Genomic DNA, 72,089 nt, shown 5'->3' on the forward strand with positions numbered 1-72,089 from the left:
TTTAAGGAACAATTAGAATTATGAAGGAAACCACTTACAGTATTTTATTATCACTTATAATATATTAATTTAAGTAAACAAGCCTAACCGATATTTTTACAGAACATAGTAATTCATTTTTCGACTATTTTCTCAGTCAAGTGGACATGACGTACATAGCAATTTATTTGCTGACATGATAATTAATTATGCGTGCCCCCTGTCGCTTGGGCCTTCGAGTTGACCAATATTACAGATTCTCGGTTCCGGAAGAGTCAGTTGACGATGGAGTATGATTATCTTGGTACACCTGTGTCCTTTCACATATTCATAATTCTAATATATAACTTGTCGAAGACAGATAAAAACTGTTTCTGACCATTATCCCTTCAAAAATGTCTATTGCTTTCAGATCATTAGCTCAAAAGCCAAAACGTGCATTTTTTTTTGAAATTAGTAAGACAACATTAGCTAAGTAATAATTGGACTTGATGTATTTATCTGGCGATATCGGTGACAAGGTTTTTTTTTGTCATATGACTCGGATATGAATGATAAGAAACATGCATCCATTCTACATTGTAACAACAATTCAATTTATAAAAACCGACTGGCCCATAGCCCTAAACAATGTACCTACTTGTGACGCATTTCTTTCTTAAACAACTATTGAATGAGGATATACCTGAATGTTTGCGGTTATCATTTATGAAAGTTAATGTAACTTAATAATTATAGTATATGTAATTTATCACAATGTCATTTATATAAATATGTTCAATGTTTACTGATCAATATTCCTTTAACAGTTAAGTCCTTGTCTCATAGATAATTTAGTTAGATGAATTCACTTAAGCCATCCTGAACCTTAGTTTATTGATTAAGACTTTCTCTGGCAACGGTTCTTCACTTGATTATCATCCCCTGGTTTGAAATCTAGAATCAGATGTGTGAGTATAGAGACAAAACAATCAAACCAAAATTTAGTGACGTTTTTCAATATTCTTAGAGACTGGTGGCAAATCTAAGTAGATGCATGTAATTACTGTTTTGATTCAAACAATGATTTGACAACATGATTTCTGAAGAATTGATCAAGTTTGCTGAGCATTCTATGAAAAATGCCTTGTCAAAACTGGCATGAGCCACACAAATTCCCTTTTTAGTATACAAGATAAGGTCAGAACATTGCAAGTTATAAATTCCCATTTGGCCTTGGATCTGATGATAATATTCAGAGTCTTCTGTAACTATAAGTTCATCATTCTCATTGTAAGTACAACCATTCTGTAAACATACATCCTTTGGATTATCATCCCTTCTGGTGAAAGGGCACTTCACTTCGATGATTTTACTGCCATGACATTTGCACTGAATGAACCCATCAACAGAACAACCAATATATGGCATGGTTGAATGTAACCGTAAGCCCTTCCTGGATAAACGAGCATGTATGTGAGTTTTACGACAAACTCTCATATATAGCTGGATAGCTGTGTTCTCCTTCTTCTTACCCCATAGCAGAGGGGGAGCTGAGCATTCCTCGTAGTCTCCTAAGAGTGTCTTCATCAAGGAAGGGGGGCACTTGCTATTATCCACAGCCTTGCACACTTTGGAAAAGTTGGATGCAGTTATTCTGACCTTTCTGAGTTCTTTCCAGTTGTTGTTCTCTGATTGTGTTAATGTGCATGTTTCAACATGAGATATGTTTTCCTCAGTTAATGAGAGCAGTTCCACAAACTCCTCCTCGGTATTGACATTCCTTAGTATATCTGATACAAACAAAGATGGACATTCGTGGCATTGTTCCTCCATATGAACATCAGTGTTAGGTGTATTGACATCTAGAAGTTCCAAAACCTGCATGTCTGGGGAAATCTGAAAATGAAAATAAACTAGATATAGGTATCTATAAATAATTAAGACTACTATTGGTTTCGGGATAAATTCGATTTAAACTCCCCCCCCCCCAACAATATCCACAATAGACCTTTTGTTTGCATTAACCGCATTTTCTTATCTAACAAATTACATATGAAATATTGCACTGGCCAAACTGTCAGCCGATTTTCTACACTCCAGATAGTTTATTTGAATCTAATTTACTTGCCAGTCAGAGCTACATTACTCTCTAGGATTTTAAATCCTCTATAATACTAGGATAACTAGAATCATCATATAAACTTATGTTAAACTTAGATTGAAATGTATTAGTAAAGATAGAACAATTAAATATGGACAGAACTGACACGTAAAGATTATACAAATATTTATACAGTCTTGAATATAAGTTTTGTTTTATTTTTGACTCTCTAAGGTTTTGTGCTATGTCACTGATTTCTGTCTTGGGTAACTCTGTCTACTGGGGTCCAAAACAACGAGGGACAAAGTGTTGAGCAAGCACTGGACTGCTGATAGTCATCGGCTGTAATAGTATACTGTCAATAAAAATATGGTACTTATCAAGTGCGTCTATTTAATATTAACATTATCTTTTCAACAAAACTGATATTAATCAGAATGGCTTAAAAACTTTTGGTACTTAGTGAATAAGGGTAATTATATAAAATGGAAACTCAAGTTCATAAATCACTGTATAAAACTATTAGCTTTAAACAGCTCTTTTACATTTCACATTTATTGTATTTCCGTTTGTCATGTTATACGGTTCTTATCATTGCCAAACAGAACAAAATTTTATCGACTTTGTCCACTCTCCAAAAACAAAAAACAAAAACAATTTACATACATCATCACATGTAGTACATAATTTCGGTTTTATTAGTTATAATTTTTGCACGTAGATCTAAAACAATGTATAGAGATTGTCTATTAGATTAATTGAGAATTTGTTTAATTTGAATATCGGATTACTCGGGGGGAAGTTGTATCTCGGTCCCTTCTGTTGTTATTAACGGAGTTTCCACTATTACACAAAAATTCTGACATCTAACTATTACACAGTCACAGTTTAACATGTGATACTTACAGCGATGATCAATGTTACTTGTTTTCTAACCTTTCAGTTGCTTTAATGGAACTGGACAGTCATGTTTGTCGTGGGACGTTTCACCAAATGTTGGTCACCATTGTTACCGACTTTACTTCTCAATAATGCCCTCAATTTAATATAGTGTAGCCCCAAATATGTATGCATGCACCATCAGCTCTGTAATCAGAAGAAATTATTTTCATTGTATTGTTTGTAACATGCTGGTACTAAGCACACTCAAAATTGACAAACAAATGGTCTTCCAATGCCTATTTAGGAATGAAATAGCTTTATGCTAAGGAATTGTCTGTATGATTATTAAGTTGAAGTATAGATAAAACATCCAACTATTAAACGGTTATATTTCGAATGAATCACACTTTTTCAAATTCGGGATACTGTCTTGATTTACATTTCATATATTACAAAAAATTATATCATTATAAAAATTTCTTTACCCTCTGCTAAAGTACACGTAAGCCATCTTGATGTCAACACATAGACCTTCCCACAAATAATTCACGCGTCGTATCGATGACCGTCTTTGAGTCTGCTTTTCGCGCCTGCGCATAAACGCTTCGCCGGAAGGTCGGATTCCAATGTTGTTTACATGGCCTTTACAGTCTAAAACGGGGATGGTGATCTTGTATCACTGTGTAGAACTGTTTAACACGTCATATAAGCTTTTTTTTTCCGTTTTCCGAAGGACTCGAAAGAAAGGCATGGGTAACTGCAGTAAATAGAGCAAATTGGTTGCCAAATGAGGAAAGTCGGATATGTTCTGAACATTTTCACGAACGGGTGGCACAGTGACGAGCCATCAGACGAAAACTACCGGCCGACGATATTCTCGTATAAAGAAAAGACCCCGTCCGTGGCAGATCAGACGAGAACAGATAGACAGGCAAAGAGAAGCCTGCTGCAGGTAATATTTGTTATTTAGACATGAGTTCTGTTTAACATAAAACAGATTTAACAAATTGTGCACGTATGCGTATGCATGGTCAACTTAACCGCAGGAGCTTGACGTTCTGTGAATCATATATGGTATAAATATATAAAAAATATCCATATATCTAGAATATAGGGTATTTTTTATATATGTATACCATATATTATTCACAAAACGTCAAGCTTCTGTGACTTAACTGAAGGAGTCAAAGTGTGTTAAATGCTTTATTAAGGATTTCTGAAGTTCCATAGACTACAGTACTGTATATTATGTTAACATATCATATTCAAATTATGTACATGATATGTACATCTGTTATGTGCAAATATCTTATCTGTAAAAGGAGCGGGTCGGTGTGGTTTGTACAGTTTTAATATGGTTTCTCAGCTGGTAACATGCTTCATTGGCTCAGTCGGTAGAGCCTTGGTTCTTCACACCAAAGACCCGGGTTCGATTCATGGTCGGAGCATTCAACAGCTGGAATCGTGTATATTTTTTCCTGTTCTACATATCTGAATTATGTTTTTTTTTAAATCTAAACATGAAAGCTGGGATTAATTTGTATGTTTTTATTATGAGCAATTTGTTCTATTTTAAAAGAAAGTATTTTTATTGTAGGAAATTAATGAGACAGAGTTTAAGAAAAGACGTGAGGAGGAAAGCAATTATAACTTCAGCATGTTTTCCCACCACTACTGTAAGACACATCAAACGGTACAGCCAACTGAACCAAAGACTTTTGTTGATAAAGGTTTGTACTTATCTCACTTTTAAATTTGTTTGTTAACTTATAATCTAACCCACTAGGCATATATTAAACATAGCTATACATTTATTTTGTTTAAAAAAATGCAGACAAACATTGTAGTGTCTCTATTGTAAACAAGAAATGTATGAACTCTGATTTTAGCACTATATCAATAAAAGTTCAATTGTCTATTTTTAAGTGAACGCTATTGCAATCTTCATTCCTTCATTTTTAGGAGTTCAGTGTGATCCTGATCCACTGTTTGAGGAAAACAGGAAACTGAAGAAAGAGCTGCAAAAGACCAAAGAACAAGTCCAGGAGTCCAAATGGGGGGTTCACAAGATCCAAGATAATGATGAGAAGACACGCTTTTATACTGGGCTACCTACATTTACTGTCTTCTTGTGGCTGTCCAAGTATGTTGTCTTTACATGTAATGTATATTATATGCATATAAACCACATATACTGTATGTGCATATAAACTACACCCCAGAATGCTAGGGTGGATATATTATAAACTAATACTGAACCTTACTTTTGAGATGTACATTTCTTAGGTCAGTATCTATCAATGCATTTGTAGTTTCAGTAAAATTATTATGAAAAATAACCAAGGTTCATTCTTGTGTACTAATATGTTCCTCATGTTATCTTTGATTCAGTGAACTTGGTCAGCATGGTTATTTGAATAACATTAATAATGATTCTCTTGTAGTTTCCTTAAACCAAAGGCAGAGAAGATGAGGTACTGGGTAGGGCAGAAGTCCTCAAGTTTGGCAGACCGACAAAGACCATCTACTGGATCCTTGGAGCTTGTAGACCAACTGTTTGCTGTACTGATGAGGTTGCGGTTAGGTCTTTTAGTTGCTGATTTGTCGGATAGATTTCTCATATCAGAAGGAACTTTTTCAAAGTACTTTTCTACTTGGATTGTCTTTCTGCGGAAAGAACTAGATTTTTTGAATCCTTTTCCTTCACGAGATATCATTGATAGGATTATGCCAACTTCTTTTAGATTGAAATATCCCTCTGTCCGAGTAATAATCGATTGTACTGAAATTTTTATACAGCGTTCATCAAGTCTTCTTAATCAAAGTATGACATTTTCAAATTACAAGCATCATACCACTATCAAGTTTTTAGTAGGTATTACACCATCTGGTATTATTTCATTTATTTCTGATGGTTGGCCAGGAAAAACATCTGATCGTCAAATAACTATTGAATCAGGATTAATTGATTTACTTAATGAAAATGACAGCATCATGGCAGACAAAGGTTTTACAATAAGAGATGTATTAGAAAAAAAAGAAATGTAAATTGAATATACCGCCTTTTAAAGGTGCTAGTGGACAGTTCTCCACAGATGAAGTTTTTGAGACACAAGAAATAGCATCATTGAGGATTCATGTTGAAAGGAGCATTGGGAGAGTAAAAAATTTCCATATTCTTGATGGAGTCATGCCACTTACTTTGCAACCATTATCAACACACATTTTTAAAGTCATCTGTTGGTTGACAAATTTTGACGTCCCTTTAGTAAATTAAGTACAGTATCTATGCCAATCATGACTTCAATGTGATCACTTATAGTAAAGCTTTGCTGGACCAATCATAATTAGCAATTGTTGGATTTTTTGTCCTAATAACTATGATACAAGAAATAAATGAACCTTTATTAAGTAGTTTTGTTGCAAAAGAAAAATACTTAAATATCATCAATTGTGTAATTTTAAATAACTTTTTGCAAAAAGCTTGTGTATAAATTCTTTTATTGAAAAAAAAAATCATTACACACTTTCATCCATCATAAAATTTTCACCTGTGGTGATCCCTGTTACTGCTACATTGATACAGACTTTTCAAGTTTTGTAAACAGGTTAAAGAATACTTTTGGTTTTGTATATGTAACTATTGTTTTATATTCAATTTATATTATTGGTCATTTAAAACCAACTGTCAGCACCTTCCAACTGGTCCACATGGGTTACAAAATCAAGATAAAGGCATTGACACCTTAACCACTAGTTGCTACTATGACCCAAGAGTTTTAGAAAATGGTCATACAAACAATGGACATAATGAGAAAAAGTACAAACTTTAAAACTAATTTATTTCTGTAATATTCATTTCTTTTTCATTCAAAAAAGATTTCATTTTCAATACATATTACAGAACATATTGAGCTCATTTATTGTCCCTTTACATAAATTAAATCCCTTTTGACTTCATACATACATGTACATGTAATAGTTCACTTTAAAGAAAAAGGGAATACAAAACAAACATATTGTAACTATTGAATACAATTAAAGACAGGTTTATTAAGTTTTTAAAAATTTGATATTCAATTACTTTAATTTGAAAGCATCAATTATATATGTGTACATATGTATGTACTTTCTGATCAAATTACAGTTAGGAATAATCATTTCTATGCAGCTGTTAATTAATGTTATGAGAATTCCACTACCGTCTGAGGTGTTCTTCCTAACTTGAATTGTAAAAATGAAACTGGTGAAGATCAAAATGATTTTTTTTAATCTTGGATCAACTCAAAACCTTACAATATTCTCTAAGGATCATTGCAGTATCATTTGAGAAAAGTTAAAGCTCCTCTCACCGGTGGTACAAAAGAAGGTTGAAATATACCATGTATTATCAAGGAAACTGTGACAACTTTTGTAAATAAGAATTAGTTCCAAATTTTTATAAAAAAGCTCAGTCTTCTTTGTGTGAAAAACATTAGGACCACTTTCTCACTAGGAAGGAGTGCCTTCACTCAGGCAACATTTTGAATGCCATAAAAAAATATGTCATCAATAGCCATCTTTATTATAATTATTCTCTACTTAGGATTGAACACATTGCTTTCTGAATATTACAAATAATTACTGGTAAAACACTGGGGAAATATGCTTAATATAAAATTCCACAAGTTTGGGCATCATTGCATTGACATAATCAATATCAAAATTAATTCTTTCAACAAAGATGTTGTTCTTTTGTGCACCTGTCCACACAACAAAGTCACAAAATGGCAAAGACATGATTGCCATTTCCCCCTGTACCTGGGAATAATACTTGTGTTTTCGCCTTAACTGTACCTCTTCCTCTACACACTCAAGGCAGAAGTCATTACTGTTCAAGGCAACAATATCCTGTACCTCCATTTGGTTAACCTTAATCCCCTTGACCGAGTATGGACATTTCACTTCCAACACCCCACTTCTGTCACCTTCAATTACTCTGCCATCACTGGATGCACCCAGAAATGAATGAGTTTCACACAATGTCAAGCCAGTATTTTCCACCTCGAAAGTGATGTTGGGGTTGACCATTTTCTGCAGGTGTGTGTACTGTTCTCTAGCCTTACTTTCGCAGTCAATGCCCCACTGTACAGCAGGTGGTAGTGCATCATAGCTGAAGAATAAAGTGTAATTGATTCAGGTTTATACACCTATCCAATTTCATGAAGTTAAATTATCTCCCTTTGCCCCCATTTAGTTATTTTATTTGTTTTTGTTTCATGCCCTATTAAATATTAATACTCAGTTTCATTTAAGGACATGCCAGTTTTTGATGTGGTGGGAGACCAGTGTTTCAAGAGAATAATAACACTGAGCAATGCAAAGTGAGGGAGGAGTTAAATCAGTGCTACTTGTTTGTTGAAGTCAGACCATACTATAAATGGCTACTGAGGCTCCTGTGCATTAACCATAGATTTTAGTACACAAACACTTGAAAATGAATGATCTATAAATTTACCAGAATTTAAGGAATGAAGGTAATTCTTATTGTAAACTTGCACGCACAATACATAATCCCTTGTGATAATATCTACCTGTCAAGATTTGATCCATTTAAGATCCTTTTTACTAAAGACTTTGGGTTGTCACCTGCACTCAAGACATCTCCAAATATGGAACTGGTCAGGCGGCCAATATGCAAGTCTTTCCACATCTGTGATACCCTCTGGTCTCTTGTATGATGCTCTATGAAACTGACCAGTTCTGCACTTATGCTCAACGAGGGTACTGTAATTCAGTAAAAATTTCATGTCAATTATGTCAATTGTACATGTACCGTACATATACCTGTCAACAACAAACTGTTATTATAGTATTGTTACTTGATCAGTGCACTAATTGATATGAATTGGTGTATATTGTAAAGTTATATTTGTAAATCAAAATATTATGAGCTTCAAGTTGTTATTTATTTAATTGAGTGGTTCTGATAAGGTTTTGTGATGTAAAGTTTTTGACTTACAATTTTCTTTACAGGCATTTGTAAACAGCATTTTTTCCATCTCCAGAAACATGGGGTCTATTGTGGAACTGACCTCCATTTCAATAGAAGCATCTGGGGCAGTGTCTGGTATATTCCACAAATGTGCTAACCCTAAAACAAAATTTTTATTTTTATTTGAGTCACTCTTGTTGTTAGCTTTGGTAAACAAAATTCCCTGGCTGTTTCACAGATGAAATATAGGAATGCTAAGCCATTCATTTTAAAGGTTATGATATAACTTCGAAGACTAGTAATTTTGTGTATAGATATTTCTTGGCAATATGCACATAAGATATTACCCAAAATATTGCTAATTTATTGTATAAATTAAGGTTTTCTACCTGTATTATTTTTTTTAATTTTGATTTTGTCTAGTCATGCAATTGTAAAATATTGAGGCCATTTAAGATTAATCTTTCGCTTTCCATGCAAAAACATTTCCCAGTGTGTATTGTCAGCACAAAAATACTAATTAAGATTCTTAATCAGTACTTTCTTACTTATCTAGAAACTAACAATATAACACTGAATTATCAGATTTTGACATCTCGAGAAATGAAGAAGTGCAATTATTAGTTTTAATTGGCCTTAATTGATGTAATACAATAAGATACTTCAATGCATAATATTTATTATCATAAGTTACTGTTATTGTTACTGTTGTTTTGTTGATATATACCAGTATTTGGAAATACAGCTTTTAAATCTGTCAAGTGCTTTAGTGTTCTTTCAACATCATTGCCACGGGTTGATGTATGTCTCGGGTCAAATGCTGACATGCAAGGCAGCGCACTGCTGTCATCTGTTTGCACAGGATCCATGCTTGCAGGCATCAATGTTGGTTTTCCTGTGAAGTTAAAAAAGGTCATTAAAGGCTATGTTTTAAGAATCCATACAATATCTTCTGGTATATCCTGTGTTAAACTGTGTACAATTACCACTGTACCAGTATACATGTATAGGGTGGATTTCTTATAGGATTCTATGATCCATTAAAGGCCCACTACCTTTCCGAAACGACTTTTAATTTTTAAAATGGGAAAGTAAAACGAGATCGATAATTTTACACATGCAATTATTATAAGCATGTGAAATAAAAGACTATCGTAGTACAATATTTAATATTTCAAAATGATCGAACATGTGAAATAAAAGACTATCGTAGTACAATATTTAATATTTCAAAATGATCAAACTTGAGTTTTTAATAGATTGGTTTTTTTTTAATTAGTCATACCTGTTTTCAGTTCACTCATTGGCTTTGGTTTAACAGAATGGCGAGGGATATTCCATTCGCACAGCCTGGAAGTTGAACTGCATGTATCAGTTGTTGCACTTGTTGCATTGCTTAAGGCAAACAGCATACTCCCCATATGACTGCATGTCTGTGCTAAACTGGAATCATATCAAACACTTTTTAATAACTTAACTAAATTAAAATAAAACAAATAGCATATTCCTAGTAGAAACTAAATCAACATTTCTGCAGTTTACATGTCCTCTTTGATAAACTTTATAGCAAATATTTCAAGTTCCTTTTGCTTTTCAACAGAATGCATTATTTAATTTGAATTTCATCATAAAGCAAACCAATATTTACAAATATTAACATAACCTCATGTCAGCTTTTAAAACCAATAATTTTGGAATTCCCATTTTTGTCCTTAGATCAATGCTTACCCAACAGGACACTGACAGTATCCATAATCTATGGAAGCAGAGCTAGCTCCTGTGCTGGACAGACACACATATACATCATAGACATGCTTCTTCATAGATGCTTGACAGGTTCCTTTGATGTATATGACTTTATCGGTCACCTATAAGAAAGAATAAAGACTATTTAGTATACACGGACCAAACAAGGGCATTAGTGGATTTGCATATAGAATACCATACTGTATAGAGTTTAAAACTTTTAACATACTAGAGAGCAAGCCATGCATATACAAATGTATATTCATGAAACTATAGTCAGAGTTAACTTTTAACACATAACCAGGAAGCTCATACCATAAAAAAGAACAATATATCGCCTTTGGCAGACTATGAAATGGGAATACGAAAAATAATTATGCCTAACAGTTACAGTACTGTACCTTTGCTGTGCCTATAACATTCACATCTCCTGCGCTGAAGTGCTTCACAGCTCTATCCAGACCCTTAAAATTGCTCACACATTCGCCACTGTCCCTCCTACGGGCCACCATAAAGTCATATATGTCACTAAAAGTAACCACAGGGTATTGCGCATCTTTGACATATGTGACCTGGTTGAATGGGGGTAAACTTTCCTCACGGTACACAGGTGTCTGTATCGATATCTCATCAGTTGATCTGTTGACTACTGGCGTTAATACAGAAACAGGAGCTTTACATGATATCAGGTCGTTGATCAGATCAGCTTTTTTCTTCTTTAGTACGTCAACTCCATATTCTGCAGCTAACGACCTCAATACGGCGACGCTCAGTTTGTTCAAATGTTCGCGGCTCGCCATATTGTTTATAAGTTGTCAAGAAATGCGGAAGTATAAGTTGCCTTCCGGAAGCGTTTGTGCGCATGTGCGGAAATAACCGTGAAAAGGTCTATTACAGCCATGTAGTCTTACGTTTATCTTATGTTAAGACAGTAATAATATATTTTTATAATATCAAGATATTAATTTTACAACATGTACCGTATATCACTGTAGTTATTTTAGACTAACTTAACAGCTGAATTAGTGAATAGCCGGTCTGCTCAGAGACCAGCTTGCAAAATATCACTGTTTAAAGCCATTACATGAACCTTAACGTTAAAATTACTTTCTATGTATACGTTAAATTTTACTGGTATCATTAATCGATTATATGTGAAGTAACGTACATAATAATATATGAATATCACATAAGATATTAATCATTCTATCTATTGCATACTTACTTGTGTTGTTTTTACTGGAAACCCACTAGCAGTAGTCATGCCTTCACTGGGGGTGTCCATCTTGGAAATGACAGAGTTGTCGCCCTTGCATTAGTTCCTGTTTGGAGAGTTGACACGCCGCAGCACTTCTTCCCACAAGAGCCACCAAACCACTGATAAAGATGCCCGTTGATTATGTCAGCGTTGCGTATGCAGTTACAGTAGCTGCTGGAGGTATCCTAGGCTATACTAGAGCTGGTAATATACTTAAATTTACTTAAAAACCTGTTTAACAAGTTTTCATCTGACAGAGAACAGAAACCCATCATCAATCTGATCATGACCAATCAAGCGTGCATTTTGTATTGAATGGTTGCTGGACAAAATAAATATTGCAGAATTAATATCTCCAGAGTTAAAAAGACGGTATCATGTCGCGGTGGCTACTTTCGTTTTAAGAAAGAGCACGCTAACGTTTTCAAGGGAGGTAACCCATACATGTGCACGTTTTCATGGTACAGTGTACAGTAGGCCTATGTCAACTGAAAATATATGATAATGAAATTAATGTATCATACAGTATGATACAAATTATACCACCACCTTTGGTTTGTACGGTACTGTAAGTGAATGTGACTTAGAAAAGTATACATGTACAATGTATGCTGCAAAGATAATGGCTAAAAGTACCAGTATTTGCAGAGTTAACACCCTTTAAACTATTTTTTTAATTGATTTCTTGAATTATTGAAACAAACTTTACTATTTTAAAAAGTTAATTATTTAACTGTAATTTGTAATCTTCCAAAAGACCTTATCCTCGATACAGGAGGGCTTACTATCATTGCCATGATATCCACCCCTGTAATGATCAAATATGTAATTATAGCAAAACTAAAGGCATTTAAGGAGGAAAATTACACTGACCAATCACAGACCTGCAGGGATTGTTTTCCTTGATGCTTTACAAAGTGACGCTCAACTGGAAAAAAGCCATTCAATGTATTAGAATGTACTGTTAAACAATTATTTTAATGTACATCAAAAGGCCAAACTATACCTGCTCATCCTTTGTCACACACAGAGTCTTCAGTTTTGCTACAACATATTCTAGAGGTGGATATAACAACAGTGATAGTAACCCTCGAAATACACTATTGAGGATGCCAAAAGACAAGCTGTAAATCGTGAATAACACTTTAATATGCGCAGTAATGCTTCAGTTCCAATGAAAACAATATTTTAAATTTTAGGGCACCTGCATTGACTGCATTTTATATATATATATGTTTTTTGGTCTACAGGCAGTGTGCCATCCTTGGCTGCGGGAGTAATATGTGGAGGACTGATGGGGTATGGTGCCTACCAAACAACACAGGATCCTAAAAATGTCATGCTGTCTCTTGGTAAGTTTGTAGCATGAATGTCATGCTTCTCTTTGAAATACATTGTATTTCAATATTTGGGAAATACTGAATGTTTTGAAAATATGATGAAAATCATACTGATCATGATGAACATGAATTATAATGAAAGACAAAATAAGCCTTCCGAATAATAGTGCATGCCATCATTCAACCATAGGCAGAGTGTGCAGGATTGCATGTACCTTAAAAGCCTCACTTTAGAGCCTGGTGGGGATTCTATAGTTAAGACTAATATTTCATTTGAAAATTGAATTGATTCATTGTAATATGCTGACCTGTAAGATCAGTGTTATTGTTTATCCATTTTCTAATGTTTTTCATGGTATCCAAAGAGTGATAGTTTTGAAACCAAACTAACAAAGCATTCAGTTTTCTTTGATTAAATTCAACATCAATATGGAGATTTATAATTGTGTACATTTAGAATGGTGAGCATGATCAATATCTGTATCTGCTGGTGGTGAGAATTCTGTCAAAAAGAGGATTACAAGCAGACTTGACCACCTGGGTGTTTGATTTCAGTGACCTGTTGTATTCTGGCTCTAGTCATGGGATCCAGGTTTTATGGCTCAGGGAAGTTCATGCCTGCTGGTCTTGTATTGATTTTGAGGTGAGTGACACCGATGATTTTATATGTTGTAGTTGTTAGTGGCCTCCTGTTGACGGTCATGGGGTCAAGGTTCTACAAAACACAGAAGATCATGCCCGCAGGAGTGGTAGCTGGTCTGAGGTAAACAGTTGTTTGTTCTGTGTTAGATGTTAATTTTAAGAGTGAAAAGCAGTAGTGTTTTTTTTGTTGCATCTACTAAAGATGAATACTTAAAATATTATCAGATTACTAGAATGTGATTTTTGATGATAGAGGTCAAGGTTTCAATGTTAAAGGTCAACATTCAAACCTACAAAAAACTATTCTTTCTTTAGATATAATCTTGATAACCTTGAAAACAATTGACTCATACTTGCAGTTACTAGGTATTAGTAAACACTTATTTATGTAGATTGCATGAAAGAAACAAAAGTAACATAGTCCTTTGGAATCAGGATATCTGTGTGTCTCATCAGTGAAACTTCATACAATTGGCAGAGACAATGATTTATATAAATAGTAATGCTAAAAGTTTGGTTGCCATAGTAACTACAGGTATGTGTAGAACATATACCTGACAGCTCCGAAACCCATAATACTGCAAGGTGTACATTTCCCCCCGCAATAAAGCATTTGTTGTCATTATAACTAATTTTTGGCTAAACTTTATTAAATATTGTAAACTAATGTTATGGAAATTAGCAGAAATGTTATACCGGTAATATGTAGATATGCATTCACTTGATGCAAGAATTGGTATATCTAACATGCAAAAATGCTATCAACATGAAATTTTTTCTGTAGCATACTTCCAAAACTTCTACATTGTATGGTACCGATAATTGATGAAGTAGACAAGGCTTCATTTCCAAAAGACATTACTTGGTATATGCATTTATTACCAGTACTGTATGTATGTTGTAGAATTAATCTTTTACTATAATAAATAACAGTCTGTTAAGTTAGTAGTACATGTTTTGATATTCATCTTCACTTTGTTCATTTGCAGTGTACTCATGGTAGCCAGATTTGGATACAGATTGACCCAGAAGTGATAAGACTTATCCATGGACTTACATAGTGTCATAATAATTTCCAATCAATGTAATGAGAATCTGAAGTCTTTTTCCCTATCATTTGTCAATCAATGTTCCAGGGACATTCTTGTTGTTATGTTGAAATCACAAATAAAAAATTAATTTCAGCCTTTGATTAAGTTTATCATGTTGAATTGTTATGAATGAAGATTTATTTGGAGATTGTAGATCAAGCTACCATGTGTTATGTTAAAACTAGAATTTAGTTGTGGAAATTAGTGCTAGATTTGTATAAATTGAGGAGCTATTTTTAATTAGTTTTAAGATGCTCCACCGCCAACAAAGCATTAATGATATTAATCATTTAACAATGATATTTGTTTAATGGTATATATATGTAAATATCTAATTAACACAAAAATAATATAAAAAATAATTTATTTTGCCTTCGGTACATGCGCTATTATTACATCATTCCATATATGATGTAGTGCCATGGAATCTTTGGGGGATGCAATTAATTTTTTCAAAATATTTTTTACTTTAAAATTAGAAGCTCAAACTTTTCAATTGTGCTAATGGTGTCAAGTAAGTAACTTTTGTAACTGAAGAAAAATACTAAATCATCTGCTCCTGTTTTTGATAGTGAAAAAAATACCATTTGTCAGCGGTGGAGCATCTTTAATATTAGATATTTGCAATATTCATTCAGATTAGTTATTCAAACATATTTATCCACTTGATTTGAGCATTACTGCTCATGTATATAATTTGGTGCTGGTCTTTGTGCAAGTTTTCACAAGAATTTACAGATATATCCTTTTGCGTTTAAAAGTTATTTTCAACAATGCCATTCAAAATATTATCTCGTACACCTATCATGTTGTAACACAAAACTTGTAGCGTATAAATAGAGAGAGATTGTTTTGAGTGTTGTTACTTGTTAGGGTTGTTCTAGTTGTAAATTATCTATCCCAGGACTCCTGGCTTAGTTACAAATGACACAGCTGTATTACCAATAACCTTTTGTTTTGGTACATTACAACAAAGAAATACAAAGGTATAGTTCAACAAAAAATAGGTAATTAATCATGGGAGTTCTGGTCCGGTAGATAATTTCATCATGGAATAACCCTAAAGTAGAAATATTTATATTAGAAACTGTCAAGACAAGAAAATATTCAGTGAATAAAATAATTTTATTTCAAATCAGGGTTTTGTTTTCTTTTTCTTCTTTTTACCCTCAGGATAGATTACTTGACATTTGGATTTTGCAGCGTCTTTCTTCTTTTTCAGTTTCTGTTCAATGTCTTTCTTTGTTTTCATTTTCTTTTCAGTTTTGTCTTTTTTAGAATTATCAAATTTCATTTTCTTTCCTTTGAATTTTGGCTTTTCATCTTCACTGTCTACATCTTGCGACACAGAAACTCCAGAATCTTGTGTTCCCATTTCGGCCTTTCTTTTCTTTGAGGCTTTCTTTGCCTTTTTCATCTTTTTATCAACAACAGGAGATTTGTTTTCAGGTGGTTTGTCCTCTGTTTCATCATCAGTGTCAATCGTTAGTGGTACATCTGTCACTTTTTTGTTAGTCACATTCTTCTCTTTGGCTTCTTTGGGCTTGCTTTTGAACAAGGACACTGCCATACACGTCACCCTGAAGGTTGTATTGTGGGAAATAACAAGAGATGTATCCACTTCATCCTGAAATGCACCAATCAGCAAAATGTTATAGAATGTTTCCGTTTGTACAACCGATTCTAGGTCATTTGAGAATGAGGAAAGGAGTTGTCATGGAGAAACCATAGTTACGACCACTGTCTATTTTCTACTCTGCATAAAGCATTCATATAAATCTACAGGTAGAGGGCTAGTATGGTCAACTGTTAGAATGTAGTGTAACTAACGACAATCTCTTACGAAATTGGAGAAGTAAGGAGGGAGCAATATTGAATAATTGATATTACTACACAAAACAAACCTACAAAGTTATCATGTTATATATATGTAATATTCCATTAAACTTCAAAGATGAAGTTGAAATGAAGTTGATATTGTGTTGTCTATCAATTTGAGGAAGTGTGAAGTAACTTTCCATAGTTGTTAACAATTAGGGCTTTTCCAGTAAAAAATCTACCCCACCCCAGGACTCCAGCTTTTATTTAGGGGGACCATGCATAGAAGCAATTTAATTTGATGTGGTACCAGGGGTAGAATCATTTTTTACAACATTTGGACCACCCATAGAAGCACTTTTAACAACCTTAACGGTCATCTGACTATCTTGGCAATAGCTGTATAGGAAAATAATTAGATATGGTGTCATGGCAGCCATCTTCAATCTGGGATCAACCAGAGATATAACAATACTTTGACAAGATTATATCAGCCGCATTTCATGTTCCAAGTTTCAGTTAAATTGCACTGGTAGAACTTGAGAAGAAATTCAAAATGTGTTTTCAAGATGGCATCTGTGGCAGCCATCTTGTATCATCTGTGGCAGCCATCTTGGATTTTGGATCGACATAAAATATAACAACACTTGGTCGGGACCATGTCAGGATCATTTCATGCAGGTTTCAGCTTAATCACACTGGTAGAACTTGAGAAGTTGTTCAAAATTCAAGATTTTGGAATATTTTGGAATACATTTCCACAACTTTGATAGCCCTTTATCTCAGCATGCTACTGACTAAATATGAATACCCTGGACCTTTCGGCTAATTAAAAGGTGTAGTTAAAAGATTTTAGCTTAATTGACCCCTGTGACCTTGAAAGAAGGTTAAAGCAATTCATTTTTATAACTATGGTAAACCTTCATCCCAGCATGCCACCAGCAAAATATGAGTATCCTGGACTTTTGGGTTAGTTAACAAAAATTGTTCAAAGAATTTAGCCTATTTGACCCCTGTGACCTTGAAAGAACGTCAAGGTCATTAATTTTCACACCTTTGGTAGCCCTTCATCCCAGCATGCTACAGGCCAAATATGAGTACCCTGGACCTTTTGGTTAGTTAGAAGAAGTCGTTCAAAGATTTTAGCCTATTTGACCCCTGTGACCTTCAAAGTAGGTCAAGGTCATTTATTTTCACAACTTTGGTAGCCCTTCATCCCAGCATGCTACAGGCCAAATATGAGTACCCTGGGTCTTACTGTTAGTTAAAAGAAGTCGTTCAAAGGTTTTAGCCAATTTGACCCCCAGTGACCTTGACAATACGTCAAAGTCATTAAGTTTCACAACTTTTGTAGCCCTTCATCCCAGCATGCTACAGGCCAAATATGAATACCCTGGACCTTTTGGTTAGTTAGAAGATGTTGTTCAAAGATTTTAGCTTAATTGACCCCTGTGACCTTGAAAGTAGGTCAAGGTCATTTATTTTCACAACTTTGATAGTCCTTCATCCCAGCATGCTGCAGGCCAAATATGAGTACCCTGGACCTTTTGGTTAGTTAGAAGAAGTTGTTCAAAGATTTTATCCTATTTGACCCCTGTGACCTTGAAAGTAGGTCAAGGTCATTAATTTTTACAACTTTTGTAGCCCTTCATCCCAGCATGCTACAGGCCAAATATGAGTACGCTGGACCTTTTGGTTAGTTAGAAGAAGTTGTTCAAAGATTTTAGCCTATTTGACCCCTGTGACCTTGAAAGTAGGTCAAGGTCATTTAATTTCACAACTTTGATAGCCCTTCATCCCAGTATGCTACAGGCATATACGAGTACTTTGCCTTACGGTTATTGAGAAGAAGTTGTTTGAATGAAAAGTTTACGCACGGCGGACGACGGACGGTGCATGATGACTATAGGTCATCCTGACCCTTTGGAACAACCCATAGAAACAATTTCAAAAAATGTACAAGCATTTGTACTTGCAAAGAAATCACAAGAAACACAGTAGTGATATTGGATTACACATTGATTAAAGAATTTCGGATTCTTTTCATAATCATTAGTTTTCTGAAGGTTTTCATGTAGGCCTGTATGCACTTCATTCAGAATTTGTCACATGAAAGAGTTACATTGACTGTTCCAAACACAGTTTTATTATGTAATTACAATCTATACTTGGGTAACACAAGATCAGAAGGGTAATATCAACTAGGAAAACAGACTAGTTTCATTTTCCTTGGATCGTTACCATAACGGTCACGACAATTGACTTTTTTCTGAGAAAGGGACAGAAGCAAATTTAAGTTGAACAGAAATATAGGACCTTTGATAGAAGTGTTTTTTCCCTGACATCAACCATGCATAGAAGTGATATTTCTGAGAATGCCACCATGGATAGAAGCAAAAAAGTCCTGGGGTCAGAGAGATCTTTTACAGCCCTTAAAACAAGAGGCCCAGAGGGCCTGTATCGCTCACCTGGTTTTTTGTTAGTAATTATCACAAGACTCAGACAATTAGAAAAATAAGCAAAATTGACTCCCAAAGTTTAATTTTGAATCACAACCATACAATGATGCTATTGATACCATACAAATATGCTATCCAATACATAGGTTCAGAGACAAAGTAATTTAAATGAAAATAGTAGCCTAATTGACCTTTTGACCTCGCATCTATTGCCGTCTAAGGCCCCGGGGGTCAGCCCTATCATTTGTACAATTTCAAATCCCAACCCTATAAGGATGCTACCATTGCATTATAAGTGCTCTTCCATTCTTAGTTGCAGAGAAGAAGTCGTTTATATGGAAATAGCTAAATTGACCCCTTTTGACCCCACCCTTCAGGCCCCCGGGGGGTCAGCCCCATCATTTGCAAAATTTTGAATCCAAACCCTATAAGGATGTTACCATTGCATTATGAGCGTAATCCCATGTTTAGTTGCAGACAAAAAGTCATTTATATGGAAATTGACCACTTTTGACCCCGCCCCTCAGGCCCCCGGGGGTCAGCCCTATCATGTGCACAATTTTGAATTCCCACACTATAAGGATACTACCATTGTATTATGGGTGCTATACCGTGCTTAGTTTCAGAGAAGAAGTCGTTTATATGGAAATAGCCAAATTGGCCACTTTCGACCCCGCCCCTCAGGCCCCCTTGGGGTCAGCCCCATCATTTGCACAATTTTGAATCCCCACCCTATAAATATGCTACCATTGCATTATGGGTGCTATACCATGCTTAGTTTCAGAGAAGAAGTCGTTTATATGGAAATAGCCAAATTGGCCCCTTTTGACCCCGCCCCTCAGGCCCCCTGGGGGTCAGCCCCATCATTTGTACAATTTTGAATCTCCATCCTATAAGGATGCTACCATTGCATTATGGGTGCTATCCCATGCTTGGTTTCAGAGAAGAAGTCGTTTATATGGAAATAGCCAAATTGAACCCTTTTGACCCCGCCCCTCAGGCCCCCCGGCGGTCAGCCACATCATTTGTACAATTTTGAATCCCCAACCTATAAAGATACTACCATTGCATTATGAGTGCTATCTCATGCTTAGTTTCAGAGAAGAAGTTGTTTATATGGAAATAGCCAAATTGACCCCGCCCCTCAGGCCCCCGGGGGTCAGCCCCATCATTTGTACAATTTTGAATCCCCACCCTATAAGGATGCTACCATTGCATTATGGGTGCTATCCCATGCTTGGTTTCAGAGAAGAAGTCGTTTATATGGAAATAGCCAAATTGACCCCTTTTGACCCCACCCCTCAGGCCCCTGGGGGGTCAGCCACATCATTTGTACAATTTTTAATCCCTACCCTATAACGATACTACCATTGCATTATGAGTGCTATTTCATGCTTAGTTTCAGAGAAGAAGTCGTTTATATGGAAATAGCCAAATTGACCCCAATTGACCCCGCCCCTCAGGCCCCCGGGGGGTCAGCCCCATCATTTGTACAATTTTGAATCCCCACCCTATAAGGATGCTACCATTGCATTATGGGTGCTATCCCATGCTTGGTTTCAGAGAAGAAGTCGTTTATATGGAAATAGCCAAATGGACCCCATTTGACCCCGCCCCTCAGGCCCCCGGGGGGTCAGCCCCATCATTTGTACAATTTTGAATCCCCACCCTATAAGGATGCTACCATTGCATTATGGGTGCTATCCCATGCTTGGTTTCAGAGAAGAAGTCGTTTATATGGAAATAGCCAAATTGACCCCTTTTGGCCCCGCCCCTCAGGCCCCTGGGGGGTCAGACCCATCATTTGTACAATTTTCAGTTAGTAGCCCATAAGGATGCTACCAGCCAAATTTTGTTGAAATCCGACCAGCGGTTATGGAGAAGAAGTCGATTGTTGACGGACGGACGGACGGACGGACGACGGACGACGGACGCCGGACGCCGGACGCCACGGTATGGCATAAGCTCACCTTGGTCCTTCGGACCAGGTGAGCTAAAAAGCATTGATTATAAGTAAATAGTTTTATGCACCTCATTAATCTGTACTTGGAATATTTTGATGTGGCCGTCACTAGACGCTGTAAACAGCCAATGGCTATTTTCATCAGTCTCTTCACCTTCCTCCACTGGTGAAGGTACAGTGGTCAGGGCACGGATTCTGAAATACATCATTTATCAATACAATTACATGATATTACACAAATTCCCCAACAAGCTACCGTCAATTAAGTCCTGATATCCTTTAGTGTAACGTAATCAATAAATTGTGCACATACATGTAGCATAACCAAGTCTGATAATGCAGAAATGGCAGGTTTGATACTGTTTACAAAACATACTGTAGCTGACCAACAGAAAGCAAAATGGGTGCATCACAAATCAGTTAGCTTTATTCAACATATTACAAAACTGCAGATTAATTTTAATAGCTTAGAAAGTTGCTTGTTTCTAGCTTTAGAAAAAGTGAACACTGAATACTGAGAACCTTAATTATTACCTGTTAGTTTCTGAGTCAAAGTTATGTATGGTGGTGTTCTTGGTGATGTTGTAGAAATACACCTGTCCTCCCTCACCTCCATACACTAATGTTGTTTTCTGTCAAAGACGGGTAAAATATAGTTGATTAGAAATCATTCAATACCAATTTAGTTGATGGATCAACTATATTTAAATACTTTAAATGTTAATGTAGTCAAAACTCACAAGTGTTTAATTTTTCTAATGCCACTTGTAAACATTTTCTGACATTATTATTTCCATCAGAAATACACATTATTACACATGAGGAAAATTTTCACAGTAAAAAGGCCTTTGTATAACTATTCAACATCTATAGCTCGGTAATTTTCATTAAATTTTTCCTCTTTTTTTTGCAATTTTAACTATCATTCAATTTTCTAATTTGTGAAAAGAAATTCTTTGCTTTTCTCGAGTTTGTCAATACAACTATTTTGACTTCAAGCAGTCTTTTGTCAACTTACAGAAATAAATACCAGATCATTGACTCTCTGTATGGTTTTCACTGTACTGATGACTTCTGCAGTCTGAAAGATAAAACAGAATAGATTGTAAATGTTGTAGGAAACCTTCTTACATATAGTGCTTTGAGATTTTTAGGTCGCTACTAACTAATAGATGCTTTACTCATTGAGTTCCCTGAATCCTAAATCCTACACATTATGGACAATAGAGGAAAATTCTTCAGGAATCACAAACTAAACACAGAAACTTTAAATAACAAAGAAAGTCCAGTACCCACCTGTGTGTTGTATATATCTATTCTGGTGTTGAAGACGACAGCATAGTGGTTACCGTTGGGGGACCATACTACATGGGATGCTTCTGTAATTATCAAAAGTTCAGACATTTAGATGATATTCATAAATAAACTAGTTTTGTTTTAAAAGATAACAAATTCCAAGGAACATCAACATTCTTTAAGCAGGTTTTTTTTGGTGTGATTTTTTTTTTTTTTTTTGGGGGCGGGGAACTAAACAGTGGCAGTGCAGTTATCTTTTATACACCAATTATACCAAAGTTGACCGGTAATTAGTTTAACTAAGTAATTATTGTTTATGCAAAAGTAAATGTCTCGAGGTTGCAGATCAAAGCACTTTATGTAGAAAGTGATTCTCCAAGGCCAAGATTTTATATCTGCACAATAAATACCATGACAACCCATAGAAATGAGAGAGGCATGTAAAGAGTTAGTGCAGTATTACAAATTCACTCGTAACTGTTGTTAAAATATTGTCTCGATAATAAATTTATCACAGCACATTAAATGATGATAAAAACAAGAGGCCCAGAGGGCCTGTATCGCTCACCTGGTTTGTAATGCCAAGTAATGTTCTGAATATAAGTTCATTGTTTCTTTTCTGAAGAAATTTGGATATTTACCTCTAATTCCCCTATTGGGCCCCACTCTTTCTCCTCCATGGGGGATCAAAGCCAAAATTTATACGAATTCTGTTAACCCCAAGGATGTTTCTGGCCAAATTTGGTTACAATCCATGCAGAACTCTAAGACAAGTAGAATTTTTTAGGATTTACCTCTATTTCCCCTATTGGGCTCCCCCCTTCCTGCCCCCGGGTAGTCAATGCCAAAATTTATACAAGTTCTGTTCCCCTTCCCCCAAGGATGTTTCTGGCCAAATTTGGTTACAATCCATGCAGAACTCTAGGACAAGTAGCAATTTATAGGATTTACCTCTATTTCCCCAATTGGGCCCCATCCCTCCTGCCCACGGGGGATCAGAGCCAAAATTTATACAGTTCTGTTCCCCTTCCCCCAAGGATGTTTCTGGCCAAATTTGGTTACAATCCATGCAGAACTCTAGGACAAGTAGCAATTTATACGATTTACCTCTATTACCCCTATTGGGCCCCGCCCCTCCTGCCCCCAGGGGGTCAGAGCCAAAATCTATACAAGTTCTGTTCCTCTTCCCCCAAGGATATTTCTGGCCAAATTTGGTTACAATCTATGCAGAACTCTAGGACAAGTAGCGATTTATAGGATTTACCTCTATTACCCCTATTGGGCCCCGCCCCTCCTGCCCCCGAGGGGTCAGAGCCAAAATTTATACAAGTTCTGTTCCCCTTCTCCAAAGGATGTTTCTGGCCAAATTTGGTTATAATCCATGCAGAACTCTAGGACAAGTAGCGATTTATAGGATTTACCTCAATTACCCCTATTGGGCCCCACCCCTCCTGCCCCCGAGGGGTCAGAGCCAAAATTTATACAAGGTCTGTTCCCCTTCCCCCAAGGATGTTTCTGGCCAAATTTGGTTACAATCCATGCAGAACTCTAGGACAAGTAGCGATTTATAGGATTTACCTCTATTACCCCTATTGGGCCCCGCTCCTCCTGCCCCCAGGGGGTCAGAGCCAAAATTTATACAAGTTCTGTCCCCCTTCCCCCAAGGATGTTTCTGGCCAAATTTGGTTACACTCCATGCAGAACTCTAGGACAAGTAGCGATTTAAAGGATTTACCTCTATTACCCCTATTGGGCCCCGCCCCTCCTGCCCCCTGGGGGTCAGAGCCAAAATTTATACAAGTTCTGTTCCCCTTCCCCCAAGGATGTTTCTGGCCAAATTTGGTTACAATCCATCCAGAACTCTATGACTAGTAGCGATTTAAAGGAAATGTTGACGGACGGACGGACGGACGGACGGACGCCGCGCCATGACATAAGCTCACCGGCCCTTCGGGCCAGGTGAGCTAAAAATGATAAAAACAATGCAAACAGTTTGGAGATGTCAACATCAATAAAATAATTGTTTTCCAAAATGAAAGTGCAAACTTAAAATCCTACTTTTACTTTTAAATGGGAGTTATTTCAATTGTGATTATAACCATTTCCCAAAGCTACGACTTATGAAAATTTTTTAAACAGTGTAATATAAATGGTAATATTCATCCATTGAATATTGATATAATGAAATGGTATAATACAAAACTTAGATATAACGAAGCAGCTTGGCGTTCTTTTTAACTCAAAACTGCTATAGAAATGAATATTAAACATAGCATTATCTAGAAGTCTGAAGATTTCAAAATAATCACATAAAACTTTTAAGACTTTGTCTCGAGGTTGCAGATCAAAGCACTTTATGTAGAAAGTGATTCTCCAAGGCCAAGATTTTATATGTGCACAATAAATACCATGACAACCCATAGAAATGAGAGAGGCATGTAAAGAGTTAGTGCAGTATTACAAATTCATTTGTAATTTCAGTCGTAGTTGAATGTTTTCTTGATAATAAATTGATCACAAAATTATTTAATGATATTACAATATGCAAACAAATAGAGATGAAATGTTATTGGGTTTTATTAGTACTAGTCCTATTTAACAGCCAAGGTCATGTAAGGACGTGTCAGTTTTGTCGGTGATGGAAAGCTGAAGTACAGGAGAAAAACCACTGACCAGCGGTCAGTACCTGGCAACCGCCCAACTTGGGGTTTGAATTCGCGACCCAGAGGTGGAGGGCTTGTGATAATATGTCAAGACACCTACCACTCGGCCATCGCTGCCCTTCTAACGTAATGGTATAATACAAAACTTACATATAGTAAAGCAGAGTTCTTCTAAAAATCAAAAGTGCTATAATATATAGAAGAAATGTATATTAATCATGGCATTATCGTGAAGTCCAAGTTCAAAATAATAAGGTAACAAACTTAAGCATTTAAAACTGTCTCAAGGTTGCAGATCAAAGCACTTTATGTAGAAAGTGGTTCTCCAAGGCCAAGATTTTATATGTGCACAATAAATACCATGACAACCCATAGAAATGAGAGAGGCATGTAAAGAGTTAGTGCAGTATTACAAATTCACTTGCTTACAAAGTTGTAGTTTAGTAATGTAATAACAAATTTGATTATAATCCATTTACAATGTAACGTGCAAACAATTAGGAGATGTCAACATCGAAAATACTTTTCCAAATGACAATTTGACAGTGCAAAGTCTGTGTATCATTTGTGTTTAAAGACCACTTGTCAACAGACATTTTTTTAAGAGAGACAGATTTGACTACATGTATGGTTGAAGTTAACTTTAAATGTAATACCAGACGACAGTCTAATTCTTCCCTATTTGAAAATTGATTTAAATTCACCATCTGATGAAATGTTTACCTTGTTTAATGTTTGTTGTGTAGGCTGATCGGCCTGTTATCAGGTTCCAGGTACGGAGTGTTTTATCACGACCTACTGACAGAGCTAGCCTTCCACTTGGATGGACAGAAATGTAGTTAACAGCAGACCTAGAACAAAAACATAGAAATGTAGAATATTTCAATAAGTTTCTCTTATCAAGAATCTTTAAGTTCAACAGCAGTTGGAAAGTTAGAATATTGTAATTCTACAAACATAAATGTTTTGAAGAAAGGCATTATTTTTTATAGTAACTCCTGCCATTGAAGAAATATTTAAGATTTTTTTAGTTTCTCACTTTGCGCTCTCAAGTGTTTCAAGTCTTGTTGTGATGTGTTGAGATTTTGCAGAACTTACGTGTGCCCTCGGAGAGTTTTCAGACATTCCCATGTAAAGTACTTCCACATCCCTATGGTACCATCCTCGCTAGCACTGAACATGTGACTACCATGGTGGAACTGTAGACATGTCACTGTACCTGTATGGTATATATAACAGTTATAACAAATTGTACATGTGACTACCATGGTGGAACTGTAGACATGTCACTGTACCTGTAAGGTATATATAATAGTTATAACAAATTGTACATGTGACTACCATGGTGGAACTGTAGACATGTCACTGTACCTGTAAGGTATATATAATAGTTATAACAAATTGTACATGTGACTACCATGGTGGAACTGTAGACATGTCACTGTACCTGTAAGGTATATATAATAGTTATAACAAATTGTACATGTGACTACCATGGTGGAACTGTAGACATGTCACTGTACCTGTAAGGGTATATATATAATAGTTATAACAAATTGTACATGTGACTACCATGGTGGAACTGTAGACATGTCACTGTACCTGTAAGGTATATATAATAGTTATAACAAATTGTACATGTGACTACCATGGTGGAACTGTAGACATGATACTGTACCTGTATGGTATATATAATAGTTATAACATTGTACATGTGACTACCATGGTGGTACTGTAGACATGTCACTTTGTACCTGTAAGGTATATATAATAGTTATAACAAATTGTACATGTGACTACCATGGTGGAACTGTAGACATGTCACTGTACCTGTAAGGTATATATAATAGTTATAACAAATTGTACATGTGACTACCATGGTGGAACTGTAGACATGTCACCGTACCTGTAAGGTATATATAATAGTTATAACAAATTGTACATGTGACTACCATGGTGGAACTGTAGACATGTCACTGTACCTGTAAGGTATATATAATAGTTATAACAAATTGTACATGTGACTACCATGGTGGAACTGTAGACATGTCACTGTACCTGTAAGGTATATATAACAGTTATAACAAATTGTACATGTGACTACCATGGTGGTACTGTAGACATGTCACTGTAGACATGTCACTGTACCTGTATGGTATATATAATAGTTATAACAAATTGTACATGTGACTACCATGGTGGATCTGTAGACATGTCACTTTGTACCTGTAAGGTATATATAATAGTTATAACAAATTGTACAATGGACAAGAAAACTGCAAAACTATTTGATATAATAATATCTTTCAAAATATATATAAAAACAAGAATAGATTTTGTAGTGCTAGAATGGGTAACCGGATCATGGTTCGGTTTTAGCTTGTATTCGGTTAGCATTTTAGCTATCCGATAACTGCCATATACATTTCGTATGGCAAAAATACTCCTCAAAGTAATGAAATCCCTGTACTAACGATCGTCTTCGCCTATAGTATAAGGTAAATATGCTTTCAGAAGCGTAAATTTTGTAATGAAATTAAAAGTGTTACGACAACATTGTTGTTATCGGAAAACTGGGTGGTCACTAAAACACTTTTAGGTGTCACTTGGCTTCTATGCAAACGTTCAAGTGAGTGTGATGTGCGCAAGTGCCGTGTGCAAAAGAAACCATGTGCAGGAAGTAGGCCTACTTTGACATTGTAAGTGTTTCCTACTTTGACATTGTAAATGTTTACACCGATTTCCATTCACCGTCTTGGTTTTATTAACAACAAACAAAATAAATCTAATTCAAAGTAATAATTCTTTGTGTTAAATGAGTGTTTCCTGAAAGATATGAACAATTGTTATGGAATCCAGACAAAGTATGACAAATTCATGACATCGATGTACGATTGTAACATTACTTAAACAGCTACAAAATTGTATGGTTATCCGGTTACGGTTCGGTAAATCCGATCCGGTTAACCGGTTGGCATTTTTACTAACCGTTCCAGCACTAATATTTTGTCTCAAGGTTGCAGATGAAAATACTTTATCTAGAAAGTGATTCTCCAAGGCCAAGATTTCATGTTTGCACGACGACAACATGACAACCGATTGAACGAGAACCATGCATAATTTACATGCAATGCTAAATGTTAAGTTATAATTAATTTAATCAAAGAAAAGAAAATATTGAGATGCTATGAATGTTTAGAGTTGAAAAACAGCTTGTACAATTGCATGGATTGTATCATTAAGTAATTCACAAATTAGCACTTAAGAACTAGAGTATTGGGATCATCATTTTCATTACTCCACCAAAACTAAAACTGTACGCTTTCTCCCTTGACAAATAAATCCATAAACAAGACTGCTAGGCAAAGCAAAATGTTCCTAACAAATCGCAAGGAAATTAAAGTTGGTGAACATTGTGATTAGCCTTGGTGGGGGTCCATCTCTGCTCATGATCAAAGTACAATAGGATTGATTCATTACCAGTAAATAATAGATGGCATTTATCTCCCTTCATCAATAATATTATCATACATTCTCACATTCTATAGCATTTTATATCTAGCTCACTTACAAATCATACTTAAGCATATTGGCATATTTTGTCTCAAGGTTGCAGATCAAAGCACTTTATGTAGAAAGTGATTCTCCAAGGCCAAGATTTTATGTTTGCACCTTTGAACAACATGACATTCCATGGAAAGGAGACGCATGTAAAGACTTTGTGCAGTTCAAATAATTTCAATTATACTGGATTATGGATAACAAATTATCATACTATTGGACCTGAATGCTGCATTAAGGAGCCAAGTTCTGTCCTCTTCTTCAGGTTAATTAGCCGGATTGCCTCGTCTGTGCTGCCAGACGCTAGGATCCCCTTCTTTGATACTGCCAAGGCTTTGACACATCCCATGTGCGAGTGGTCGGTAAAACTCTGTTCAAACTGGTAAGCCTGTAACAAAGGAAACAATTTCTATTCATAAATGATTTGAAATCATTATCCTCAAGCAAAATAATTTCTAATCTTTTCTAGTTGTATCCTGGTGTAAAATGATTTTTAATGTTCGTCTGACTGTACCATGACCTTGAAAGTTCTCTGCTCTTCATCACCAAAGAACTACTCACAAAACCATGAGATTGATATTCGCACCGTATGTCACTGGGCCAGCTATGTGAAGCTGGTCAGCCGGCTTAATTAGTGCAATAAAAAATCTTTCTTAATCATTAAGTGAATGTGCTTTAATCATCTGCAAAGAAATAAAGATAAACTTTCGTTTCTGGTAAATCTTTTCTTATGTGACATAAGTAAGAGTGATCTTCCAGATATTCAGCTTATTTTGCTTCAGGGACTTACAATATCTAGATTCTAGACATAGGAGTATTCCAATCAATTACCATAGAAAATATTTTTTAAGCAGACATTAGTATGCATACATGTTGTTCAGAAGGTTTCTAAATAAGAGAAAGAAACAATTAAATTATGTAAATATCGCTGAGAATACCTAAAGGCGGCAAATAACTTGGTAAAACTATTTCAACTGAAATAGATTTATAACTTAAATGTACATATATTAGATGTATCATGAAATGGAGATACTTCTCAAGACACGATAGAGACGTATCAATTCACCATTGTCATAAATTTGATTTCTGCACCGTATGTCACTGGTCAGCTATGTGAAGCTAAGCAGCCGGCTTAATTAGTGCATACCACCCTATACCTATAAACATGTTAATTTTTCATCCCTTCACCTTTCTGAGGTGATACAGTAATTATATATTCCTCTGTCCCAATTATATTTTTATATATACTGCACAATTGTTGAAGAATTCTGGAATATGTAAGTTAGGTTATTTATAAGTACAGTACGTCCATGTATCCATCTAACCCTATACATTATATTAAACCTTAAAGTTATATGTGCCGTATTTTTCATACGGTACTCACGAATCAAGATGAGCTTTTGATATGTTATTTATTACCAAAAGTTACCAACATTTTGAGAATTACAGTATTTCAATGCTTACGTTTTAATTTTACGAGTACATATAAGAGCTGAAAATGATTTTTGGCAGTACTGCCAAAAATCATTATATGTATATCTATAGTGAAGTGAAATGAGTACATACGGTTGGACCATAAAGCCAAATCGTGGTCTACAATTTCATTTAGCTTTTTTATAATGTTATTAGGCATTGTAAAGTGATTTCTGCAGGTATGTTTCCATATAAACATAAATAAGGCATAAAAACCAACAATTTTACAGTACTTAAATTCTGTGTTGGAACTAACGTTTGTCAGACATCTGGAACCATTTGAATGATTTTCACGGCTTAATTCATCAAACCTTACGGTTTTCAATAGATTGATGAAGAAAAAATAACATGTCAAAATTTTCGTCCAGTTACGGCACATATAACTTTAAGATATAAAAAATTTTGGTTTTAGGATAATGCATTAGATTCTTACCAGTATGAGGTAATTAAGAGCAATTGGTAATACAAGAGATCCCAGAGGGATCTTGGTGCCCACCAAAGAATGATCTATGTCTGACAACAGAAAGAGGGATCTTTTCCCTGCTTTTCAAACTTTTACTACATACTATATATGAAACTTGAGAAAGATCCTTTCAGTACTTTTTGAGATATGTAGCAGTAACAAACTTCAATTATCAAAATTCAAGATGGCTACCTGTCGATCATCTTGCTGACCGATAAGTCCGAAAATGTACTAGACCCCTTCAGGAACCTGCACATGAAATTTGAGAAAGATCCCATCAGTACTTTCTGAGAAATAGCGGTAACAAACTTTAACTATCAAAATCCAAGATGGCCGCCGTTTGGCCATCTTGTTGACCGATCTGTCCCAAAATGCAATATGCACAACTAGGGTCCAAGGGGAACCTATATATGAAATTTGAGAAAGATTCCTTCAGTATTTTCTGAGAAATAGTGGTAACAAACTTTAACTATCAAAATCCAAGATGGCCACCAGTCGGCCATCTTGTTGACTGATTGGTCCCAAAATGCACTATGCACAACTAGGGCCCTAGGGGAACCTACATATGAAATTTGAGCAAGATTCCTTCAGTACTTTCTGGGAAATAGCGGTAACAAACTATTAAAATCCAAGATGGCCGCCAGTCGGCCATTTTGTTGACCGATCGGTCCCAAAATGCAATATGCACAACTAGGGCCCTAGGGGAACCTACAGATGAAATTTGAGAAAGATCCCTTCGCCACTTTCTGAGAAATAGCGGTAACAAACTTTAACTATCAAAATCCCAGATGGCCGCCAGTCGGCCATCTTGTTGACCGATTGGTCCCAAAATGCAATATGCACAACTAGGGCCCTAGGGGAACCTACATGTGAAATTTGTGAAAGATCCCTTATGTACTTTCTGAGAAATAGCGGTAACAAGAATTGTTAACGGACGGACAGACGACGGACCACGGATGAAAAGCGATTTGAATAGCCCACCATCTGATGATGGTGGGCTAAAAATAGAGAATAATTCACTGATCTAAATTAAATTATACAAGTTACAACACACCTCAGAGGTTCCATGATAAGATCTCTTCATTGAGCTCAGGTATCGAGTGATCATCATTTGTGTGTAAACTATAATTTCTAGTGCCTTTTATATCATTATGTGACCAATACAGTACTTTTTCAATCAGATTATATGTTATATGTAAAATGGAACTTTACAGAAATATGTTTCATTTTGCTGTTATCTCTTCATTTATTTAATTTCTTAAATATTAAATTTGCAGAAAAAACCCATTAAAGTTCATAGTTCAACCATACTAAAAGGAGAAAAAAGTTCATTCTTTAATACATAGGAAATAGTATTCATGAACTGCGAAATAATTTTATCTAAATCAAATAAGGCAAGTTCACATATTATTGAAGTACTGTACAAGTTACAACACACCTCAGAGGTTCCATGATAAGATCTCTTCATTGAGTTCAGGTATCGAGTGATCATCATTTATGTGTGAACTATATATATAATTACCAACATATGTGGCATGTCAAATATTACATTGACTTGCACAAAAATGATTTAAATCAGACCATAAACGGGACAGACTATAATTATTTAGAATGGAAATTATATTTTAATTTTGTGTTTATTTGATTCTTATAAATAACAAATTTGAAGAAATTAAAGGTGACATATTTTAGTATTTTTTGTTCAATTAATTTATAACTCAGACAGGAAATTTTTTGTCTATGTTTACCTGTTTTTTTTTTATGAATAATATTAGAAATACAAATAGTACATTTTATCACACTGAAGATTCCCTAGCAAATGGCAAAATGTCCCAGACTCTTATGAATCAACGAAGTCAATCTACTGAAGAAATTTATATAATTATATGGTAAATTGTGGCATGTAAAGCTTAGTTTTTGACATTTTAGTGAATTTACAGATGTAGCTTAACTTCCAATGCATCAAAATTAAATATCATTAATAATTTTCCTGTTCCTTGATTCCTAATAATCACATTTAGCAATGTTTGCTTCTAGATTTTCCATCTTCCTTTCTTCACACCTCAGAGGTTCCATGATAAAGTATCTTCATCAAGATCAGGTATCGAAGCATCAACATTTAGTGCAAAATGGAATGATTCATTGACAGAAAGACAGGCAAGAATACTTGACATAAATACATGCATGATAAATTATCCCTTTGATATTTTCTCTATTTTTTTTTTCCATTTTGGAGACTTATATTACGTTGTTCAATAGTTGAAAAGTTGACACCGGAGGGACAATCGGACGATGCATGCATGGACACCGAACCGCAGACAGGTGAACTAAAACATGGCCAAATAATAAGACTTCTCTGATAATGATCTAAAAGACTTAATTTTTAATAAGGAAGTGATTTTGTTTGAAATAGGGAAGTGAATCATTTTCATCCATGTACAGATGTAGTATAGATTAGAAGCAAAACCTAAATCAATTTCCACACCTCAGAGGTTCCATGATAAAATATCTTCATCAATTTCAGGTATCTAAACATCATCATTTAGTGTGGAAACTATCAACAATTCTAATTATTTGATATGATAAATATAATTATCTTTTTAATCATTTTTTAAATGAGTTGTATTTGAAATGAATTGGAATTTAGATCTACAAAGTACAGAAACATGTATTTTCTGGATAATCATGATTTGCCAGAATAAACGGTTATGCATGTATTTGCACATAAGAAATTTGGTAGACTACAGTCTAATACAACAGACAACACAAACAGCGTCTAGTAAAATGCCAAAAGGTGCAATGGTCTTTCAATGGAATGTGCACGTGGCGGGATATTAGCATTACCATCCCAAACGCAACTTATCTTACACGCTTTCTAACATTATGTTCTACACACCTCATCAACCTTAATTATCTTATAACCAAGTAAAACCTCGTCATAAGTGCCGACGACAACTTCCATTATGAATTTATAATTTTATCTTGGATCAAACTGCATGCCCACGTGCTGAGCCTTCCTTCTTCCAGCTTTTCATAATGTGTACTACGTCATCAGTTTCTGTTTTCAAATTCGACAGCCAAAGTCATCGCGGCGCTTTTGATATTGATCAGGATCAACAAGAAGCTTACACCACAGAAGAAAACAAATGTAGAGTGCAGCACGTTTTCTGGAAATAACAGATTGCAAATTTGCCATCATGTCAGGGGCATCTTTGTCACTTTGGATGGGTGACGTAAGGGCACTTTGTAAACATACTTGATTGAAAGTGAATGAATATTTGTCTAGTAGAGTTGAACATTAACATTCTTAATCTAACCACTTGAGTTTTTGGCCATGTGTATCACTGTCTCACATGCAGAGGTCTTTAGCACACTACTGGGCGCATCTTTAATTATTTTTGTTTGTTTTTGACAGTTGGAGCCATATATGGACGAATATTTCATAACATCTGCATTTGATCAGATGGGAGCAACAATCACGTCAATGAAATTGATAAAGAATAAGGTCACAGGGTAAGATTTCTTTATGACAACCACATGTCATAGGGTTAAATTGATGTACATGTGTATTTGTCTATGTTGTGCCCTAAAGTCTGATTATGTGCGTTACTGTTTAAAGTTAGTGTACTTTGTTTACATCTACATATGTTTGTCTAAATATAGTGTGTCCAGTCTATAACCTGTTTGTCCAGTTGTGTTCGAGTATGCAAGTGTGTGGATAGCATGCATGTGATCGGGTGTGTCTGTGAGTGCGTAAGGTGTGACATACAGGTAGAGCGTGCTGTTAGCCAGGAAGGACGAGACATAGAGTACCTTGCGAGGTCAGTCCTTTAGAGACATATTTGTACCACTACCGGACATTGTATCACTAGTCTATATGGAGACATTATAGGTTTTTTTCCCCTCTGTCCACTTATAACATGTGATGAAGTACAGTGCACTTCCATAACAAATAAATAGTGGAAGAGACATCCAGGAGTTGTTGTATCTATCTGTGACACACATATGTAGGCATATTGTTAAATGTGTGAAAATAGTGGGCAGGTAGCTTAAATGGCATCCTCGATATTTGGTGAGGAGGAGGGGGGTGCTACTTATCTCTGTCGTTATATCCTGCCCCTGGATCTCATGCAGTTCAGGAGAAAAAAATTGACCATTCCCTTTGAAGATTACAGGGAGAACGATGCTCAACTTCAAAGCAACACAATCAACCACAGTGTACCAATACATCAAAGGATGTAATAACCTAGTCCGCTAAACCTGCCTATATTATTAGGCTTTTTTAATTTTTTTTTTTTTTTTTTTGCCTAATATATAGTCAGCTCGCGGTACCTCTTAAAAATGTGAAATCGTAGGCCAGATTTGGCCTACGCTACGTCAGCGGCATATTTCTAATATATCGTCCATGCAATGCCGGGAAAACGTACACATACCTTTATATTGGGATCTTATGTACTCCTTTGCCCCCATGTTACATCCCATTTATGAAATTAAACAACTGTGTACAATGAAATACTTCCGAGACCCTTCTATTTCACACATTTGTAATGGCCGCCGTATACACATTTAGTAGAGCAAACGGCAGCCAATCAACTTCGCTTCCGGTTTTATTTTTAAAAAACCACGTGTAGTTGAAAGATAAACAAAATGCTAGCCAGTTAGAGTTTTTAAAGTAAAATCATGGTCGACATACACGACATGTTGTCAAATATTCAAATTGAACACGACTATTGCTGGTACCGCATAACTTTCGCGATATTCACGTTGCATATACATGTAGCATATACACGGTAGAATTTTGTTTATCTTTTAACTACACGTGGATATTAAAAAATAAAACCGGAAGCGAAGTTGATTGGCTGCCGTTTGCTCTACTAAATGTGTATACGGCGGCCATTACAAATGTGTGAAATAGAAGGGTCTCGGAAGTATTTCATTGTACACAGTTGTTTAATTTCATAAATGGGATGTAACATGGGGGCAAAGGAGTACATAAGATCCCAATATAAAGGTATGTGTACGTTTTCCCGGCATTGCATGGACGATATATTAGAAATATGCCGCTGACGTAGCGTAGGCCAAATCTGGCCTACGATTTCACATTTTTAAGAGGTACCGCGAGCTGACTATATATCAGGCAAAAAAAATAAATTAAAAAGCCTAATAATATAGGCAGGTTTAGCGGACTAGTAATAACCAGGTCGTTTGTGGTCGAACACAGAGCCTTCAGTTTTACTATGACATTCATTGAAATCCTTGAGTTATGAATAAAAAACAATAAAAAATATGGTGCCATGAAAATAATTCACTCGCATTATATTTATGTAACATATATTTATGCCATCCAACAGGTGAATTTTCTGTGATTCGCTCTGCAAAATGATTCAATGTGACATCAAATATTTTGTTGTCCTCTTAGTATCGCTTACTATATATGTACATATAATGACATAATTATGTATTGACACTTTATTTACTTAACATATTATTTTTTTTAATTTTAATTTCAGTCTCCCTGCTGGATACTGTTTCATTGACTTCAGTGATGCAGGCCAGGCACATGATGCGATGCTGAAGCTGAACGGCAAAATAATCCCCAACAGTAGCCCTGTGTGTATATATTTTAAATAGCTCTGCAATCAAGGATTATGTGACTGTTGTCAAAATAAGTTTTTTTCTCTTTGAATATGCTTAAGTAACCTGGTAGCATAAAATCTGAATTCTTAGCTCCCAGAATTAAAATTTTTATATGACATAATATCTAAAGAAATGAAATTCAATCTTCTGACATTCACTGATATATAAAAAGCTCTTCTGCCGAAAGAGAACGTTGAAACATGATACTCACATAGAGACTAGAAAAGTAATGAAATTGATTAAAACAATCACGAAAACAACTTGACGGCATCATTGCAATTGAACATAATCATTTGGCAAAACACTTTTGACCCTAGATCATGACTTTTTGACATTGTAAGTATTGGATCCTCAGAATTTTAATTTGACCCTCAGGATTTTCTAGTCAAGGGTAACTGGCTCTTGAGAATTTTAGCCTACTGTATGCCCTGTTATGTATGTTATGAAAGATAAATGTACATGTAATAGAAAGGAAAAACTAAAAGAGTCGCTAATTAATTATCTCCCTTTGTGTCTAACTTTGAAGTAACCAAAACCAAACTGTTCAATTTGTATTTGGACATTCAAAGGAATTCAAAGAATCAGTGTTAGTGTTTCTTTGAAAAAAATTTTCAAACCGATGTTTATTAATGTTTATCAGGTATATTCTTTTGCTGTGATTTGCAGATTCTAATTGTTTGTGAAATCCACTGCAAATCTGTTGATTTCATTGTTGTTTATTACATTTTTAGCCCAAGAGATTTAAGCTGAACACATCAAGTCATGGAAAAGAACATCTTGCTGTGTAAGTGTAATACAGAAAAAATGTCTGAAAGTGTTGACATTGTTTTCTTTGGAAAATATGATATGTCCGAAACACATGACGTCACAATCAATACCTACCTACAAGGGGAGATAACTCTGTAATATGTAAATACGGAATAGACAATTGGTCTACATCAGTATAAAATTCCATGGTCCAAGTCACTATTTAAAATATTCGTTTTGTAATCACACATTGTTAGATGAATTGGTTACATGTAAAATCCATGTAAAAGCTAAACAAACTGCAGCTAAGCTGTTTGAGGCAACACAATGTTTTCACATAGACTGACCAAATTTTCCATGGCCTCTGGCCATCAGATTGCATCACCTTTACTTTTTACACTGTACCAGGTAAATGCCACAATTTTTGATAATTATATTTCCTAACAAGACATGATGTTTTCTCACATTTATTTATTTTTTATTAGTAACTAATAGTAACATGGTATTATATCAGGGATAGGATTTAATTTTTTAAGCCACTATCCATTTTCGGCAAGTTGATAAAATTTCAACTAACCAGTGATTTGCTTGCCGCTTTGAAAATTGAAAATTAAGATCAAAATTAAAAGAAATCAAATTCGTTTACATTAATTATATTCATTTACTTTAAGTAGCAATAAATGTTGGCATTTTAGAGTCACTGACGTGGTGTAACAACACAGTTTATTTTCAGAATGTGGCATTTTATGCAAATGAAAAATACAGCTAGTTAAATATGATTAAAGTATCAGGTCTGATTCTCTGACTGTCTATATATTGAGAATAACTACTGATGCATACGCTCGCCAAAAATTGCAAGTACACTATTTTTCAACTCGCCAAATCAAAAATCAACTCCCTTTTGGCCAGTTGGCGAGTGTTAATTTCGAGCCCTGAACCTGACATTAAACTATGATTAAAAATGATTTGAATGTCAATTTATCAAGATATTAAAATAAACATTGTAATTCTTCTGTTTCAGACCAGAGTTTTCACTTTTTATTGGTGATTTGTCTATGGATGTGGACGACTATGTTTTATATTATGCATTTGCAAAGAAATACAGATCTTGTAGATCTGCAAAAGGTTTGATACGACTTAAATTTAGTATTGGATTGTTCAACCAGTCCTCTGTCTCAATGAATTTGAAATAATTTTGAAGTTTGGTTCATTCTTAAAGTGCTCTGTTTCAGTAGACTTGAATCTATTTCAAATACATTTTGCATTCTATTTTTGTTTGACAGATGTTTGTGAGAAAAACCTTTTTTTGTTAAGGTTGACATACTAGAATAAAGAAAAAACCCCAATGTAAAGCTGTACACTCTATGCTTGATCATTAATTCTTCTCTTACTAAATATGATAACAAAAAATAGAGAGTAAAACTGGCACTGACATATGCATTTTCTATTATTATTTTCGATGTCCACAGTTGTACTGGAGAACAGCGGCCGTAGTAAGGGCTATGGATTTGTTCGGTTCTCTGAGGAAACTGACCAACAGAGAGCTCTGATAGAAATGCAGCATATGACTGGTATTGGGTCCAAGCCTATCCGTGTGAGTCTGGCAACACCAAAAAGGTACTAAACTCGGTGCTAAAAAATAGTACAAAACTTCATCTTATCTACGTGTGTCCATATGAGTCTAAGGTTATAAAATTTTATATAAATTGATTTTCTGAATTAAATTGAAGTAACTCTTGATTAGGTTTTTCAATTCATTTTTCAATGTGATTAATAATAAGTATAATAAAGTTATCATAGTTTAGTCAAACTAATTAATGAAGACAAACAAATTAAATATGAAATAATTTTAGAATTTTTCAAAGATTTACAATATTTAAAGACATTTTTTGAGAATATTTTTTGTACGTTTCAGGCCAATGCCTCAGGATATGTCCGGAGGTGTCCCTTACAGTCACTACTATGGCCATAACTATCCCTACAGCCCCAACTACTACGGTTACTACAACTCACACACTTACTACAACAACACCGACTACAACGCACCTCGACAGGTACGTACACAGAGCTGCCCACTCGTGTTATTCCTAGTTGTTGATGTGGTTTAGAAATAATTCAGAGTGTTTTAGATAGGCAGCGGTCTACGACTTTAGGCACAAGTCCAATGCCCCTGACTAGTAACTTTACAGACGGACTAGTGTCCATTGTAATGTACTAGTCTGATTGGACTAGTGGCTCCCCATATTATTAATATTAAATGCTAAATTTACAAGAACAGTGGTCAATTGCATTTTTCAACAAATTTTGAGTGGTTTTTTTTATGCGATTATTTCAGTCCGGATGCATTATTTTGTGAGAACTTGTGTTTATGAAAGCATCAAGACTGCAATTTGGGTAAAAAAATGTAAACTGATCATGACTGAATTCGAAGTGCTGAAGCAAAATGGCTGTATATTTAATTTGGACAAGTGATTAAATAGTCCGACTGGTAGAATTGTGAGGTTTATTAGTCCAAATGACTAGCTGCAAAAAAATTAGCATTACAGACTGAGGCAGTCAATTTCACCTTACCACATATATATCATACCAAGCAGTAGGTCATATTATTATGACCTAGATCACACAGGGTTTCCAAATGATGTTTTACCCATATTCTACCTGCCATATCATCTTTTTCTTCCCTTTGCTGATGTTCCTTTGACACCTGTCCTTCTACAACCATATAAAGCTGTTGGTGTCTTGTGACATCCAATCTCATATGACCTAATTACATGTATGATCATTACTGTATGTATTTGATACCAGTTCTTTTAATTTCCAAGATAATGATCATTTTGTTGACATCAGTCCCCATTATGACCCTGCCTGTTGGTGTTTCTTTGATATCATTTTTCTTTACACCACCCTAATCCCTGTTAGACATGTGATATAAGCAAATCATAACCCAAGTCACATGAAAACACTAGCATTGCCAATTAACACTAATCTAATTATTATTCCGACTTTTCAGAGTGGACATCATGATCATAGCACAGAGGAGGACATGGATGCTCTTGAAGGTAAGGCATCATTTGTTAACCCATATTGGAAGCAATTCTAATGTTGAATTTTCATATCAGTTAACTGTCTAACCAACTATAATAATGAAATATGTTTCTATGATTTTTGGCTCTGAGATAAATTTCCTTAAACTAAACCATGTAAGTATAAAAGGGGATGTACTGTGTAAGACATTCAATGTCTTTCATTGTAATGTTTTTCAAACCCGATTTTAACATGTTCTAAGACATCCCCAATATTACTTCATCAGTCTGGATTTTCTTCATTTGCAGTACTGAACCACATACCCACATATTCATTCAATGTTTGTTAAACCTAAAAGTAAACTAATATATTGGAAAGGGAGATAATTTGTCATTTTTTATTGTAAATGTTTTGGCTCCAAAAAGTCTTATCATTGCGAAAGAAATTTTTGGTTAAAAATGTTGGCAACAGAATTTCAAAAGCTGGTGTGAATCTTGACATTCAGAAGGAGGTCTAGGGAATAATATATTCCCGCGGTTCAGAGAAAAGTGGGAATTATTTGTTTAACAGTTTGTTACGATATTACAGAGTGTTTTTGGCCAATCGGATTGGTCCTTTACTAAGCACGTACAGTTATTTTTTCGTGGTATCAAGGTACATGTGTCCTTTTCTATCCACCTTTTACAGCGCGACGGTCACTCAAGCTGGTGTGAACCCTGATATTTAGATGGAGGTCTAGTGAATTCTACTTCATGTCATTTGATGTTTGTGTATACAGTATAAACAACAATCTGGGGTTTGAAATTTTTTATACCACATCGTGGTAATCTGAAGGCCTTTCAGTGGTGATAGACCATATGATATTATAATGTTTGTGTTTTGCAGAACCAGAATTGGAAGTAGACATTTTCAGATACAACAAAGACTACATGGAACAGAGTGAGGTAAGGATTTATATTTGTACAATCACATCTAAATAAACTGTTATGTATAGGATCACCAAAACTGTTATTTAGTCACACAAGTTAACACACAGTGGTAACAGTGTTTTTCCTGCCTATATATTTGGGGCCGAAATAAGGCCCCATTCCCAATTGTATTTCTTGTTATTTTTTCCCAAATATATGTCTAAATTTCCCAAATCAGTGAGTTGACGCATATTTTGTGTGACGAAACAAAAAATTTCAGAAATCACAAGTCTGAACATCGTATTTTAGTATACATTCTTACACTTGATTCTTAGAGAAGGATTTATTTCTACCTTTTCCAAAATTCCCATAAACACTGTTAAAGTTTTTCATTTCATACTTTTATCGAAACAAATTTCCCAATTTTCACCAGGTGGCAATTTCCCAAAATGCCCAGGAAAAACACTGGGTAAAGAAGAAATGTACCAGAGAGGGAGGGGTGTGGGGTTAGATATTTACATACAGTGGACCCATAATAATCCAATAGTTTGGAAAACTCAGGAACAGATTTTATCATTGACAGACATTCTGATTAAGGATAGTTATATGTAACATTAAGCAAATTAAGGAATAGATTATACCTCTTTTGAATAACTTCCATGGATAGAAAGTCTGGAATATTTGCAATCTGAGTATTTTGATTGAGGGATGCAAGTTTTTGGATTATCAAGGGTCCACTATATATGTATCTTATGAACTTATTCACCCACCCTACGGTCTTGAAGACACATATGAAGTATTTGAATTCTAAGACTGGATCAGTTCTGTTATTTCCTGGAGTAAATCAGTTAGTTTCTATGTGATATTACCTTCAGCTAGATTTTTATTTACGGTATTAGAGTTTTGTAGGCATTGTGTGACCAGCCAATATTAATAAAATACCTTTTAATGTAAACAATCATTTTCAAACATATATTTTCCTGGTCAAGGTTGATGTAGGATGCAAATGAAGTTTCTGAAGGGCAGAATAATGAACAGACAATTGAGGTGAAAATGTTGAAGACAAAAATACAAGTTTTCTGATATTGTACCTTGTATAGTACTTGGGCCCAGTTTCATGAACATTCCTTAAATTTAAGGAATTACTTGAAATTCTCCATAGGAAAGCAATACAGATTTTAAGGAAGGCTCCTTAACTTAAGATTTTTCCTTAACTTCTGTAATGCTTTCCTATGGAGTATTTTAAGTTAAGGAATTCCTTAAATTTAAGAAATGTTCATTAAACTGGGCCCAGGTATTAAGCAAAGTCTTATTTTGGTTTCTGTGTAATATTTCTTTGTTATTTGTTTTAGGAAATTTTTGAAGCAATAGAATTATCAAGATGGACACCTTTGGACAGTATCTCATCCAAAATCACCGATCCTGTCGTCTGATCTCTAACATCATCTGTCATTGGTATACTGGGGAAACAAAAGATGAAAGAAAGGATTTGAAAGTTGTTTTTTGTATGGATGGAGTATCATTTTCATAACAGACTGTTCAAACAATCGGATGGAATTCAACATTTCATGAAATCGTGTATCATTAATTTCTTATTAGCATTATCACTTATAAGATTAGCAGCAATTGGTATTTTAAATATAATCAGATCTGGTCAAGTATGGTGTTAGTTCTGAGCTGTATTATTGTCAGTAGTTCGATGATATTTGATTTTGGTAAGTGACTGCTATGTAAGTTTTCTATGAAGTATTGATATTGACATTTCAAATTGAATTTTCTGATTAAAGTTAAGACTTGAATTATGATTATTACATCTGGAATGCATTATGTTTTGGTTTATTTCATTCAATAAAGCTTAAATAAAAATATTCTCGTCTCGATTTATGATTTTTACAGTGAATGATTAAAAGTGAAGGGGAATAACTCTTGTTTCCTTGGCAGATTGTTCACAAAACATCCTAAACTTCACAACATTGTTGATGATAATGATTGTGGTATAATTAAACGACTTACAAGATTAATTTGACTTCATTATTTATATCTTTTCTATAACATATTTTAAACATGTTCAATTCTAGGCCGTAGTATATTTTTTAGGGTAGTGTCATTTTGACTTTTGATCCAGTAATAATATCAGTGGCGTAGGAAGATGAAGGGGGGGGGGGGGGGGGGGGGGGGCAAAGGTCCTCAATATTTTGTAACCCCCCCCCCCCCCCCCCCCGCCGCCGCACCTACAGGAGGAGATTAATTCAACTCCCAACCATATATGTTTTATGTACATTTTTCATATATCAGTAAATTTAATCCTTGTACACATTTATAGACAGTGGGGTCGCTATAAAAGGATATTAACGAATACGCAAATTGGCCAGATTAGCGTGTGAGCGCCGAAGGCGCGAGATTTTAGTGTTTTAGGTGTCTGAGGGTGACCCCCGGAAAAAATATAGTAATTTAGAATGGCTGAGATGAGTTTTACAATGTATTTTGATGATTTTGCGAGCGCCCGAAAGCGCGGGATTTTGGTGTTTGGGGGGTCCGGGGCCTCCTCTAGGAAAAATATTACGATTTAGAATAGCTTAAATGAGTTTTGATGAATTTGCGAGCGCCCGAAAGCGCGAGATTTTGGTGTTTGGGGGGTCCGGGTGTCTACCCCAGAAAAAAAATTACGGTTTAGAATGGCTGAGATGAGTTTTACGATGTATTTTAATGATTATAAAGCGTTCTTAACATGGTAATTTTTCTATTTAAAGCTGCTTGCATTTAGAAATGATAATTGTGTCGTCAAAACATTATGCAACCCTACTCGATCTGAATACACCGGCTTCACACCATCGGCACATGGTTGTGTAACATAAAAAATGAATTAATATTGTCTCGCTAAGACATAAACAAATTGATCTTTTAAGAAAATTTTTTTAGGTAGTACATAAAATCCTGTGACCATGTTTGCCCCCCCTCCGTCCTGGGGACGGGGGGGGGGGGGGCAGTTGCCCCCCCCCCCCCCTACGCCCCTGTATATAATTCTAATCTGCAGTATACATGCTTTGGCCAACGGCGACTTTGACCTCAAATTTCATGCTTGGTAGATTCCTTTCCCAGCCTTACATGTGCATATATAAAGATGAGATAGATTAAATTTTCATAGCCACACACATTTCAGAAGTGCCCCAAGCTACACACACCATGGATACATCAGCCTAGATATGAATAAAATTATTACTGTATCTTTACACATGTTGCATAAAGTATTTATAGAAAAATGATTTTTTTTTATGTTTTACATTAATATAATGACCTATCAACAGTTAAGTACAGGTCTCCTTTGTGTACACTAGTGTTTATCTCCTTGTGATAGCAGGTCTCTTCTCGTCTCACTGAATCTCATACTGCCGAAAACACTTGAAAGCCTCCCAATCGGTCAAATTATAAAAACAGATATGAAATAATCGCCCATTTTATAAATAAACAATACCAGACTTTCTCCTCACAAGGTCAAGTGTCGGAATGGAGTCAATGCAATGACAGAAGGGAAATTGACAGGTATAACAAAAATATAAAGTTACCTCTGTAAATGATATTTTATTGCTTTTAACCACACACAATCTTGTTACAAACAATTGTAAGCGATGATGACATCGACTGAGCATAAAAGGGAAAAAAAATGTGAAGTGTTAGATGTATTTCTGAATTTCCTAATCTAAACGGAGGTGTTAATATTCCATAACGCCGTAAGCGATTTCAAAATGTGTCCTTAAATGAGGAGAAGCTGTATTGCATTTTATGGAAATCATTTCGGTATTGAGGAATTTCGGCTTTGATACATTGTATGTCAAGGATTTGTGTACAATCCGTCAAGAAATTTGTTATTCTTGTTAGTATTAATAGGACTTAAGTACAAACAAGTAAGTGCAATTCAATCTCAAAGGAGTCGTGCTACAAATAGAATACAGTACAGAAAAGATATGGCAGTCGATGCAACGAACCAAAATATGTCACAGAGGACATATGAGGCACACAATACTATTGCAGATGTGCAGGCATTAGGAAAACTTGTAAGCAGAACAAACCTTTTATGTTTGGTGTATCTGTTTATGTTATAATTACGTATGGATTTTTTTTCTCCTGGATACATTGGTGGACTAATTGTGTCAAAAGTTCCTTGTCCTGTTGACCCTATAGCATTGTCGAGTATACCTATACTGCACTGAAACATTTACATCACTTTCTACAGCATGCACATTACGATATGCTGTAATTGGACGCGGTAGAACTAATTGATATATAAACAAACGTTTGATGTTTAAATGGGAAAGTAGAGGAGTAAATTGTTCCCAGTAAATAATGAGCATTTAGTGATGTCAAGAGTGCTCAGTTTGGTACTTGACCTACCATCTAACACAAGTTGGAGGTCAAAACCATGATCTACGTAATCGGTGCCGCAAACGCAACCTTTGGAATCCAGTACTGTGACTAAATACTGTGTTGTATCCAACATACAATTTACAAATTGAAAGTTGAAGTAACTAAAAAATAGAAGCTTTCAACCATCTGTCCATTACGATGGCCGAAAGCGGCCGGACACATTTGAGTGATATTTTAGTCGTTTGTGTACCATGGTACACTTTTGCATGGTACACAAACGAAGTGTTTTTTATTTGTTTGTGTACCGCGGTACACTTTTTTATGGTACACAATCAAAGCAGTTTTTACTCAAATATGTACCGCGATACACTATTACATGGTACACATACGAAGTATTTTTCACTCGATTCTGTAACACCAAATAATATGGAGGTACATATTTTTTACTCAATTATAAGCGGCTAGGCAAATTTGAGTAAAAAATACTCGTTTCTGTACCATGGTACACTTTTATGCGGTACACAAACGAAGCATTTTTTACTCGTTTCTGTACCATGGTACAATTTTGTGACCGAGAGCGGCCGTTGATACAAAATGACCCTCAATGCACGGCTATTAATCTTCTGATTAAACCAGAAATAATTTGACACTTAGGAATTCACTCTCTTGTATAATCTTTTTGGTGTCGGATTTCTCGTAGGGAAACTTCAATTAATTCGTAAAAAAATGCTTTATTTTTATCAGTAAAGCAACTGATGCTTACGATCAGATCTATTTCGTGCATTTTTACCAGGACAGTTCCGTACATTTCATTGTTGTTTCGTTGTTATCCGATGTCGCTATTTCGGTATTTTTCGGGTTACCTTTATATGGACCTTCTTCATCTTGCACAATACCCGAGTCCTTTTTATTGTTAAGAGAACACCACGGAAGAAGACGAAAAAAGTAATGTTTAGTATTTGAATCGTTTTTACAAGATCATAGCAACTAAGTATGAAAAAAAAGATGTGAAAACGCCCGTATACATTTAGTAGAAGTGATTAAAAGTGTACCATGGCCGCTATCGGCTGCGGTATGGGACAGAAATAGACAAAACATGTGTAACGTTAAAGTGTACTTCAAATGTGTATCGCGTACAGATTTGAGTAAAAAATGCTTTAATTGTGTACCATAAAAAAGTGTACCACGGTACACAAACGAATAAAAAAATACTTCTTTTGTGTACTATGGTACACAAACGATTAAAATATCCAAATGTGTCCGGCCGCTTTCGGCCATCGTAGTCCATAGGCACTAAAGTTTAAAAGCATACACAATTTCTGTTATCCTGGTATTCTCCGAGTAGGCCTTAACGTCCGAGTTGTGGTTTTGAAACGTCCTTCAGTTTCTGGATTTCTTTACTACTCTCAGACACACTTACGTTTGTAACAAGAGGTCAAATAAACATGTATCATAGCATTTAGCACAATAAAGAATATTTTGGATTAATCGATCTAATTAATACAAAATAGTTTTATCTACATATATTTCTACAAACCTGCAAAGATGAGAAAGAACACACCGAGTGACACTTTTCATTTTTGTAAGACTTGTGTTGGTACAGAAACACACAGTTGCACGTTAACGACCGCAGTTCGATGTTTTTTCTTCGCCTACAAAATATGACGAGTGTCTAAATGATTGTATTTATGACACCAGACAAATGATTAACCAAGCCAAATCACTCATTAAGATGAATTTGACATGCCACTACTAACCCTCAATCTCCAAATCCAGCCGACATGCTGTTCTTAAATGACACTGTCTGTGGCTATTGAACATAATTAATAAAACCAGCAATCTTACTTTAGACAGAAGTTAACCTATAATTGGTGGTAACTGGACTGACAGCGACGACAACACGCACCTATTTGCCTCGTAAGTGACTTGTAGAAGGGTCAATAAGAAGGACAGAATGGTGGTGTCTGAAGTACATTTTCGTGTCATTATTAACATCTCAGTGCCAAACAAAACGTTCACTTCCTGACATTAATCATGGCAACTTTTCAGCTTAAGTATATATATATATATATATTGTAATTTGGTAATAGTCCGAAAGCTATTTGAATGTATGCCAAAACGAGCGTTTGTAATTTTTCTACCAAACCTTTGTCATATCTATATACTCTCCAAAAACAAAGGCAAACTATGATCAAATTAAATTGCAAATGTACACAGGAAGGGTTCGTTCCAACACGAAGTACCAATAGTCACTTGGACAGGTGTTATTATGCTGGTGAATAATCAAACACACGAATGTTACATTTCACGACATTAATGTTAAAATAAGTTCACGAAGATTAAAAATACCCGGATTTAAAAATTGACCTATAAGTATCACTAATATAGATATTAATTCACAGATATAAACTTTCGCGAATTTACATGGATCGCGAAAGAACAGTATGTAAACAGTTAAGGTGTATCCAATATTTGCAGACCCTCTCCTGCGGAACGTCTTTCAGATGTTGATCAGAAGCTTGAGACCTGCTTTAGATAGCTACCTGCTACTTACCGTTGGTCGATGTTTCTTCTCGGAACCTCCTACTTTTATTCACCACAAAAGCCTATCACATTGCCAATTGTCATTATCTAATATTAGGGCAACGACACAAACAAACTGAGTATTTTTTTTTATTCAAGTGCAATTCTGTAATATCCTGTCATAGAAGTCAAGTCGTCCTGATTGTTCCTGTTATACACCACTTGACTACTCGTCTGCATCATCTGACATAATCTCTATCTATCAGTCTAAGATACAAGTGGATAGTGACAATTTGTATCGCCGATGGATGTCACGCCCTGTGTGTGATACGGGAGGTGCAATATATCTGTGTGACGGTTGCCAACATATAATTAACACTGAAGACAACGAATACATTACATCTTCAGTATCCATCAAAGTTGGTATTGAAACCACTAAGACTTGAGGAAATACTTACTGTTTATTGTATGTGTTGACGTTTTTGTGTTTTCTTTCATTGACCTTTATATTAAAGGGACAATTCAGTCTAAGACAACATTAAAATTTGTACAAATATTGAAAAAAACACAGTTCTGATGGAAATTAGAGCAGTCAGTTTTACTGTGATATGCCTGAAAAGCCCATGGTTGTGACATATGGATAGATGTTCAAACTCGCTCGCTGTCCGCCATTACACATTGTGATCGAACTTCTTGTATGCCGAACCCAGTCCCTTGCTCGTAGAGTAATGCAACTTTTGTCTAGAACTGCTCAAATCGCTCTTACAGTAGTGTATTTAACTTTAATAGGTGAATTGTCCGCTTAAGAATAATTTTATCACCTTTTCAGCAATTATGTAGTTTTTTGTTTAACGTGCGTGACTTCGGCTCTGGTATGGGTACAGCGTCCATATTGTACCTGCTTAATCGTATTGATCAACGATTTCATATTTCAATGATATTAATTAAAATACTTAACAATGGCGTGGAATTTGTCAATATTTTACGTTATATGTTTCATAAGAAATGTAGAACAATACATTTATGCTATATTTTGCCTCTTGGTTATGTAAAAGAATTAGCCTGAGTGAATTGTCCCTTTAACACTCCATATTTTTGTGGTAGAGGGATATTGGAGATGTTTTAGCAGAAACACCCGCCGGGTTTGACTACCTTGTAAATGTCTATACACGAAACACCACAATTGTATGGTTTAGAACAGAGGACGTATGGATTTCAATAGATTAATATACCAAAAATCATTATCAAAAAGCATGCAGTGCCCCAAAACAGCACCCTGCTTAACCTTTTTGGCTGTGGCCAGTGGCCTAATTTAAAATTGTGTATCCTACAAGGATCAGCTGTGGTCCCTGGTTAATTTCAAAATATTTCATAAAAAGACCAAAAAAGATTACATGTCCGTTGACTTGCTGTCAAATGCATTAATTGTAAACATGAAACAATGCATTGTACGTTAATTTGTTTTGATTGTTTTTTTTTTGCCTGATATGAGATCGTTAAAGCTTGAGCAGAAGGCGACTAAATCTAGGATACTAATATTTCTCTTTGGTTTGGGTTGTTATATTTACGTTCCATTACCAGCCAGTATCGTCTAAGGACGGCCTCCGGTGGATGTGATGTGTTGCATAAGAAGTGAGCGTTGTGTGTCTTGGGAGGCTGAGGTATATTTGTGTAGAGATGTATTGAGTGGAACTCTGGTCCTTTTTATAGGGCTAACTATCACTGAAGCCACAAATCAGCACACTCCACCCGGTCACATTATAATGACGACGGACTATTACAGCGATACCTACGGAAGCGTATTTAGGACATCGGACAAAAAATAGCAATCTGCCCCGGCAAATAAATAATCTGCTCGGGCAAAATAATAATCTGCTAGTACAAAATAATAATCTGCCCAAGCAAAATAATAATCTGCTTGGGCAAAGTAATAATCTGCTCGGGCAAAAAGATAATATTTAACAATCTGGCATAACGACCATACGTACAGGCAATATGTCAAATGGTAAACTATAGTAATAAACTTAGTAAGTAAAACAGCAAAGGATGGATGAGTGTATTGGTGTATATTTCGATCTCGGCTTTAGCCAAAAGGAAATCTTAACATGTTTAAGACAGAATCACGGAATATCTATCAGCCAGAGACATTTACGAAGACTATTAAGGAAGCAAAAACTGACAAGACGAAGCAGACAAACGGATATATGGACGTTTGCTTTATTTATCGAAGAACAACTGGAAACTTCAGGCCAGCTTGTTGGCTACCGGAGGATGCACAGCAAATGCTTACAACACGGACTAGAATATTCTTTGAACATATCTCAATATCAAGATAATTGAACCAATTGAAAGTCATGCGAAAGCAAGAAACAGGGAGTAAAAAGTACTGAATTTCATAGTACTAGTATATCATACGATCACAGTTGGGAAAACATGGGGAAAAAGCCACATGAATGATATTTATTACAATGTATGATAATTACAATTGCAACATCGCCGACGAAGACAAACTGTATCTACTGTAAATACATACGTCTAATATTAGAAAACGCACAAACAAAAATAATAGTGTATCTTTAAATGTAAACATTGTGAAAACCCCGAAAATTTTAAGCTTTATAATGTCCCAAAATGTCTTCGAAATGTAATTGATTACTTCTTGACATTTTATTTACAATAGAAAGTCACAAAGGAAGGTTCTATGAAGGTTGTAAAACAAAGATTGTGTATTATGTGTAGTTACAAATGTCTTCGCATACAAGTACGAATAAGCTTATTGTTGTTTTCAATCTATAAGGACTCCAAGCTGTCGACGATGTTACATCTTACATAATGCTGAACATGATATGATATACATGAATGTGTGCATCGCTATTACAAGTTATATTGGATATTTAACAAAAAAGAAGTAAAAAAAGAAACTAGAGCATAAAAATATACTGTAATGTTTAAAATGGGCGCATGTTCACTTGACTCTACGCCTTTGAAAATATTCAATTGAAACGAATATCGACCACATGGAATTAAACTTGATACTTTTCATTTATACTGACATTTTGAGTTGAAAATAACGTGTAAACCGTTTAGGTTTTCATCACAGTCATTTTCCTGGTCCCACTTCTAAGGCATCCTCGAACATTAACGCCTTCATGGTACCACCCGATCTCTACTGTTCTAGTTTCTTTTTTCGCATTCTGATTTCCAATCATTTTGTGTGATTTTTGTCACTTCCTCGTCAGATTCTCCATCACGATCATTTGATTTACCTATAGCTAGCATCATTTTCTTTCTAATAGAGTCATAATGTCTTTTCTTCCTTTTTCAGTTCTGCGATTCGCCAAATACTGTTTTTTTTCTCAGTACAAAACGAAGATCAATGCGGTCTCTTAAGCAAAGAAACTGTGCAAGCTCCTGATTATGGGGTCCTAACTTTGCCACTGTATCCATATTTATCTGAAAAAAAATACACAAAAGTATATGGTAATAAATAAATAAATAAGAATACTAATAATGTAGATGTAGTCAAGAGTATATATGTTTAGGGTAAAGGATAACCGTAAGTCGAAAAAGGAGAGACTTGCATCAAGTACTTGGCCAGGCTACTATATTACAAACATCGCTTTTGCTCTTTGTTATTCTGTATGAAAAACATGCACTTTCAATAATATAAACTTTATTTTTTTACATCGATTTCGAAACAATTTATATTTTTATATATTATATTCATATATTTATTGGTAATATAAATCCCTGTTAATTAATTATTAATTGTCTGGTACATACCTTTCCATTAAGAAGCAAGATCCTGTAGCTCGGTTGACGTTTTAGCAGCCTTTAATTTTCCCTGACATATTATTATCTTTTTGTCCGAACAGATTATGATTTTGCCTGGGCAGATTATTATTTTGCCCGAGCAGTTTATAATTTTTTGTACGAGCACGTTATAATATTGCCCGAGCAGATTATTATTTTGCCCGGACAGATTGCTTATTTGCCGGGGCAAATTGCTATTTTTTGTCTGATGTCCTAAATACGCTTCCGTAGATACCGCTTATTATTTAGCAAAACTTGTAACGGTTAATAGTTTGGATCCCTTTGATCTCCCACACAGCTCGGCGGCGGTCAGTTTGCAAAATGTTTTTGATTGGCTAACCAATCAGGGACCAGCACCAGTGTGAATGTAACATTTTGACTGACTAGTAGTTTGGGAAGTAGGCGGGGCCACTGTTCGTCGCTTGTCATTTACCAAAGGTACGATACCTTTTGTTTGTTTGTTTGATTAATTAACGTCCTATTAACAGCTATGGTCATGTAAGGACGGCCTCCCATGTATGCGGTGTGTTGCGTGTATGTTGTGCGAGGTGCGTGTTTTGGGAGACTGCGGTAAATTCATGTTATGTCTTCTTGTATAGTGGAACTATTGCCCTTTTTATAGTGCTATATCACTGAAGCATGCCGCCGAACACACCAAGCAACACATCCCACCCGGTCACATTATACTGACAACGGGCGAACCAGTCGTCCCACTCCCCGTTTGCTGAGCGCTAAGCAGGAGCAGAAACTACCACTTTTATAGACTTTGGTATGTCTCGGCCAGGGGACAGAACCCAGAGCCTTCCTCACAGGGGCGAACGCTCAACGCAAGGCCAAAAGTGAGGCGGTGCTAAAGAAGATACCAGAAAAAAAATTGCTGATTGTTTCCATCCAACTACTTAGTGTTTTCTCACTTAACAGTAGAAAACCTATTGTATTATCTTAACATCTAGTTTTCTATTCGTCTATGGCAAGCCAACATGACATTTATTCAAAGAGCAAAGTCGATCCTTAATTTCACTGCATATATATAAGTTGATTGAAATATAAGATATCATCTCATCTCATGTATTATATAAGATATCTTTTATACATTATAAGATATCTTATATAATATATGAGATATCTCATTTATTATTTTAATCAATCCTATATAAGATATCTTATATAAGATATCTCATTTAAGCTATCTTTATAAGATATCTTATATATATAAGATATCTTATATAATTGAAATCTCGTTCCTTTATAAGATATCTTATAAAGGACAACAAAAGCCCAATAATGAAGTCTCCCTACCCGGAAGTCATAGAGAGCTGTAAAGTATACTACTACTTGTTCAGCCAGACTCTTGTTGGCTTCGCACGCTACGCCAGTATCAAGCGTTTGGTTGAACGTGACAAAAGGATGCGTGTATAGATAGGTCACCATTATAGCCAAAATATTTATTGTCGCCATGTTCCCATTGACAACTAGAGTAATAGGAATTTACTGCTTCTGTGTTTTCAATACACCGTTGAATGCAACCAAAACAGCGGATGATTCTCCCTTTCAGTGCTATCTCTGTCATTGCGAACGATTCTAAGATGTGTTCCGAAGTGCTCCGAATGATACTCGAGGGAGAAATTAGTTTCTGGTTTTAAATGTTACGAAATCTCATTCTATATCAGATATCTTGAATAGCAAGAGATTTCAATTATATAGAATATCTTTTATATTAATTAAGATATTTATATACAATATTAGATATCTTATATAGAAAATTAAATAAGATATCTTATATACTATTTGAGATATCTTGTTTAATTTTTATATGAAATATCTTATAAACTATATAAGATATCTTATATAATATATGAGATATCTTAAATACTTTATGAGATATCTTATATACTTTATGAGATATCTTTGCCCTGCAGGTAGGGCGTTAGAATTGTACCTGCTGCCCCTATTGCATGATCGTAAAAGGCGACTAAATTTAGGATCTTATCTTTTCTCTTCTTCCTATCTGACTTTATCCTTCCTAATGCCTCCCTTGGAACCGCCTCACTTTTGGCCTTGAGTTGAGCGTTCGCCCCTGTGAGGAAGGCTCTGGGTTCTGTCCCCTAGCCGAGACACGAAAAAGTCTACAAAAGTGGTAGTTTCTGCTCCTGCTTAGCGCTCAGCAAACAGGGAGTGGGACGACTGGTTCGCCCGTTGTCAGTATAATGTGGGGTGTGTTGCTTGGTGTCTTCGGCGGCATGCTTCAGAGATATAGCACTATAAAAAGGGCAACAGTTCCACTTTACAAGAAGACACAACACGAACATACTGCAGTCTCCCAAGACACGAACCTCGCACAACATACACGCAACACACCACATACATGGGAGGCCGTCCTTTAATGACCGTAGCTGTTTATAGGACGTTAATCGATCAAACAAACAAATTATGAGATATCTTATATGCTATATGAAATATCTTAGATATTTTACAAGATATAGGATATCTTATGTAGATATAAGATATCTCATATATATATATATATAAGATATCTTATAAGATCGTCTCCATTTGAAAGAGATCACAATTAAGCTGCTAATAGTGTAATTCTATAACCGGAACAAGTGCCTTGCCATATCAATCATTCAATCAATTTGAGGAAGAATATTCATTTTTCAGACCTGATAACCATTTACATCTTAATTTGTAATGTTCCGTGATTCATTCGCGAATTTTTGTTGAACAAAATGTATTCATTATAAACCATTAAACTTATAAATCCTCGTTAAAACGATCACCACAAGGTTTTAAATATTATTACAATTTTATTTTTTTCATACGATAAGAAACTCCAAAAATACAGCGCATGATAGTACGAGGTGTGGCAATATTACACCTGGCTATCGGTCAATTATAATTGTTTGAGGCAGTACACGTAAATCAACTTGGTCACAAGCTGCACGCTGCGTTTAGCGAATGTGAACATTCGAATAGTATCTTAACAATTGCAAACACAAAACGAAATGGAGGATATTTTTTAGCGACGAACAGTAGCCCCGCCTACTAGAAAACCTTCTAGTCAATCAAAGTGTTACACTGATGCCGATACTGTTTGCAAAACGTTTTGCAAACTGATCGTCACTGAGCTGTGTGGGAGATCAAATGGATCCAAACTATTTACCGTTGCAAATTTGTTAAATAATAGCGGTATCGCTGTATTTCTCTTCTTTCATTCATGCTCCTGATACATACATCGACACCGCTTCGTTGTTGGCCTTTACGGTAACTGTACACTCAAAACGAGAACAATTTGCCACGCTTTCGGCTGAAATAGGTGACTAAATTTGGGATATATTCATAACCGTTTTCTTATCCTTTTAATAATGCTATATCGCTGAAGAATACCATCAATATGCTGTCTGAACAACACACTCCATCCGATCTAAACATACTTCCTCAAAAAGATAAGCACTACAACCAAAAGCCAAAAGTAATGTTACAGCGGGTTATGCAGAAGAAAATGTAAGGAAGAAGAAATAATGGAAGGAGGAAGAGGAAAAGACAAAATTCCAACTTAAAAACATGACAAAGCAACATTAATACTCTTTCAAACACAAAATATTGCACCTAGGAGAGAGATCGTAAATAAGACGCTGTTGGTAGGACGTTAAATATCCGCAATATTAATGACAAACAGGGTCCAAAACTTTTTTTAGGTGAGATTTTGGTACCCGATTTAAATTGTTTTGATATTTGAATTTATTCAAATGTAGTATATAAAAAACGTTAATTTCTAATGCCTGATCTGTATTGTAAGCATAATAAATTAAATATTATGATATCATTAACACCGCCTTGTTGTGGGCATTCGAGTCGACCGTTTGCGCCTGTATTCAGGCATTGGTGATTGCGAAATTGACATCTTCTGATCCCACCTTGTGCAAAGAATCGTCAAAGAATGCAGACAGACAAGGTACTACATAGTTTACAATACCGAACAGCACCGATATTCTGGTCAGGATAGGACATTACAATTATGCCTACTGACTTCATTGCATAATCGTTAGATCAGTGATCTATTATATTTTTTCCAAAAGACATTCTCCTTCCTAATGTTATCCTTGACAGCGCATTAGATTTAAATTTTGAACTGAGCTGTAACTGTTGTGAGAATTTAGTTCAACTATTACAAGGAGGCATACTACGCGTATACCACAGCCTCCCAAAACATAAAGACATTTGGGAGGCCGTCCTTAAATGACCATGGTTAAACTTTCCTAGACCCAAAATAGTCTCCGAAATGATAGGTTCTGCTACAGCGTATAATAAGAGAGGATTGCCAACACTAAACATATACTGTTTTTAGCAGTATGCTTTTGTGACATAGTACTACTAAGTTGTATTTAAGCAGTAAGCTTTTGTGACATAGAACTACTAAGTTGACAACAGGTTTACTATCACCAGGTGACAATCTAAAAAAAAAAAAAAAAAAAAAAAAAACAACAACCGGATTTGCTTCAGTGAAGTCATCCTTTTATAATCTGAGATTTTGGTAGGTTGATTCGGCTTTACTTAACAACAAATGCCATTAAACATCGATTGTTTGTTTCATTTAAATTACCGTCCTATTAACAGTTTTGGTTATGTAAGGACGGCCTCCCATGTATTTGGTGTGTTGAGTGTATGTAGTGCGAGGTGCGTGTTTTGGAAGACTGCGGTATATTCCTGTTGTGACTTATACAGTGGACGTCTTGCCCTTTCTATGGTGCGATTTCACTGAAGCATGCCACTGAAGACCCCAAGCGACACACTCCACCCGGTCACATTATACTGACAACAGGCGAACCAGTCGTTCAACTCTGTTAATGCTCAGCCCTAAGCAGGCGTGTCTCAGCCAGGGGACAAAATCCAGAACTTTTCTCACAGGGGCGAGCACTCACCCCAACGCCAGAAATGAGGTAGAATCAAGAGAGACGTTAAGAAGAAGAAAGTAAGAAAACGGGGGGAAAAGAAAAAAGATAAGAGTCTAAATTTAGCGCCTTTTACGATCATGCAAAAGGGGTAGCAGGTTCAATTTAGCTGTCTGTATGCATTGGAAGCATTGTTATCAAGGGAGATATTGAGAAGAAGAATATCAGTTATGAAGCAGAGAAAGAGTTCAAATCTCAAAATTGGACGCCGTTTTACTATTATATTTGCTCTCTTCACATATTAAACAATTTGATATAATTAACCATATGTCATGCTAGATATTATTTGAATGTTCAATCGACTGCTTGTGAAATTATTATATAATAACTTAGTTTGACAATAAATACCACAGAAAAAACAAAACCAGAAAGCAGAGGGGATTACAAGAGGGGTATAATGAAAATAAATAATCTATATTATCTCACCGAAAAATAATAATGTACGTAGAATCAGGTCGATATAAGATAATAGAAATGTGAAGTAGATATTTAAGATTGTTTTTATCTGACCCATAGTTGTAAAGCGGATAGGGCGTTAGAGTTGTACCTGCTGTCCCTATTGCATGATCGTTAAAGGCGACTAAATTTAGGATATTATCTTTTCTCTTCTTCCTACTTGACTTTGTTTCCTAATGCCTCCCTTGGCACCGCCTCACTTTTGGCCTTGAGTTGAGTGTTCGCCCCTGTGAAGAAGGCTATGGGTTCTGTCCCTTGGCAGAGACACACCACAAGTCTATAATAATGGTAGTTTCTGCTCCTGCTTAGCTCTCAACAAACAGGTAGTGTGACGACTGGTTCGCCCGTTGTCATTATAATGTGACCGGATGGGGTGTGTTGCTTGGTGTCTTCGGCGGTATACTTCAGTGATATAGCACTGTAAAAAGGAAAACAGTTCCACTATAGAAGACACAACACGAATATAACGCAGTCTCCCAAAACGCCCAAATCGCACTTCACACTGCATACATGGGAGGCCGTCCTTACATGATCCTGGCTGTTAATAGGACTTTAAAATAATCAAACAAACAAACAAGTATAGCGGATATTGTCATCAAAGCGTGTACATGTATATGAATTCTTCTTTTGGGGCACCGGGACCTGACACGAAAAATTTCAACAAACCATGCGCAAACATTTCATTCCAACGACTGCTTCTCAATAACCAAAAGGCCAAGGGTACTGATATTTGGCCTGTAGCATGCTTGGATGAAGGGTTACCAAGATTATTCAAATGAATGACCTTGACCTACATTCAAAGTGACAGAGGTCAAAAAGGCTAAAATCTTTAAATGACTTCTTCTCAAGAACCAGCAGGCCCAAGGCACTGGTATTGGGTCTGTAGCTGGGATGAAGGGCTACCAAGTTTTTTTCAAATGACCTTTACCTTTCATTAAGGTCACATGTTTCAAATAGGCTAAACTCTTTAAACAACTTCTTCTCTAGAACCGAAAGGCCCAGGAGATCATATTGGGCCTGCAGCATGCTTAGATAAAGGTCTACCAAGTTTGTTCAAATGAATGACCTTAACCTTCAAGGTCACAGGGGTCAAATAGACTGAAATCTTTTAACGACTCTTCTCAAGTCTGAAAGGCCCAGGATACTCATATGGGCATGCAGCATGCTTTGATGAAGGGATACCAAGTTTGTTCATATTAATGACCTTGACTGTCATCCAAGGTTACAGGGGTCAAATATGCTGACATTTTTTGTAAATAACTAAGAGGCCTAGAGACCTGATATTGGGCCTGTGACATGCTGGGATGAAGGGCTACCATATTTTTAGGTCACCTGAGACGAAGTCTCAAGTGACCTTTTCTAATCGCCTTTTGTCCGTCGTCGTGCGTCGTATGTCTGTAAACAATTTACATTTTCGACTTCTTCTCCAAAACTGCTTAAGCAATTTCTATGAAATTTTGCATAAACGTTCTAAGGCATAAGGCCAATCAAAATTGTGAATTATATGGTCCCCACCCCTCAGAGGGCTGTGGGAGGGGCCAAAAGGGTAAAATTGACTATAATTTCAAAAATCTTCTTCTCCACTCACAGATGTATAGAAAGGTCATGAGGTCCTTTACAAAAATTGTGAATTATATGACCCTAGGGTCACAGGTTTCCCCTTGGGTGGGGGGGGGTAAAGTTTGCTTTAGATTATATAGGGAAACACATTTTGGAGTATTATTTCATTAATTTGTAATAGGAATGAGTCAAATATTGTCAGAATTTTCAGTATGAGATGGCCATTGAATCCTATTAACCAATTTTCCATGACTGACCCCAGGGGCCTTAGGGGCGGGGTCAAGATTGGTCATATAGGCTATAACTTCAAAAATCTTCTGAAGTTCTTGAAATGGTAAAATCACATAGATGGAAAGGTCTTGAGGTCCTTTACAAAAATTGTGAATTATGTGACCCTGGGGTCAAAAAAATCTTAAATACTGGAAATGGTAGAATCAAATACTTTTCATAGATGGACAGGTCTAAGGTGTTTTATGAAAATTGTGAATTATATGACCCTGGGGTCTCACGTTTCCCTCTGGGGAGGGGGCAAGTTAACTATAGTTTATATAGGGAAAACACATTTATGAACATTTTTTGCTCAATTTTCATAGGAAATGAGTCAAACTTGTTTAGAATTATTAGCCTGAGATAACATTTTAATATCATATCTATATTGGTCCTGGTCAACCCCCTCGGGGCAGAAGGACGGGGCCAAAAGGGGCAAATAGGCTAAAACTTTAAAAATCTTCTTCTTAAATACTGGAAATTGTAGAATCAAATACTCTTCATAGATGGACAGGTCTTAAGGCGTTTTATGAAAATATTGAATTATTTGACCCCTGGCTCACAGGTTTCCCCGTGGGGAGGTGGTTAAGTTTACTATAGTTTATATAGGGAAAACACATTTTAAAGCATTATTTAGTCATAATAATAGCAAATTAGTCAATTGTAGTCACAATTATCCCTATGTGATGGCCATTGAATCTTATTAACAAATTTCCCGTGACTGATCCCCAGGGGCCTTAGGGGTGGGGCCAAAACGGGTCAAATAGGCTAAAACTTCAAAAATCTTCTCCTGAAATTCTGGAACTGGTAGAATCAAATACTCTACATAGATGGAAAGATCTTAAAGTCCTTTACAAAAATTGCGAATTATATGACCCTGGGGTCTCATGATTCCCCCTGGGGAGGGGGTCAAGTTTATTTTAGTATATATAGGAAAAACACATTTATGAACATTCTTTGCCTATTTTTCATAGGAAATTAGTCAAACTGGGTTAGAATTATTAGCCTGAAATAGCATTTTAACATCATATCCATATTGGTCATGGCCGACCCCCAGGGGCCAGAGGGGCGGTGCCAAAAGGGTCTAAATGGCAATTTCAAAAATCTTCTTTTTGAATTCACAGATTTGATGGAACCAGATACTCTTGATAGATTAGAAGGACTTAAGGCCCTTTACAAAAAAATGTGAATTTTATGGCCCTGGGATCTCCAATTTCCCCTGAGGAGGGGGTGAAATTTACTATAGATGATATAGGAAAAACACATTTAGGACCATTATTTGCTTAGTTTTCATAGGAAATTCTGAGTTAGAATTATTAGCCTCAGATACAATGTAGCATTTTAACATCATATCCATATTGGTCCTGGCCGACCCCCAGGGGCCAGAGGGGTGGGGTCAAAACGGGTCAAAATGGATAACATTTCAAAAATTGATGGAACAAAATAATCTTCATAGATTAAAAAGTCAAATTTATAAAATCACTGACTGACTTCAAGGGCCTGATGGGCCAATATATAGTGTTTATAGGCATGTCTTTGTTTCATTCTGTATCTGAACTCGGGTGACCGTTAAAGCCCATGGGCCTCTTGTTTTAAAAATGACCTTGATCTTCATTCGCAGGGGTAAAATAGGCTAAAATCTGTAAACTATGTTGTATTGTGCCAATAGTCAGATGACCGTTAAGGCCCATGGGCCTCTTGTATTTTTTTTTTTTTTTTAATATTTTATATACAAAATCCTATTTTTTCAAATACTGGTGTTACAGGTATATTGAGGACTTCAAAGTGTCCTTTCATTTTGTTAATGTATTTCTAAATCAACTGGGCAGGCCAAAGATTGATTTGGTAAGTTACCAAGTTCATTACCTTCCTATATATCCTTTCTGTTATAGTGCTTTGCCAACAATGTTGAACAACCGTCGTCATAATTAATGTTGATCAACGAACCCAGACGTAGCAGTCAAGATGCCAGCAAATATAGATACAGAATAGGTGTCAAGAACCATGTTCAACATCAGGACCGTATGTATGCTGTCAGGTAAAATGTCTCTTGTAGTAGGAAAATTTACACTCCCTCTTGTTTCTCTATTCATATAGATATACGGTATCAGTCTGACTATTTTTTATCACACCAAAATAAACACAGAATTTTATCTTATCAGTTCTCTTATTTACGTGTTTATTTTGGTAGTACTGGAATTGGACAGGGTACACTCTACGAACCCATTATAATGAATACGCCGTCACTCGTTCATATCTTTACTTGATAGGTGTATTTCTAATGATGAACTAGTACTTCCTTCGTGAATGTTAACAAGGTAGCTACTATGATAAGAGATGCGATATTTATATTCAACTTTAAAATTTCTCTTTATTTTGATTCAAAATAACGAAATGATTTGTTCGGTACTTCCTATCAGAGGCCTTATCAGTTTTGAATTTTCTAACATAGGTATGTGAAACATCTATCTGATCAACTGTCATTTTTTTGTTTTTGTTAAATTTTTTTCGATAGAGATAAAATTGCTTAATTATCGTGGAGACATACTTATACTAATACTAAACAGAACAAAAAGCAAGAAGCAGGATGAGAGTTTTGGTTCGCGTTGCTTGCTTGAGCACTATCCTTTGTTAGTTACTTACATACTACTATTGACACCGCTTAATATTTCAATTTTCAATCGATAAAAGCAGAGAAATGACCGTGGCTGTTAATAGGACGCTAATTTAATCAAACATTTTTTGTTTGTTTGTTTGATTTATTAACGTCCTATTAACAGCTATGGTCATGTAAGGATGGCTTCCCATGTATGCGGTGTGTTGCGTGTATGTTGTGCGAGGTGCGTGTTTTGGGAGACTGCAGTATATTCATGTTATGTCTTCTTGTATAGTGGAACTGTTGCAGATACACTTATGTTTTCAGTTGACCTCATGTCATTATGTATAAATCCCATAGTGTAATACGGTATGCCCTATATGGCGGGTGTTATGAACTTATTGTTTGGGATTAGTGGGGTTCTCTATGTTTTTCCTGCCATATTCTGTTTCTTGCTGCCCCTATTGCATTATCGTAAAAGACGACTAAATTTAGGATCTCTTTTTCCTAACTGAATTTATTCTTCCTAACGTCTCCCTTGACACTGCCTCACTTTTAGCCTTCTATTGAGCGCTCGACCCTGTGAGGTAGGCTCTGGGTTCGATACACTGGCCGAGACACCAAAGCCTATAACAGTGGTAGTTTCTGTTCCTGCTTAGCGCTCAGCATACCGGGAGTGGGACAACTGGTTCCCTCGTTTCCACTATAATGTGACTGGGTGGAATGCCTATGTGATATACCACAGTCACCCAAGACACGCAGCACGCACTTCACACACACAATATACCGCATACATGTGAGGCCGTCCTTACATGACCCTGGTTGTTAATTGGACGTAAATATAAACCAAACCAAACCATACTTGTTTATATCTACCCTGCAAGTAGGGCGTTAAAATTGTGCCTGCTGTCTCTATGACATAATCGTTTTGTTCGAGTTATACGGCCCATCGACAACTAAGGTCATTTATGGCATAATCGTAAAAGGCGACTAAATTTAGGATAAAGTGACGCAACACAACGATACCGAACCATTCCAATATATTTAATTTGAAGCTCATTCTAAATACCTGAGCTATGATGGAATAAAACCCAGTGCACTGAAAACATATAATGGCCTGGTTATAACCTTGAGAAATAGGGATGAGTATGAAAATATTATGTTCTTTATAGCTTACTTTTATCAATTAAAAGCACTGCAAGTTTTTCCCTATGTGCTATTGCAGATATCACTCACATTTTTAGTAATTTTTACACGCACCTTGCACAACATACACGCAACACACCACATACACGGGAGGCCGTCCTTACATGACCATAGCTGTTTATAGGACGTTAATGAATCAAACAAACAAACAAACAAACAAATTTGAAGGACAAAAAAGTGACTATGTCCAGCTCTAGGTGCATGTGCGTCCTGCTAAAACGTGTCTCTTTTGTTAAAGAAAAAAGAAAGGTTTAAGCAACTTTTGCTAAGGTGTTTTCTGATCTAGAGTTGGATGTGGTATAACAGGGATTAGGTTTGTTTTGATTTACACTGAAGACTGCTAACCTACACTTAAACATCAATTATTTGTATGTCACTAGCATTTCTGGCATCAAAATGGCCGTGAAATAAGCTGCTGGTCTAGTTTTAAGCTGATGTAATAATAATTGCACGCTGACGTTTAATTTCATGGAGTGTTGGAGTCAATGACTGACCTCGCCTCGCTTAATTTCACGCTTCTGTTACACGTGATTACATGTTGTGTCATAACGTCATGTTTATCGTAACAACACACGCACTGCCATGTTCATTAAGGATGCTAACCCGCATTTCCTAGCTGCAATTTATACGATGGTTTTACAGTTACTTCCTTCATATAAATATGTGTAGCATATTTTGAATGCAAGAATAATTGGAACACACTATAATTTCTATATTTTCTAAATCATGATTTACAAAATGCTTTTCTGTTGCTCTTAACTTGTTATTCAAGGTAAAATATCGGACGACATATTAGGCATGATGCCATTCTACGTTGAAATTTCATTAATGAGCCCCGGTTTATATGTGTGGCTAGTGTGTGATTTTTTTCGTGATAATTATATTTCCGTGTAATTATGCCATGCAACTCTTGCCAATTGTATACTACTGTCTAACTGGAGCATGCCGCTAAAGATGGTGAATACGCAAACCCCGGCCGACTACACTATACAACAGGTAACACAGTCGTCCCACTCCCATTATGCTGAGTGTTAGGCAGAACAGAAACTGCACGAGCAAACCACTGGCGGTAGTTAAGTTCCTTTGACTCAGAAATTTCCTCAAAGATTTGAAAGTACGGCCAATACACATGTCCATTTGGTTAACGATAAGTACATGTGTATTGGCCGTACTTTCAAATCTTTATTTCCGAGTCAAAGGAACTCACCTACCACTTGTAAAACAAGCGCTCAACTTAAGGACTTTATCAAGGAAAATGTTAGAAGGAAGAGAAAAGATAATATCCCAAAACACTCACCTTCAACGATCATGCAAAAAGGAGAGAACGTACAATTTTGATAGCATCTACATTTTATTATTATGCTTTCACGGAAAGAGTTGACGTTAAACCGCATAATATGAGTTGACGTTAAACCGCATGAGTTTGATTTTTTTTTTTAAGTTTTCCAGTTTTCTAGAAAATCTAAACTTAATAAAAAGAAATGGATAATGAACTATCCCAATGCGAAATATTTATATTGAATATTGATAACCCGTTTCATGACAAAAACACTTGGTGAGTACAGTACAATGAGTACAACGCCTAAGGTGTATCCCTTTAGACAGTTTGTTATCGTAGACGACGGCTTTGTTTCCGGCACATTACGTAAGGATATCTAATTCCCTCAAGATATCACACACTCTGACACCATTGTCTATTGGTGCAGGTTATATCCTTACATGGCCTGGCCAATATCTCCTTGTGATTCCAGTACCAGGGGTCGCGTAGGGTCACTGATCAAGATAAACAATAAGGCATGTCAGTTGCACGTGAGTAGTTGTTTCTATATATGGGCGTGGAGTAATTAACATTCTGTTTGTCGCCAGTCGTCTACCGCTACTCGGATGTCGGGTCCTTAACAACCGGGATGATCTCTATCCCGTGTCGATCTGGGGGTATTCTCTCATATAAAATAGCACTGATATTGTTATTTTTATCACCGACACCTACGTCATCGTGTGGTGTGGTCATCATATCAAGATAGTAGACTACCTACAATTGTTAAATATTGTAGATGCACAGATAAAATGCTGTGTCATTAATTATGTTTGTTAATTGTCCAATCTATACACTAATGATGTCATAATGGCCATATAACTTTCGTCTTATGTTTGAATGTTTAGTTTAGTTTTGTACGATGTGACCTCAATGCGTGTGTTCATTGTATAAAGATTTTTTAACGAAGACACTTTATTCAGCTTCATGTTGTAAGTCCGTGGGAACACAAAAAAACATGTTTTTTATGTTGCAAGATTTAGAAATATTTATACTACTACGAACTAAATTGTGTTGAATTAATACCACCCTCGAAACATTTATACAATACGACCGACCAGGCACACACTTGAGATGTTATGATGTTTCATTGATTCAGTTATGCTTATTTATAATATAGGGGACAAAATACAAATATTATGCGGATACTTATTTTGATTTTATTAAAACATTTTCGGCATTGTTTTGATATTCTCTACGAAAAAAAATCTTTAATATGACAATAATATTACTTTTATTTCTTTCATTTTTTTTCTGCGAGCTATAAACAATGCCTTTGTATCGATAAATTGAAATCTGGCTACCAGTTTTCAATTTTAAGGTGTTACATATGTAATACTTAGTAATTGTTGGAAATAGCATTTTATTGGCTTCTGTAACTGAATGCAACAACGTATCAAATTCAAATCTATGACATTTTTGTAATCATTTAGAAAACGAAATTTATTAAAGTTCTATTCCATACCAATAGAATATTCGTTGCTATTGGTTATAGATTAGGACATATGGTGATTTTTTAAAATCATATATATTATATATTTACATGTTTTATCTCATTGTATAGCATTTGACAAGACGAATGGTTGATAGTATTCTATATAACAAAATAGTATTGTAATGAATAGATAATCAATACCCTGCTAATATTTTGAAGAATTGTTGTTAGCAAATATCGTTTCAAGTTATGATATCGGATATGATCCTCTAAAACAGTCATACTTATAAGTAAAAGGGCGACAAAGAGTTATAAACAGGATTTGATTCCATACTCCTGTTTCAGCATTACTTGATCTCAATGAATTCCGTAACTTGTAAAACGCATTACAGAAGTTGAAGAACCCCTACCTCACCTTATCTCTTCTTTTCTTTTTTAACTTTTGAAGTGTATGTTTGTTACCCTTCTATACGAAAGATTGTATAAAAGATAACTTTGAATGTTCTTGTGAAATTAGAATTTATAAAAAAAAAGTTAGATTTGTATGAATCTGTGTGTGATTGTTGATGTTATGTCTAATTATCATGTATAATTTTAAAATCTTTGAAAACTAAAACAAAACATAATCTTTACTTCTATAAAGCTTTCACGTGAAACATTTTAAGTGAACATACTCGTTAAAGTTAAAGATGCTCCACCGTCGACAGAGCATAAATGATATTCTTCATTTGAACAATAATAAGTGTTTAATCGTGTATATATATATGCCTAATTAAAACAAAAAATAATATAAAATAATTTATTTCGCCTTTGGTGCATGCGCAATCAATACTTCATTCCATATAGGATATAGTGTCACGGAATTTTGTCGGGATGCAATTAATTATTTTTCATATTTTGAACTTAAAATTAGAAGCTCAAACTTTTTAACGGTAGTAACTTTTGTAACTGAAGAAAAATACTAAATCGTCTGCTCCTGTTTTTGATTGTAAAAAAATACCATTTGTCAGCGGTGGAGCATCTTTAAGGCAAGTGCATGAAACTGGGCGTAGACATAGACACAACATAACGATTTTACTTGCAATATGTTTGATATTCTTAAGAGAGAAAATTTCCAAAATTCTTCGCTGAAATGAAAACAACAACGTTGAGAAGTTGAAAATGCACATCGGAGTTCTCAGAAGGATACTTTCTCTGTGAAATAATTAATTGTATAAAATATTCAGTGCGATTTTGGTAAAAAATTAAAAGTAATCATTCTGATGAACCAAATATTCCTTTCTGTATACAGCTAACGCAGATTTCATATAAGCACAATGATGAAAAATTCTACTTTATTATCTATATCTTAGTTACAAATCCTTTTGCATTAAATGTCTACTGTCAACAGATTTATGACACATGTTTAATGAGAAGAAAAAAAAACATTTAATAACATAAATCATTCAGATATCACTGTAAAATAGATATTTTGACATACGTAAAATATGGACGTATATATGTATGGCATATTCATGTGATATTAGCCTTTATTTCTAATGAAAGCTGTACTTCAGAAAAAAAACTCGCTATGAAAATGATTAAAAGAAATGTCAACAACAAAATCTAGATTACTATTTTATGACATTTTAATGGTATATTGCCATAGCCACGCAACTTCAATAAATGGCAGGGAGAATTTCAACCGAACTCTAACATGTCCATTTAAATGTAATCTAACTGATAACCTGATAACATTCTATATTGTTAATTTTTTAATATAATATATATATCAGATATTATTCCGAATGATATGGTCGTAATAATATACTTGAATGTGTATTTATGCATTGCAGATGATGATATTCGGATAAAATCGATTCTTTGTAGTTACCACTGATAGAGCTCGAGTAGTGAGAAAGAGTACAGGATATATAGAAGATCAGGTTTTAGTCGATCTTTTCCTGGACGAACAATATGAATGAAATGCGCACATACAGATGTATAGAACTGCGTATTTGTGACAGTGACAAAACTGCTATTTGCTGTATATAATGTATGTGCACAGGATGATAGAAATCCTCTTTATCTCGGTATGTCGCTACTCAATTAACACCATACCACGAATTGCTCCCCCAATCACACACAGATTGGCCTATCAGAGCAGGTTTTCCACACGTGTGATAATTCAGTACGCAACAAGCATTTTGATTGGTTATTAATCTTCTCCACATGCTACCTATTAGATGCGTGGACATCATGGTGAGCAGGTCCAGATACTCGTGTACACTACACACCACACTGCGGCTTGTGTGCATGCAGGGGATGCATGATGACAAACGAAACGTCTTCGTTATAGTGTAATTATATTGATGTAGCAATAACAACAAATGTTTAGAAGCTTTTATTTGCATATGGTAAACCCCCTTTTCATTACTTCTTGAAATTGTCTTTCCTGTTTGTAGGGAAATGGTTCAACTATGTTGCGCCGTTAAAAATTGCTACACAATATTCATTGTCAAAGAGCGTTTTTCATTTTGGACAATATACCTTTGGGGGGGGGAGACTATAACTTGAATATGGTGCTTAAAATAAACAAATGGAATTTTCTCAAACGGTAGCATTGTAATTACATTTTTTTAATTCCCCTTATTAAGTCAAGGCACTTTTCAAGTTTATACGCATGTACTGGCACACTACTAAGTAATTTGATCAGTTGCATGAAAACAGTAAGCAGTATTTCATGTTTTACATTGAACATGAATCGAATTGGCTATCTTAAATTATTGTGCATGGAGGTTAATTGGTGATTATTTAGAACTCACCAGATACGTTTAGGAGGAAATATGCTAATACTGATTAGACACGATAACATTAAACATTAGTGAGAACGCAAAGATTCTAATAAACTTTAAAATGTTTGGCTGAACATTGGTGAGAAGGCAAATAATCTGATTAACCTTAGAATGTTTGACTGAATATTGGTGAGAAGACACATACTCTAATAAATTGTAGAATGTTCGGCTATATCAAAGATTTTCAGCATTGAATTTTAAAACAAAACATTGTAACCAAAGTTCACATATATCGGGTGTTTAGAGAAGAGCGAATCTTCTGAAGTATATACCTATGTACAACTGTTGACACACCCGAGGAAAGTTATCAAGGGAGTTCCTTCCTCAGCGTTATCATCGCCGCTATCATATCAGGTAAATGGGCGATGATGAATGGAAGCTCACATCGTATCAACATGAAGTTAAAATGAGAAGGTTATCGTTGTCAAACATATTTGCTAGCTAAGTGATCCCAGCGTGAATGTCGACGACAATGGCGGCTGCTATCGCGTCCGTTCGTATATCTAACCTTCTAAACCTTATTTCAGAGTGAAGTAATTTTGTGCCAAAGATAAACAAAATGAATAGACAGAAATAAACTTGTTGAAATACATTGCAATGCTGCAACGCAATATGCAGTTTCCGCTACAGGTAGCTCCTGGCGTGATATTTGGCGCCTAACACTATCAAAGCAGCTGTCGTCTGCTTCTTCAGATGACGTCTGCTCCTATCTCAGAAGTTTCCAACCAGAAATCCATTCAATCAGTTGTGAACGGGTTATATCACACGCGCATCAGTGATGTCTGTCCTTGCCACAGTAAGCGTGGGTTTTAGTAATATTCTTCATGTTTTGCTTTTTCAAATTTGAACTTTTATTGGACAGATTGACTCTTCGAGAACTTTAATGACATGAGAACATTTGATTGTAGGTAAAAAAATGCATGATCTACACTGTAGTTTATATTTATGGTGATGTAAAGGCTGACTGAGAACCTGGCAGCTTTTGTCCCACCCACAACCATCAAAATTTCTTTATGAAGAAGGAAACATATTTATTGTGCAAAACGTTTCTGTTTCCTTTGGCAGTTATGATGATATGGCTTTATGCAACGTCATATCCTTTTACATATGGCTTCAAGTAATCAAGCAAGATCTACTTTTGTTTTATACCATGTGATGGAAATGATATATACCTACATCAATAAAATCATGCATGTAAAAGCCGCTGCCGAAGTGATTTCACTAACCATGTACTCTTGCATATCTCTAACAAGTTGAACAAATCGTAGATGTTCTTCTTTGGCTCGGCAAAGCCTTTCATTTCGTTGGTGCTTATTTATCTTATAAATGATTACAAGCCAAAGTGAAGCTGACTATTGTTATATACTGTGTAGCGGGTTATTTTTAGTGACAAAAGAAAAATAGTAATTTTGAAATGAAATACGAAAATTCTCTTTGTACAAACCAGATTTTCACTTCCTGACTATACGTAGAGATACAGTACTCTAGGTTTTTCCATTATTCATTGTGTCGCATATTAATTTACGCGACTACCAGAAAAAACCTGCCCGCGAATAACTTGGTGTCGGTAAGTACAAATATGTTATGCCTAGTTCCTTGAAAATATGCATGATACATTTGATGCCGTCAATTTTCCCTATATATCATACGAAATACGAACAAAAACACTTTTTGCCTTTTAAAAACATAATCAATACATGATTAGATCACCGTTTTTCATTCATGTTTATGGGCTAATCAATGTTACCGGATGCATCTATAGCGTCACGTTTCTAAATCTGTAAGGTTGTGTATTGAGCCCCCTGTGTATACCCGCGTTAAATTTAATTGAAGGAGCCTATTACCATTATGATAAATGCATGTATCCCGACCCGGTATCCGGGAACTCGGGACACATTGCTCCGAACCATTGTGTTGGCTAGTGTGCTGGCTACTGCCACGCCATTCAGCTTGACGGATTTCCGGAAAATCGTCAGCTTGAAAGAAAAACATATTGATTGTTAAATCAAATCTGATAAGGTTTTAACATGTTAAGGTGTTTCTATTACATAATGTTACAAGACTGCGTAGAATCGTATAGGAGGCAGCTGGTTGTTGAACAGGTATTGAAATGGAAATTAACTGATATGGATGTATCGAAATTAAGACGGACACATCGTTAAGCTGACCGGTCTCGGAGTTTGCTGTCTTTGTAGTGTTATTCAATATGACGAATACTGAAGCAATATCGTTGGCAATTAAGTCGTGCACATGGCGATTGTGAGGTGATCGCGAGGGAGAGCTTATAAACGTGTAATTAAACTGCTCGTTGGTATGACGGCTCTGGTGTTAAGGCTCTCCACATTGACTACAAATGTTCAATCTACGCTATTTAACAGTGACGTACACACTCATCTCTTGTTTAATTATGCTGCAAGCATTTGGCATGAACGCTTGCATGTAATACAAATACTGGCCATCATCTATTTGTCAAGCGTGACAGCGGATTACGTTTTTTGTCTAGTGCCTACTTCGGTATCCAAACCGACAGGAAATGTTTATGTAAATCAGAGAAAGATTACATCCATTTCCCCAAAAATGCACCCAATACCTCAGAATATGTACTTCATGATGAACAAATGTTTAAGATAAGGTGTCTCTAATAAAGGAATGGGACTTAAAAAAAAGTTATATATTTTTTCCATCTAGCTTTAATTCATGCGTCAGTCTGTCCGGAAGTTGACACTAGGTGGCCATTTACGATACAGAAATTTGAATTTTAGTCGAAAAAATCCCCATACATGAATAATTATGAAAAATATTATTTTTAAGCAATATAATACAAGGTGTGATACGTAAAATGGTAGATGGAAATACATTAATTATATATTCTGAAATATATGTGACAGTAGAAACATACCGCATGCATGTTTGATCCGTATATGAATGTGACCGACAGAGGTTCCAGTAGAAGGATATGATGACGTTGTATCATATCTTATATGCATGAAGGACTCAGGTAAGACCTTATTACACAAAGTTATCAAAACAGAGATGGCTAATATAGCTTTGCCTCATGCCAAATCCATTTGTATCTTATTAGCAATAATTTGTTGAAATTGAATCAGAACACTCTAGTTAGTTAACAAATGTCTAGCAGCTTACCGTAGGGTCAGAATGTCCATTAAGCTGTAAAGAATTGAATAGCTACAATATGCTATATTTTTAAACTATCTTTACAAAATTCCTTTTAACACTTTGTTGATTTTGTATCCAGGCATATTATTTTGGTGTTTACTCATCAAATTGCAATAAAGTTTATTCTCTATTAATTCTTAATTATCCCCACAAATTTACTTCAATTTACAGATGACACTTTTTTAAATTCAGACATCAATGCGCCAAGAATCTCGTTCTTATTCAATAAAATCCGTAGAACGGGTTACTTGCGCGGGAGTGATACAGTTCAGTTCAATGGCCCTGCAGGTAGGGCGTTAGGATCGTAAAAGGCGACTAAATTTAGGATCTTATCTTTTCTCTTCCAATATAACTTTATCTTTCCTAATGCCTCCCTTGGCACCGCCTCACTTTTGGTCTTGGGTTGAGCGTTCGCCCCTGTGAGGAAGGCTCTGGGTTCTGTCCTCTGGCCGAGACACACCAAAGTCTATGATAGTGGTAGTTTCTGCGCCTGCATAGCGCTCAGCAAACAGGGAGTGGGACGACTGGTTCGCCCGTTGTCAGTATAATGTGACCGGGTGGGATGTGTTGGTTGGTGTCTTTGGCA

At 35.6% G+C, this 72,089-nt stretch overlaps 4 protein-coding genes, 1 long non-coding RNA gene and 1 pseudogene across 7 annotated transcripts; 4 read left to right on the plus strand and 2 right to left on the minus strand.

Moving 5' to 3' along the window:
* Positions 1 to 3,768: 3,768 nt before the first annotated feature.
* Positions 3,769 to 5,047, plus strand: LOC138325591 (uncharacterized). Its single transcript, XR_011208804.1, has 3 exons — positions 3,769 to 3,896; positions 4,542 to 4,674; positions 4,907 to 5,047. It is a non-coding gene; the product is annotated as an uncharacterized lncRNA (long non-coding RNA).
* Positions 5,048 to 5,383: 336 nt separating this feature from the next.
* On the plus strand, positions 5,384 to 9,675 carry LOC138326449 (uncharacterized; annotated as a pseudogene).
* LOC138325590 (uncharacterized) lies at positions 7,565 to 11,552 on the minus strand. 2 transcript variants are annotated; one of them, XM_069271360.1, is made up of 7 exons: positions 11,066 to 11,552; positions 10,647 to 10,786; positions 10,204 to 10,361; positions 9,646 to 9,813; positions 8,946 to 9,077; positions 8,518 to 8,710; positions 7,565 to 8,096 (listed from the first exon to the last, which is right to left on the minus strand). In XM_069271360.1, exons 1-7 carry the CDS (start codon positions 11,462 to 11,464, stop codon positions 7,565 to 7,567), a joined length of 1,722 nt encoding a protein of 573 aa, XP_069127461.1. In that variant the 5' UTR covers positions 11,465 to 11,552. The 2 variants fall into 2 exon arrangements, with proteins under 2 accessions (XP_069127461.1, XP_069127460.1); XM_069271359.1 differs by having other exon boundaries at positions 9,613 to 9,813.
* A 408-nt stretch (positions 11,553 to 11,960) lies between these two features.
* Positions 11,961 to 16,130, plus strand: LOC138325594 (transmembrane protein 14C-like). Of its 2 annotated transcripts, none has more exons than XM_069271364.1 (4): positions 11,961 to 12,126; positions 13,173 to 13,274; positions 13,818 to 13,905; positions 14,894 to 16,130. In XM_069271364.1, exons 1-4 carry the CDS (start codon positions 12,051 to 12,053, stop codon positions 14,937 to 14,939), a joined length of 312 nt encoding a protein of 103 aa, XP_069127465.1. In that variant the 5' UTR covers positions 11,961 to 12,050; the 3' UTR covers positions 14,940 to 16,130. The 2 variants fall into 2 exon arrangements, with proteins under 2 accessions (XP_069127465.1, XP_069127464.1); XM_069271363.1 differs by lacking the exon at positions 13,818 to 13,905 and adding an exon at positions 13,938 to 14,025 and having other exon boundaries at positions 11,967 to 12,126.
* On the minus strand, positions 16,102 to 33,749 carry LOC138325592 (p21-activated protein kinase-interacting protein 1-like). The gene is made up of 9 exons (XM_069271361.1): positions 33,588 to 33,749; positions 28,978 to 29,143; positions 26,293 to 26,413; positions 25,918 to 26,045; positions 22,532 to 22,614; positions 22,254 to 22,316; positions 21,770 to 21,867; positions 21,304 to 21,430; positions 16,102 to 16,622 (listed from the first exon to the last, which is right to left on the minus strand). The coding sequence occupies exons 1-9, from the start codon at positions 33,651 to 33,653 to the stop codon at positions 16,131 to 16,133; spliced, it is 1,344 nt and encodes a 447-aa protein (XP_069127462.1). The 5' UTR covers positions 33,654 to 33,749; the 3' UTR covers positions 16,102 to 16,130.
* Positions 33,750 to 33,769: 20 nt separating this feature from the next.
* On the plus strand, positions 33,770 to 42,875 carry LOC138325593 (tRNA selenocysteine 1-associated protein 1-like). The gene is made up of 10 exons (XM_069271362.1): positions 33,770 to 33,924; positions 34,107 to 34,204; positions 36,202 to 36,301; positions 37,060 to 37,112; positions 38,097 to 38,200; positions 38,545 to 38,692; positions 38,991 to 39,129; positions 40,086 to 40,134; positions 40,985 to 41,043; positions 42,360 to 42,875. The coding sequence occupies exons 1-10, from the start codon at positions 33,889 to 33,891 to the stop codon at positions 42,438 to 42,440; spliced, it is 867 nt and encodes a 288-aa protein (XP_069127463.1). The 5' UTR covers positions 33,770 to 33,888; the 3' UTR covers positions 42,441 to 42,875.
* Positions 42,876 to 72,089: the final 29,214 nt, after the last annotated feature.

This window comes from Argopecten irradians, chromosome 6 (genome assembly GCF_041381155.1).
Source record: "Argopecten irradians isolate NY chromosome 6, Ai_NY, whole genome shotgun sequence".
Classification (NCBI taxonomy): Eukaryota; Metazoa; Mollusca; class Bivalvia; order Pectinida; family Pectinidae; genus Argopecten; species Argopecten irradians.

Coding starts and splice junctions, on each gene's coding strand:
- LOC138325590 (XM_069271359.1), bottom strand. CDS start 11,464: ATGGCGAGCCGCGAACATTTGAACAAACTGAGCGTCGCCGTATTGAGG. Junction 10,362..10,646: donor TACTGTCAGTGTCCTGTTGG/GTAAGCATTGAT, acceptor ATATGATTCCAG/TTTAGCACAGACATGCAGTC. Junction 8,097..8,517: donor AATGGATCAAATCTTGACAG/GTAGATATTATC, acceptor TTTATTCTTCAG/CTATGATGCACTACCACCTG.
- LOC138325594 (XM_069271364.1), top strand. CDS start 12,051: ATGCCCGTTGATTATGTCAGCGTTGCGTATGCAGTTACAGTAGCTGCT. Junction 12,127..13,172: donor CCTAGGCTATACTAGAGCTG/GTAATATACTTA, acceptor TTTGGTCTACAG/GCAGTGTGCCATCCTTGGCT. Junction 13,275..13,817: donor AAATGTCATGCTGTCTCTTG/GTAAGTTTGTAG, acceptor GTTTGATTTCAG/TGACCTGTTGTATTCTGGCT.
- LOC138325592 (XM_069271361.1), bottom strand. CDS start 33,653: ATGGAAGTTGTCGTCGGCACTTATGACGAGGTTTTACTTGGTTATAAG. Junction 29,144..33,587: donor AGATAATTAAGGTTGATGAG/GTGTGTAGAACA, acceptor CCTTTGTTACAG/GCTTACCAGTTTGAACAGAG. Junction 26,414..28,977: donor CTCCTTAATGCAGCATTCAG/GTCCAATAGTAT, acceptor TATACCATACAG/GTACAGTGACATGTCTACAG.
- LOC138325593 (XM_069271362.1), top strand. CDS start 33,889: ATGTCAGGGGCATCTTTGTCACTTTGGATGGGTGAC. Junction 36,302..37,059: donor TAATCCCCAACAGTAGCCCT/GTGTGTATATAT, acceptor TTACATTTTTAG/CCCAAGAGATTTAAGCTGAA. Junction 39,130..40,085: donor ACTACAACGCACCTCGACAG/GTACGTACACAG, acceptor CCGACTTTTCAG/AGTGGACATCATGATCATAG.